Source organism: Equus przewalskii, chromosome 2, assembly GCF_037783145.1.
Source record: "Equus przewalskii isolate Varuska chromosome 2, EquPr2, whole genome shotgun sequence".
In the NCBI taxonomy this organism is placed as follows: domain Eukaryota; kingdom Metazoa; phylum Chordata; class Mammalia; order Perissodactyla; family Equidae; genus Equus; species Equus przewalskii.
Genome location: NC_091832.1, coordinates 24,760,962 through 24,814,510, shown reverse-complemented (window position 1 = coordinate 24,814,510; position 53,549 = coordinate 24,760,962). Strand labels below are relative to the sequence as shown.

Here is a 53,549-nt window from a genome sequence, read left to right as displayed (position 1 = left end):
AGGGAACCCCGTGGGGCTGGGCTCAGTGCCCTCACCCCAGATGGCATCGCCACGAGGTAATCAACGCTGCTAATCGCCACCAGCTGCCCTGGAGCCTGCCTGCCGCTGCTGGATGGGGCTACCAAGGCCTACTGGGCCCCGGGTAGTATGCCCAGATGTCGGCAATTCCCGAGGCCACACCCATCCCACCGTCCCAGCTGGCCATTGGGGAATCCCCATCTGGCAGGAGCAGCCCCTGGGGCTGGGGGAAAGTGAAGAGCCAAGACAGGGCTTGATCCCAGGACAGACCCAGGAGTCCCCATGCAACCAAGCAGAGGTGTCTGAAACTCTCATGCACATGTGCCCACCTGGGCATGTGTGCACACGGCATATCACACATGGCCGAAAGAGACCTCTTGACTATTCCCCACAGGTCTGCTTCTCCCTGTCTTGCTCATCCTAGTAAACTCCACCATAATTTGTTCAGATGCTCAAGCCAAAAACCTGGGAGTCATCCTTGGCTGCTTCCTTTCCCCCACTATCCTGTCGATTCTACCCTCAAAACACAGCCGGCATCCACCCACTTCTCCCAACCCTCGCCTAAGCCACAACTCTTCTGCCCGGCCTATTGCAGGAGCCTCCCAACCTGCTATGTCCCACCCAGCAGGCAGCAAGACCTTTCCAAACCTGTATCGTTGATTCCACTCTCCTGTTTCAATCTTCCAGTTTTCATTTCACTTAGAAGAAAACCCAAAAGCTTTCCCTTGGCCTTACCAAGTCCATCACGATCTGGCCTCTGCCTTCTTGTCCAGCCACATCACCCGGAAGCTGCGGCCCCACTGGCTTGCTTTCTCAGTCCTGAATTCGCCAAGTTGGTTTTCCCCTTGGGGCTTTTGCACCAAGTCTTCTCTCTGGAAGGGTTGGCCCCTGATCTCTGCTAGGCTGACCCTTTGACATCAAGGTCTCGCCTCATAAGTCACCTCCTCAGAGTGGCCTTCTCTGACCACCAGATGACAGGTGGCCCGAGTCACTCCCTAGCACATGACTGTTTGAAATCTCTGCATAGCTCTGGTATATGTTTGTTTGTGTATTGTCTTTCTCTATGAAGAAGCAAGTGGCTCCACAAGGGGCCTGTCCACTGGTATTCACTGCCTTACAGCTGAGCCCGGCAACCCACAGGCGCCCCTGGTAAATTAGGGAATAAGTGCAAACAGCACTGTCTGAGCGCCAGACACACGTGCACCCACAGGAGGTATGACATGCAAGCACATGAATGTACATGTGCGCAGGGACACACACAGATGCAGCTTCTGGGTCAGAGAGGAGAGACTGAGACCAAAGGACCAAAGTCTCTCTCTGCCTCTTTCTGGGTGTCTCTGGCCTGTCTCCTTAGGATTCCAGCTGTCTCCCCAACTGTCTCTGTGTCTGTGTCAAGTCTCTGGTTCTCAGGCTCTCTTTCCTCCCTCTCTGGGACTCTGGCCCCTCTCCAGCTCTCTCTCCCCTTTCTCTCTCTAACGCTCCTGTTACCCTCTGCATCTCTGTCTCTCTGGTCTCTGTCTTTTTCTCACACTTTTTGTGCCTTTATGTCCCTGTCTCTCCTTATCTCGGAGCCTCCCTGTTCTCTGCTTCTTTTCACCCTGTCTCTGTCTTCTTTGTCTCTGCTTCTGGCTCTGTATCTCTGACTCTGACTGGGTCTCTCGTCCTCCATGCCTCCCTCTCCTTGCCCTAAATCAGCCCTGCTGCCATGTCTCCATGGCTGTCTGTGTCCCTGTGGCAGGGAGACCCATCTTTCACCTCTGGTGGCAGTTTTATTGTCCCAACAGGTAGGCTGGTGCTCCACTCTGCCAATGCCCACCTCCCCTGCAGGGCCATGGCGAGCTCCACACCAACACCCCTGGCCCTGGCAACATTTTTAGATGCCCAACCAGGGCATCTTACCTCAGTAGCTCATGGCACCAGGCCCACTTCGCTTGACCACCTGGAGCTTCTGGAGAGTAAGCCCGGACTCTGATGGGCACTGCTGTGGAGATAGCAATGGCCGGGCAAGTGGACACTGGGGGCCTCAGCTTGGTTGTTCCCTGGGCTCTGCCCACCTGTTCTGAGGGAGCCGTGGAGATATGACAGGCACAAGAGCTCTGGATTCCAGTCCTATCTCTACCTGCTGTGCGACCCTGGGCCCCAGCCTCCCCCTGGACCATGAGGTAACAGTAGGATCCCACTTTAACCCACCCTAATAGCACCTTGCCTGCTTACTTTACCTCAGGAATTCTCAACCGGGGCAATTTTGCTCCCCAGGGGACATCTGGCAATGTCTGGAGACATTTTGGTTGTCACACCTTGGGGGGGGTGGGGGTTGGTGCGTGGCTACTGGGATCTAGTGAGTAGAGGCCAGGGATGCTGCTAAACATCCTATGATGCACAGGACAGTCCCTCACAATACAGAATTAGCCAGCCCAAAATGTCAACAGTGTCCAGCTGGAGAACCCCTGCTCTTCCCCAAGGGGAAGATTCTGCTTTGAGACTGTCTTCACCTTCCTTCCCACGAGGGGGTAGGGAAGCCAACTGGGAACAGACTCCTAGAAGGGGCAGATCTGAGCAGAAGCTTGGGAGGGGAGGGGGTTAGTCAGTTATCCGCCACTGACCAGTTTGAGCATCTCTGAGCCCTGCTGGACTGTAAGCCACCAAAAGAGCTGCTTTTGCTACCACTTTATCCCCAGAGCCTACGACACAGACTGGGCACTTTATAAATATTTGCTGCATGAATGAAAGAGGGGACCCAGCTCCCTTCCGAGGACAAGCCAAGGAGTCTCCTGGGCGAGGCCCGGTGAGAGGGGGAGCATTCAGGAACTCCCAGCTACTTTGCATGCCAGAGCCTCAGACGGTTAGACTCATAAATTTGAATCCTGGAATCTCTGGGTGGAGAGAAGGCTTGGCTGCTGCCAGCTTCGCCTCCTCCCAGTAGTGCCTGGGGCTGGGCTGGGGAGGCCTGACAACCTGCCTAGAAAGGGAGGCTGAGGGAGAGGGCGGGAGACGGAAAGTTCAGGGTGAAAACCCAACTTTTTTATCAAGGCAGAAAATAAATCAAAGATCAGAGAGGGTTTCATCCTGGCTCTGCTCCTTCTTGGCTTTGTTCTCTTAGGCTAATGCCCTCACCTCTCTGAGCCTTTAGTTTCATATCTGTAAAATGGGGTGATCATAATAACACCTAACCACATGAAATTTGAGGGAGAATTAAATGAGATAATGCGCGAAACTAAGCCAAGCCCATGAGAAACACTCAAAAATGTTCATTATTAACATTTATTATTATTTGGGAGGGCTAGTAATCTTCCAGGAAGTCTTGTCCTACACCTCATACCCATATTCATCCCTGACAGTCCCCCCTGCCCCCTTCACTATTTACATAGCTGATTTCATGTAACTCTGAGAGGTCAATGACATTTCTGACAGATGCGACAGGTTTTCTTTTTCCGCGAAGTGGTCTAAATAAATAATACGTAAAGAAATAAAACCAACTGGAGTATTGTCAGCCTTGACCAGAAAAAGCCTGATCCTGGAGTCTGGATGGTGGGGGAAAAGGGCCTGGGACTGGGGACCAGGTTCAAGGGCGGGGTCTGCCTTGATGCATTATTTGGCTTGAGGATGGTCCCTGCCCTTCGGCAACAGGGGAATGCTGAACCTGGGGACTTTTGAGCCCCTTCCATTCCCCAAGTCTGAGGGTCTGTAATGTAATGACCCAAACATGCCCCCTCCTCAAAACAGATAACAGGGCGAGGGGAGCCAGCCCTGTGCAAAGCCCAGGATGCTGACACTCGTCCCCCTACTCAGGCCCAGAACACACCTTACAGTTTACCTGGTGTTCCACATCCACCCAAGCACCCCGTGACCATGCCCCACGCCGCCTTAGTGAAGCCGCTCCAGGGAGGGGAGCTCACCACACCACGCCCATTAATCCTTCTCTGCATATCCAGGAGGGGAGAAGAACAGGTGCCAGAGATGGTAACTAACGTGCTGAGCTGGGATTGAACCCAGGTGTGTGTAACTCCCAAGATGCCACTGCTGCTTTTTGGAAAATACTTTTAATCATCAGGACAATCCTGAGTATCTATCAGTATTCCCATTTTACAGGTGAATGGGTGTCATCCCCAACTTGAGACTTTACAGTAAGGAAACAGGCCCTAAGAAATGGTTTGCTATGAGGCAGAGCTGGGATTTGATCCAGGGCTATTCCAGCACACTCTGCTGTGTGATATGCCCCTTCCTCTTTTTAGGACTCAGTTTCCTCAACTGTAGAATGGGGATGCCAGCTCCAGAACCTCTAAGATTCAAGTTGGGACTTTTTGCTGCTCCAAGCCCAGGTCCCCACCCAGAAGCCTAGAACAACCCCGTGGGCCAGGGCGGGAGAGAAGGGCAGGTGTCGACGTGACTGTCCCTCCAGGGGGAGGAGGAGCGGGGGACAGCGCCGCCAGACGCACAAAAACAACCAAATAAATCAGGACCAGGCCCTCCTAATCCTTCCCGGCTGTAGCTGCTACCGCTTGCCCGGCCTGGGCCGCCATCGCCTGGCCCGCTCAGCATGGCCAAGAGCGCAGACTCGGGCCAGCAGAGTCAGAGTGATGCAGCAGTCAAGGCGGCCTCGGCTCCCGGAGATGCGGGGAGGCCCTCCCGGCAGGGTGACTCAGCCTCCCAGACCCCTCCTGGGTGGGCACGTTCCTGCGCCTTGGTCTATTTTTAGAGCCGGCTCCAGGCCTGAGCGTAGAGGGGCAGGGAAGGGGGCCCTCGTGAGGGCGCAGGCGCCTGACCAGGCTCAGACCCCAGGCCCTCCAGCTGTCTATCTAGAAAAGAATGGAAACACTTGGAGTGAGGGGGAGTCGCGGGGTGAGGCGCAGGCCCAGAGACTGCGTCCCCTTTCCCCCACCCTCCCCGCAAGGCCTGGCAGTTCCAAGGAGCGGGGCGCGGCCTCCCGAGAAACAACCTCTGTTAAGTGGGGCCAAGAGTCTCCAGTGGTCGGTCTGTCAGGCGACTGGACTCGATGCCAGGGCGGGCGGGACTCCCGGGCGGCCGAGGTGGCTAGGCGGGAGTGGGGAGGAAGCTTCCAAGTTTGGGGGATCCCGCCCCGACCCCGCCGTGGGCCACGCCTCCAGCCCACCCTGGCCACGTCCCCAACCCTCTCTTTGGGCCACGCCACGGCCCGGGGGCCTTCCCTGACTCCACCCTAGGCCCCGCCCCCTATCTGGCTCCGCCCAGCTCTGGCCAACCCTGTACCCTTTTCCCAAGGTCCACAGATGCCTAGATGCTGGGCATCTGACAGCCTGGGACTGGAGCTGGGCCTGCCTCTGGGGATTGGGACAGAAGTGAGAGGAATAGGGCCTCCTCCCCTGGCGTGGGGTAGGGGAGGAGAGCATTGGGGGGCAACAATGGTGCCACTGACCAGGAGGCCTCTAGGCTGAAGATGTATCTTTGGGAGCCGGCCGTCTTCCAGGTTGAAGTGGCTGTGGCAGCCCCGAGCACGGAAACACCCCTGCATACATGGGCACAGAGCGGCACACAGTGGCACCTGGGGCAGAGGTCTCTGGGCTGATGCCTCTTCTACTGGACCCTAGAGGCTGAGGCCACAGTCCTGGGGTGTGGGGGCAGCTGATGGTCCCAACAGATGCGTTCTCGTGACGAATTCAGAGACGTGGGGTCATGAGTGGAGGCCCATCTCACTGGGGGTGAGGGGCGGACGATGGGAGGCGGAGCCGGTCTCCCAGCACCAGCCCTCCATCTAGTGGGAAGTTTGGGAATCGCGGGACGCAGAGGTGGGGTGGGGGGAGGCGTCCATTGCACCCCGAATCCTTCTTCTCCCTGAAGTTCCGCTGGCACCTACACACCACCATCCTCCTCAGTCTGCTCCATCTCAGGGATTCGCCCAGATAGTCATTCAAAGATCTGTCCTCCCCTCTTGCCCCAGCTCCAAGTCCTCTCCCTTCTTCCTCATAACTATCTACGGATAATGCCCTCGTCTCTCCATCACGGCCACCACCACAGGTCCAGGCAGCCACCATCCTTGGCCTGGATCCCTGCAGCTCTGCCAAAGGCTCTCCCCGCCTCCAATTTTACCCTTTCCCCCTCCACTCTCCTACAACTAGCCAACTAGTGTTTCTAAACCAGAAATCTGGTGGTGTCACTTCCTTGATTAAAACCTTTCAAGATGAACTCCAAACCTTGGCAGGGACCTAGGAGGCTCTCCAGCACCCAGCCCCACCTCCTTCAGTCCTAGCTATTCTCACAGGGCAGGTGTCAGTTCCTCGCACACCCCTGTTGGCTCTCATCCTGAGGCCATCACACCTGCTGTTCCTTTTTCCTGGAACACTTTTCCTTGCTGTCTTCAGGGATCCGTCTGGCAAAAATTCCCCTTCTTGAGAGGCCTTTCTTGACCCCCAGGTGTGAGTTTAGGTGCCCCTTGTCTGAGCTCCCACAGCTCCCAGTGCATCCCTGCCCCTCTCAGAGTGCCACTGCCTGGGTCTCTCATCGTCTGTCCACTCTGGCAGCAGGATAATCTATTGAGATGTTAATTGTTTTGTTCCCCTTCCAGTTCCAAGCTGGTAGCCAAGCTTTTTGATTTTCCCAGCCTCGGGGAACTGTGCAGGGCTGAACACAAAAGCTGCTTGAAGTCTGATGGCTCATCCTGACTTTTGAAAAAGCTAACCTTCTGGAAGTGACTGTGCTAGGTTCCCAAGGGATGGGGAGAAGATGGCAGCTGATGGGGGCAGAAGAAGGAGAGAGCCACTAGCTGCAGAGGGGGCAGACGTGGGGGTCCTGGAAGTGGTGGGGACCGTGTCCAGCAGCCCCTCCTCAGACAGATGACGGGAGCTATGGGGGATGGGTGGTGGTGTACCTGGGGAGGCTGGAGCCCAAGCACTGGGGTACCACCTCAGTGCCCCAAAGTGGCAGAGGAGCAGCTGAAGTGCCAAACCTCAAGGGACTAGGGCAACAGACATCTCTGTGTGACCAATGTAGACCGAAGACAGGAGGCACCTGCTCCATGCTTAGGCCCAGGAGGGACTGCAGGTTCTTGCACAGGCCTCTGGAGGACGTGACAGGCGGCCCCAGTGACGGCTGAGATTGAATTTTCTGCCAACTGGTAGGAAGGGGCTTAGAGTGAGTCAGATTGGAGCTGAGTTAATGAGAATACAGCAATGGGGGTATTTCTTGAGTTTGTGTGCCAAGGTTCCTACCTGCTACACCTGTCGGTTGTCTCCCTACTGCGGGCTGAGATTGCGTGTGCCTCATTCAGAACTGAATGCTCAGGACCCACGCGGTGCCTGCCACATAGTGAGTGCTCAGAAGGTATTTGCTGAATTCACTTTTCCTAGGTAGCTATGGAAATCTTCCTAAAACCCAAGTCCACTTCAGTGATTCGCCAGCAGCCCTCAGAATAAGATCCAAACCCCGATGATAGCTCACAGGCCTACTGCGATCAGAATCCCCCTCCCTGCAGCCTCATCTCTACCGCCCATCCTCCCCACACTCTCCTCTCCAGCCCAACCACACGATTTGCAATTCCCCAAACTTGCCAGGTTGTTTCATGCCTCCGTGCCTTTGCTTACGTGGCACCCTCTGCCTGGAGTGCCCTTTCCCCTTTCTCTACCTGCTGAGCTTTCAATTAGTCTTCAAAGCTCAGCTCAAGTGTTTCCGTCTTTAAGAAGCCTTCACTGCCACCCTCCCGGCAAAGGCAGAGGAGACCTCTCCTGCTGGAGCCTGTTGTTCATGTCCATGTCTGTCTCCCTTTTCCCCAAGCCCTGTTTCCTGGACTGTGGGCTTCTCTCGGGATTCCCCAGGGCCCAGCACAGTGCGAGGTACACGTTAGGTTCTCCATAAACGCTCACTGTCCAGTATGCGTTAGCCCGACCCTCCATGGACTCATGATGTGACCTCAGCAACCTCCCCTGTCCGTGGGCCTCTGTTTTCCTCTCTGCACAGTGGGGGTAGTGGAGCTCAGTGGTCTCCAAGGGCCCTTCCGTCAGCTGGGCTTGGAAGAGTTGGCACATAAAACACAATTCACCTGCATGCACTGCAGGCCAGCTAAGGGCAGAGCACGCTCAGACATGCAGCAGCGTGTGTAGCACCCATGCATGGCCAGCCGAGAGAAAGCCCCTGCCTAAAGAGCTGTCCAGGACACTCTCCCACAAAAGTATCCGTGGTGTTCTGGATGTGGGTGCTCTGTCCTCCCAACCCCCATCCCCAATCAGCCACTGGCCCTGACAGTGAAAAATTCAGCAGCAGCTGGAGCAGCCAGTCCAGCAGCAAGTTAATATGCAAGGAATGAGCCTCCTGCAATACGCGTGCCCGGAGCTGCGTGTCCTGTGGCGCTCTCCCCTTCCCAGGCCTAGACGCGACACAGTCTGCCTACGGCAGGGCACCAAGGGCCACACCTGTAGCTCTAACTGCTTCCTGGATACCCTCCTTTTGATGTCCTATGGGAACCTTAAACTCCACATTCATTCATTCATCCATTCTATTGTATCTAAGTTCCTATCATGTGCCAGGCAATGGTATGTATGTACGCCCTCAGAGGCTCACAGTCTAGTCAAGGAGACAGATGATAAAGAAGAAACAGAATTTCAGATCGGGAGAAGAGGTACTATGGCAGGATTAGGGTGATGTGGTACTTTAGATTTTTCAATTGCAAAATGACATAGAGGGGCAAGGGGTCGGCAAGGAAGGCCTTTCTGAGGAGGTGGCATTAGAGCTTCCATCAATAAATGAGGAGCTAGCAAAGCAGATAACTGGGGAAAAGCCACTCAAGTGAAGGTTTCAGCACATGCAAATGCCCTGGGGTGGGAGAAACCATGAAATGTGTTCGAGGAGCAGAAAGGAGTCCACGTGGCTGGGGCTCAGTCAGTGAGGAGAGAGGGGCAAGAGACTTAGCTTTATTCTAAGAGCAGTGGGAGGCCCCTGGAAGGTTTTGGTCAGAGGAAACAAAATCCATCCCTTCCCCCGGCTTCCCTCCCCCCTGGCATCCTTCTTCAAGACTATGTCTTCCTCATCTTTACATTGTCAGTGCCCAGCTCAGGGCCTGGCACGAGTTGGCTTCAAGTAATGTTTACCGAATAAATGAATGACCAAGTCCGGCTCTCCTGGCCCAAGGCTTGACTGAGTGGTTCCGGGTGGGTCAGCCAGGTGGCAGAGGACGGGAGTCATCTGGGCCAGATTAAGACACTTAGATGCCCTACCCATTGAGAAGAGGCTGCTGATCCCCATACATAATTCATAATAGAAATAATACTAATCCATGAAGCATAATACTTACACATATGCTAAAATGAAAACAACTTTTTAGATTTTTCAATTGCAAAATTCTGGATAAACTCACCGAAGCAGCATTTCTTCCCGCTTGTGTGTGTGTCTGTGTGTTGCTGCCACCTTGCTGGTGCCTCCAGCTGGACTGTCTGCCCACTGGGTCACCCAGTGCTAGATGGCCTGGCCTGACTGTCCCCTCAGTGACATGGTCTTGGCTCTTGGACTCAGGCTAACAAGTAGCACCAAGGGTGCCATGGTGGCCTAGGTCTGGCTGATAGCGAGTAGCTGATAGCAAGCAGCCCCATAGTAGCATTGTTGGCAGCTTCTCAAAGCTGCGTCAGATTTGGCAGCTGCTCAGTGTGAGAATTCTGCTAACACCCAGTGGGCCACCAAAGCTTGCCCCTTCCCACCCATCTGAAAACTGTACAAAGTGATCAAAGTGACCCTAAGAGACTTCTCAGAGGAGGAATCTAAGGCTCAGAGAGGTTAACTAACTTGCCCAAGGTCACTCAGCAAGCTGGGGGTGGAGTTGCGATTTGAACACAAGCCTTGCCCCCAAAACAGACTCCATTCCTTTCCCGAGGGTGGCTGGGCTGGGCTGGGGCACAGCCCACTTGCCCATATCTGGATCCACAGAGCTGACAAGAACAAACAGTGGAGTTGGACCCGACCTAGCCTGGAGGTGGGTCCTGCCCTCCCCCCAGCCTTTTTCACTGCCCAGCTGGACTCTAAGCCTCTAAGCTCAACACTCCCCCAACACCCTCTCTGGGGCCTAGAGATGGACCCTTGTCTCAAGGTTCCCATGTGGGTTCCACAGCATCACACAGGCCCAGCGCTGGGCACCCGGCACAGCTCTCAGGTTCTGAGTCTCAGGATTCGCTCTCGCTTCTCTCACACAGTGGTGCACTTCACAGGATCTGTCCTTCCCTCCTTCATGCAACCCCCCACCACACCTGCTCTGTGTATGGGCCCTGCAGGGAATCAGACTCAGTCCCTGCCTGGGAGGAGAGCTGACCTCTCCTCCCCAGCTCCCCACCCTCCCTGGAGACAGGGCTTGGGAAACTCAAAGCAGATCAGTGATTCTTAGGGAGAAGGGGAAACTGAGCGGCTCAGGGCAACACCCCCACACGCAGGCCAGTTTTCCTACGCCAACCCCAGGCTGAGCTCTGCCTCCACTGGGTTCCAGCACCACTCCCTCCCCAGTGGGTGGGAAGTGACAAATGAGTCTCAGGAAGTGGAGGGGGCAGTCGGCAATCGATGGCATTAACATGGTGCCCAAATTAAATATTGACTTTCTTGGTTGACTCTTGGTTGGATTGATGGCTGGGGCTGTGTCGTGCCACCGCAGGGGATGGGGACATACCAGCCTGGAGCAGGCCCAGTGGGGACCTGAGGCTTACAGGGAGGGCTCACCCCTGCGCCTGCCTGGTCAGGAGGAGCAGCAGCAAGGGCTGCAGAGCGCCCAGGGCCCCAAGTCTATATCTCCATTTTGTGCCCTGGGAGCTCCCTAGGGAGTCCAGAGCTCCCTTCTCCCACAAGGTCTTAGAGCTGAGGTTTCATTGAGTGTGCCCCCCATCCCCATCCCCCCTTCAGGAACTGTGACTGGCCTGCCGCCCAACAAATGAGCAGAATCAATCTCTGTGATGATAGCCATTACCAGGTCTCAGGACCCTGCCTCCCAGGATGGTAGGGTTGGTTATTTCTGGTCTGTCATTATGTAAGATCTTGGGGAGGGGGTAAGGAGAGCCTCTCCATTCCTGGAAACACTCCATCATCCTCTCCAGCTAATTCACCTTCAGAGCCTACAGCGGGCCCTGAGCTTTCTCTCCCTCTTTTCATAGCTCCACTTTAAGAATTGTCCATACCATCTTCATTTCTTCACCTCCCACTCACTCTACAGCCTGCTCCAATATGGCTTCCTGCCATGCCAATGACTCTAGGCTAGCCCTTCTCCTGAGTTCCAGTTCTGTCTAACCACCTACTTCCTACTTGAAATTTCCCCTTGACTATCTCCAAGGTATTTCAAGGTTAACATGCCCAAGGCCAAAATCATGATTGTCTCCCCCAAAGCTGATCCTCTTCCCATGTCCCAAATCCAATAGCATGGTCATCCATCCACGTGCGTAAGACAGAAGCCCACAGATCATCCTTGGCTCCTTCCCATACCATCCACGCCAGGGGCTGACAATTCCATCCACTACACACATACAGATTCCATGCCCCCTCCATGGCATCCCCTAAAGTTTCCTTCATATGTATGGTCCCCTCACTGGTCTCTCTGCATCTGCCCTGCCCCCATCCATTTCCCATCCACCCAGAGCAATCCTGTTAACATATAATTTTGATCATGCCAGTCCCCTGCTCAACACCCTTCTTTGACTTCCCACTAGTCTGAAATGCCAAAACCTTTATCAGAGTCTCCCCTGCCCTGGGTACTTAGCAGGCGTTTTGGGGGCATGAGAGGGGAAGGGTCTTCCTGGGGTTGGAGACCTTAGAGGAGTGCAGGGAGCAACAGTAGGGGGGGAATACTAGGGACTTGCCCTAAAAAGCCCCAAGGGGGACCCCATGAGCTGCCTGGGTGGACAAAAGGAACCCTTGAGGGACATGAGTCTAGAGAGGCAGAAGTTGGCAGCATCTCGCACCCAGGTTCTCCCTCAGGCCACCTAATTTCCTTTTAATTGGTGCCTAATGGAAGTGAATTAAACCCAATTGAGTTTTATGGTGTCTGTTCAAGTGCCAGCCCCAACCTGCCTCCCTTCTCCTAGGGTCTGGGGCTGCAGGTGGAAGGAAAGAAGACAGGTCGTGCAGTGGTTGTAGGGGTGAGGGCAGAGGGTGCGCCCTTCCCCCAGCCCTGCTGAGGTAGGCCTAAGACCAGTCCACAGGTCTCCTCGGGACCGTCTCCCACTTCCCCAACACCCCCTCCCCACCTGTTTCCCCTGAATACCTAGATTCCAGGAACACTGACTGAGGACCTACTGCGTGCTGGCACTGTGCTGGGAACCTTCCCTGTATCAGCTCCTTGAACCCTCACCACGACCCAGTGAGGCGGGTAGTACTCAAACCTCCTTTTCACAGAGGACACTGAATTGACTTGCCCAAGGCCACTGCCTTTGTTCTGTTTAGAACTGGGCTGTCCAAAATGGTAGCCACTAGCCGCACGTGGTTACTGAGCGCTCAGAATGTAGCCAAACTGGACTGAGATGTGCTGCACATGTAAAACACACACTAGATTTCAAAGACTTAGTAGGCAAAAAGAATATAAAGTATCTCATTGGTAATTTTCTTTATTAATTATGTGTTGAAATGATGTTGATACATTGGGTTAAATATATCATTAAAATAAATTTCACCTTTTTTTTTTTACTTTTTAAAAATGGCTATTAGAAAATTTAAAGTTACATATGTAGTTTGCATTACTTTTTTTATTGGATATTCCCCAGGGTCTGTCTTATGAAGGTAGGGCTGGTCTGCTCACCCATGACTTGGGAGGTGGCAGGTCCTTTCAGCACCCTGGACAGCACCCAGGGCTGGCTTCCCACTTGGGGTCCTAGGACAGTGCTGGAGCTCAGGATGGATTAACTGGGGGAGGGGTAGATGTCACCTGCACAATGCTCCCCACAGATAACCTCAAGTCATGTTCTGGGTACCGAGTGAAGAAGGCTTGGTAAGGATTATCATTCTCCCCATTTTGCAGATGAGGAAACCAATGAGAATTGTGCATTCCATCTGTTCACTCAGTAAAGACCCACTGATGCCTGCTCCACGTGGTGCCCTTGGCTGAGCACACAAACCCGAACCAGGTCGACGTAGATGATAGTAATTCTGTGTGAGCAGTGAGACAGCAAAAGTGTGGGCCAGCACTGTGGGAGCCGAGTGCTGACTGCTGAGGCACGGAGTTTACGGACAGCTTCCTAGAGGGACTACTTGAGCTGGGTCTGAAGGGGAGTTTGCCAGTGTAAACGGGAAAGAGTTCCAGGCAGAAGGGACAGCATGTGCATAGGCAGGGAGGTGAGCAAGATGGGCCAGGAAAGGTAGGCAAGAGTCACAGCATCAGGGCCTTGCATTCTAGGCTAATTCTAGCATCTTTGGCAGGCTTCTGAGCAGGGCAGTGGCCTGGACAGATCTGCATTTTGGGGAAATCACACCTGGGGGCCAGGTGGACTAAGGACTAGAAACTGGAGGCAGAGAGAATAAGGAGGACAATGAGGTGAGAAATTCAAGTCCAGGAAAGAAACGACAGGTTGGTAGATATTAGCCCAAATGGAGGGGCTGTCAGGCCTACAGAGAAGGAAACCCACATCAGACAAGGTCCAGCGGCCTGTCCAGGGTCACACGGCAAGTCAGTGCCTGGGGAGTGGGGACTGAGTGGCAGAGGGGAGCACAGCCCTCAACCCAGGAAAGCTCTGCCCTGACCACGAGTCTCAAAGCCCTTGGGAGCCTCTGCTGCAGCTACGGTTGCTGTCTGAGCAGAATCAACAGGGTGATTCTAAATTTCCTCCTCAGACTGGATGCAAAGCAGGAAACTACAAGAAGGGAGGGGCATGCACATCGCAGCTCAGCCCCAGAGGGATTCTATGGTGGCCAGTGGAGCCCAGAACTGGGAAGGAAGGAGACAGGAACACAGCAAAGGACTAAGAAGGCTTTAGGTGGTGGCTCGGGGAAAGGCCTGGCTCAGGATGTGGGTAGGGTCTGCTGGCACAAGGTGGGCCAGGGGCTTTGTTTGTGCCCACCACAGGGCCCTACCCCCTTCCTTGGGGGTTTTCTGATTGCAATTTAAGAGAAAGTTTCTTTCCCTCTGGAGGCAAAGTTGAGTGACGGGAGCTGGAAGAAGGAAGCCTGGTGGGCCCAGGGCGGTGAGGAAGCTTGCCTAAAAGAATGAAGCTAACACAGAGCAGCAGGAAGGGATGGAACATCTGACAGCACTCTGACCCTGGGTCCCTTCACCCAAGGCCAGCCACTCATGCCCACCACTGTCCTTGCTGCAGCTGGAAACTCCTGAATGGACAAAGTTCAGGATTCTGCTACTCCTGGCCAAAAGTCCCAAAATAATCACTTACAAGCTGTGAGAGTTTACGAAAGTCATGTCCCCTCTCTGAGCCTTGATTTCCTCATCTGTAAAATGGGGCAGTCACAATACCTACCTTGAAGACTCAGATGAAGTGGTGCCTGAGTGAGTGCTTTGTACACAGAAGTGCTGGGGCTGCCCGAGGGGAGGAGGGCCGAGGTGATGAGCAATCACAGGAGTGCAGGGGCCTGGAAAAGCCCAGGGCCGGGGCCACAGGCCTGAGGATTCTCCCCCCTCCTCTGACCAGGCCCACAGCAGGCAGGATTCAGAGACTGAGGGAGCCTGCACTGCCAGGGCCACCAGTCCTCCAGCCCCTCCAGGAGGCCATTAGCTGTGACCCCCCCACCCCACCCCAGAAGCCAGTCCCTCTTTCTTCTCCCCGATCCCGACTTCTACAGCACCTAACCCCTCCCTCTGATGTGTTGGCCACCCCTGGTGACTGACAGCTCTCCAAGGGCCTGCATCTGTGTCTGAGTTCCTGGGGAGGGGCCCGGACACCAAATGACCAGGCCAGCAGTTGCACACCTGTGGCCCCTGCTCCCGATGCTGCCTGATCACAGAAGAGCCACGACACACACTACAAGGTGTCTCTGCATGCTGATCCTACGCCCCCTTTTCCTGGGTGCCAAGGAACTGAGCAAGAGGCCATCTACTCAGGTGTGTAAAGAAATCACCCCAGCAATGAGTCTCCCACCCTTGCCCTCTGGCACCAAGCCAGCCTGGCCTCTCCACCCCACACCCACCCTCAGCCCTGGCACTCAAGGCTCCACCACAACCCAGCTCCCCGCCGCTCCCCTGAAGCCATGAAGGTCAGGTCCCAGGAAGCTGAGCTCAAGCTTCCTGTCCTACCAGGGGGAGAGTGATAAAGGTGAAGGGTGGGGGGCTCTACCATCTACCAAGCCTGTGCTTGAAGTCCCAGCCCTGCCTCTGACTGTGGCCTTGAGCAAGTCACTCCCCATCTCTGGCCTCATTTTCCTATCCACAAAATAGGCAACCTAAAACCTTCCTGCAATGTTGTGTGAGGGGTCAGGGGTCGTGTGTGTGAAGCTCCTAGCACAGAGCATGGCATGAGACTGAGTGCCAAGCGGTAACAGCCAATACTTAAGGAGCTTCTTCTGTGCCAGGCACTTGCTATGCGCTTTACACGTATTAGTTTGTGTCATCCTCATAACCCAATTACCATCCCCATTTCACAGATGGAGAAACTGAGGTCACTAGGCTCTGCCTTGGCTCCAGCCCAAGAAGTCTAGCCTCTGGGCCCTAGTGAATAGCTGCCACGACCATCATAGCCACTGGGGAAGGTCCCCTCCAAGGGGTCCCACCCCACATTCCCGATCTGCTTACCCAGGCCCTACAGAGGAAGCGGTGTGTCCAAGGTCACCCAGGGAATCAGGGGCAAGATGGGGTCAGAGCCCAGGTGCCCCCTCCCAGTCAGGGCTGGCCTGACCCCATCACATAATTTGATGAGACCAAGTGAGGTGAACCAAGGAGATGGAGGAACAAAGTTGGGGTCCCAGGGCTGGGCCCTCATCTAGGGGAAGTAAACAGCTCAGCAGCAAAATCCACAGAGTGAAGTTTATTCCCACAAAGTTTCCCTCCCCCCTCCCCAGCCCGGGACAGGGACAGACAGTCTGGGGCAAAGATGGGGCTCCAGTGGCTGAGGGACCTGTGAGAAACAGGGAAGGGCCCTGGCCCCCTAGACCACACCATGTCTGGCTCCCCCAGCCCAGCTGAGTCCACTGCGCCTCCCTGCCCAGCCCTCGGGAGAGGGGAGGGGGCGCTGGCTCCTGGGTAGTTCCAAAGTGGAGTGTGAAAATAGAGAGATATATATATTTATACGCAGTGGGCAGTCCGGCATGGCACTCACACCTCTGTCTGGAAGTCGCCATCAGGCGGTTCCGTGGGCTCCCAGGCTGTTGCTCGGTGCAGGGCCAGCCGTTCTCGGGGTTTGGGGGGCAGCGAGCCCAACGTCATAGACTTGAAGGTGCTCCAGCTCTGATGTCGCCGTGGTTGGGACAAGCCAGGACGCTCCCCTGGGCTGGGCTTCTCCTGTTGGGGGAGTGGAAAGGGTCCGTGGAAATGGGCCAGTACATTCTCACCCATTGCAATGGAGACAAAGTGAGGAGGCCCAGAGAGGACCAGTGATGCTCAAAGCTACTGAGCAATCAGATGTCAAAGCAGGGTTCAAATCCAGAGCCACCTGGCTCCAGAGCTGGGTTCCTGACCCCTGTGCTCAGAGTGGCCCCCTGGAACCATGTCTTCTGCCTGCCCCACCTCCTCAAGATCCTAGGGAAGCCCCTGTCAATGCTCCCTGTCCCCACACAGCCCCAGAACTGTCGCTTATGCCATGGGTAGGCCCTTGGTGAGGCGAGCCGAGGTTGACCAGGCAGGGAGGCAGGAAATGAGTCCCTCAGAGTCCACCTCACCCCTCCCCCAGCCCAGGGGGACTTAGGCCGGACACGCTCCATTTGGCTGCCCACTTAAGGACACACTCCACCACTTCTCTCTCTGCAATGGGGGCCATGGGTCAGGGTCCAATCCCAGGGGCTGCTATGCCAGGTCGGGTCCTCAGCTTCGGGCAGCCACGAGAGGGGCCCTCACCTTGGCCGTGGACTGGCTGCGGTAGCGGTCGAAAGTGTGAAATTTCTGGTTGAGCTCGTGGTAGAGTTCCGAGTGCCGTTTCCGGGTGTGCATCACCTTCTGGGAGCCACAGGCTGTCAGAGGTGGTGCTCCCCCCGCCCCGCCCAGGGCACTCAGTGTCCTGGGTCCCCACATCCCTGCCTGCAGCTGGGCCCCTAGGACAAGGCCTGGCTCTCTCCCACCCTAGAGCTATGGGCTTGGGCAGAGAGGGGCTGTTGGGGAGATCCCACCAAAACCACAGGCTTAGGGTCTTGGGATTGGGTTCTGCAATAGGGCGTGGGCTAATTTTAGAAGTAGGCCCTCCAGGGACAGATACCACAGACAGATGCCCGCCCCTCAACACACACACCCACACACAGCACTTACCTCAAAGTCCAGGTCCGAATACCGTAACTTCTTTCGCTGGGAAGGAGCACCAAGGAGGCAGAGAAGGAGAAAGCTTTTTACCACATGCATGGGCTTTAGGGACAAGAAATCTGGTACCCCAGAGTCTGCCTGCTGCACCATCCCCCCAGCCCAGGCCAAGGAGTTAGGAATCCTTCAAGGGTAGCCCTTGGGGTTGTGGGAACCAGGGCTGAGGCGCCGAGGCACCGCCCGGCCACAGGGCTGCAGCTCCGGCCCCTGGCCCACACTCCCTGCTGCCCCTGTGATGCACACACATGCCCCAACCTGCAGGCAGATGCTCACCAGGAGCGTGCACGTGCGTGCGCGCACACACACACACATGGCACACGTGCAGATGCACGATCACAAACAGGCCAAGGGTCACAGTACAGACTTCCAATGTGGCAGGGACACGATTCCCACATGGGATCACAGAGCAGACGCTCGTTCCTCTGTATCGGGATTCCACCCCTCTGTCCTGCCCTGTCTTGCCCCTTTCTCTCTACCAACCACAGGCTCCCCTCTCCCTGGAACCCTCCACTTGTCCTGCAAACATGAGGACTCAGGTTTTCAGTCCTTCCTTGGACCCACCTTCCTCCTTTCCCTGCCAAACCAGGCCCTGCCTCCCTGACCTCCTCGCCCCCCTCACACCTCTCCAGGCCTTCACTGCCCAAGACCCCCTTCAAGGTCCCAACAGCCTCCAATCTCGGCAGCGTCCAGTGCGGCTCAAAGAGGAGGCCTGGGAGTGCTCATGAGACCAAGGCCAACTTTCCCAGGTTACACTGGGGAAAGTGAGGTCCAGGGAGGGGAAGGGACTTGCCCCAAGGCCCTCAGGGATGGCACTAAGACACTATCTAGATCTCCGAAGTCCCAGGCCCCACAGACATGCTCACCACCACTGGCCTTCAGGACACCATTCTCTCGGTCCCCCACCTCTCCCTTTTGCTGCCACCCACCCTGGCTTCCCCAAGTAGGCCCTCCACACTCTGCCCTGGATCTTCTCCTGCCCTTGACCCTGCACGTGTGTGTCGTCTCCATTCTCAGCCACATCTTGCCTTCTGGAGGGAGCAAGACATCTCTCCCTGTCCCCTGCTGCCCACAGGCAGTGGACACACAGCTGTGCCCAATGGAAAAAACTCAGAGTTCCCCGCCCCAAACCCGTTCCTCCGCCTCCGCCCCATCACAGTTGCCCACACCAGAATTCTGGACGTCATCCTTGACCCCTCAAGATGCTGTGACATTTATGGCTACCTCCCACACAGGGAGCCCATGCTGACCCCTCCTCAGTGGCCCAACCACGGGCAGGTGTCCACAGAACGAAACCTGCCATGACGCTGTGTGCACCCTCCCCACTGCTGGTGTCGAGTGTTCTGTCTTTGTTACGCCTTCCTGTTTCTGCCATCTGCAGCAGGAGCAGGCACCAACTGTTCAAGAAACATTTTGGGAGAAAAACTAAACTTGCGAACCCTCTAGCTGCTAACTTAATTTCCTTTGTGTGGAGGATGGGGAGCAGGTTTCTGAGGCAGAACATGAGCAACCAACTGTGTCAGCTGTGACTCCTGCCCTTTTCCTTATCCACATCCCCCTCATCCCTCCAAGTAGAATTCTAGAATGTTCTAGAGTTCCACAGTGGGCCACTACCACCTGCTTGTTGCCAGTGACTCCCTGCAGGGAGCAGGCCTGAGAAGGCCAGAGGGAAGGTGGGGCATCTGCAGAAAACCCACAGAGAAGGACAGAGAGGGGCTTCCATTTTCTCAGGAAGAGAGGGTCCATTACCACAGGCCTACGGGCAGTGCCTGAGGCTGATTTCAGGGATGATAGCAGCAATTCCCAGGTATCTAGCACTTTCCATCTGTTCCATAGAGATAAATGTTTTTTATCACTCAATTAGTCCTCACGACAAGTCTACACGAGGCTGCTATCTTATCCCCACTTTGCAAATGAGGAAACTGAGGCTCAGAGAGGTTATCCTCAAGATCTCCCTGCTGATCAGCAGCACTCAGCTCTGAACTGGCTCTCAGCCCAGATTACATCTCTTCTCTAACAACACAGCACTGGGCCTGAGCCACAGGCCTCTTAAAGGAAGACCCATGCTAACCAGGCACCCCAAAGCAGGCACTAGGCAAGTGTGAATGCCTCGAGAAGTCCACCCTCAGTGCACAAAGGCCAAGCCCACTTGAGGAGTTCAGAGAAACCCGGATTCCCTTGGAGCCGCTGTGAGCACACACGGAGGCAGAAACGCACAGCACACACACTCCCGGGAACTTTGTACAAAGCTGCTGCTCTGGGGAGGTTGCCAGCTGCCCCTTCCTGGCTGCTGCCTGCGACTCAGTCTCAGGCACATGGGGCAGGCCTCCCAGCCCCACCCCATGCCCTACAGGCCCTCACCTCCAGGGAGCCCAGCTTCATGGTGGAGCCAGGCACGGTGCGGGGCATGGTCCGGCTACGCTCCCCTGGCTCGGGTACTTGGCGGGCGCTGGGCGTCGGCGGCGGTGGTTGGAAGGTCATCCCATAGGGGTTCTGTAGAGACCCATAGGCAGGGCCCAGCCCCAGGCCCGAGTGGTCCACAGACAGGAAGCTGGGGTAGCCTTCGGTGTGGGTCAGTGTCTTGGCAGCCCGCCGCGGGGTGCCCTCAGGCCGGGCCCTCTGGGGATCCTCGCCACCTCCGCCTCCACTGCCAGGCTGCAGGCTCAGAGTCCGCCGGGGCAACACCATGTAGTCCCCCTCAGAGCCAGGCTCGGCTGGCCGCAGCCATGTGAGGTCCAGCTGCCGCAGGCCACCCTCCCCACACATGTACACGGGGTTGGCCTCCTGGGGAGGCGGCGGCTCCCCCAGCCCTGGTGAGGCTCCCATGGGCACCAGGATATTCCCAGGCAGTGGTGAGAAGCTGAGGCCGCCCTCGGGACCCACGAGGCAGGACTTGGGCTCCTCGTCCTCGTCCAGGGACAGGCGGGACAGTGTACCCGTGATGGTGGACGGGTTGCAAGTGTTGACCTCCTTGAACAGAACTGGGGGCAGGAGTGGGAGGGAGGTAAGTCCTGGGGAGGAGGAGCCCCCAGATGCCCTTGCCTGGGCTGGGCAGGTACCAAGCCCCTGAGCTTGGACAGAGGAGGAATCTGGGTCCTGAAGAGACAGCTGGGTGGCTGGCACTCTCTCACACTTCAGGGGTTAAGACAACGACTAACCCAGAGGCCACGGCAAGGCAGGGGAAGGCCCAGCTCCCACAGTGCCCTGGTGCAGGTCCTAACCTCTGAGCCCAGAGCCCCAAGGCTGTCTAAAGGGCCTTGCTCCTCCCCCCTCCCTGGGCAGCTCCTCCCCAGGAGACAGACCTGGAAAGAGATTCTAGTAAGAATCACAGAAATCTAACAGACGCTATGTGCCAAGCAGCCTGGTCAGCACTTGCTGTCCCCTAATTCACTCAAGGCTCCCACCCACCCTAGGAGGTCAGATTTCTCTCCTTTACACATGTGTTAACTGAGGCTCAGAGAGGTAAGCTGTTCACCCAAAGTCACACAGTAAACGGCGTTCACAGCCTTGAATCCAACTCAGGGCTGTCTGGCTCGAAGCTAATCCTATGGCCAGACCCCTCCCAGGGCCTCCCATCATGGGGCTGGGCGCCCTCCCTTCTTGCCCATCTCTGGGGCCCTTCTCAGCTCTGCCTCAGCACACTCACCTGTCTGACAAGCCAGATCCACATCCTTTTCAAAGTCTGACTATAGGCAGAGAGGGAGAGAGCAGATGGGCAGAGAGAGATCAATGTATCAGGGTGGGGGGCTCAGGCCTCTCCCTACCCACCCAGAGGCGCTGCCCATAGCACACTGCCCAATGGGGTGCAGAGAGGCCCCAGACGAGGTCTACTCCAGCCCCAGCTATAGGTGGAGAAACTGCATGGGGAAGGACTTGCCCAGTGCCACCAGCCGTCAGTGGCTGAGCCTGAATCAAACCCAGTCTCTGTTCCCTCCCTGCCATGGATGGGGTAGGTGAGGGGTCTGGGGCAGGGGGACGGCAGGGGTGCCCAGAACCCACCTGTGCCCTGCCTAGGCCTGCTCACTCACCAGGATCTGCAGCTGCCCGTTCTTACACGAGTCGGGCGAGTCTTCACTCTCATCGGCCCGGCACACGCCCATCTGGCACTTAACCACGTCCTGGACCTGGGGGCAGCGGGGGCCTGCTGGGCCTGAGGCCACCACAGGGCCCCTGGCCACAGCTGGCTGTGCCCCCCACCCCAGGCACCCAGGAAGGTGTGGAAGAAAAGAAGCGCATCCAGCCTAGGGGAAGGTCAGAGGGGAGAAGGAGCCCCAAGAGGCCAGGAGGCCGAGGCCAAGGCTGCCCCAGGCCAACAGCTTCCATATCAAGGGCTGCCCAGCTCGGGGTCTGGTCGGGGCCTCATCCTCCCATTTGCACGGTGGGGAGAAGCGAGAGGACTGGCATGGTGAGGGGCAGGCAGCGGCGGGAGAGGCGCAGCCCCACCTCTCGGCGCAGAAAGCAGTGCACAGCGGTGATGACAAAGCCCTGCGCAGAGTTGAAGACAGCGAAGAGGGCCTGGAAGAGGACGGAGCGGCGGTCGGTCATGGCCAGGACAGCAGACATCCAGGTGAGCGCCAGCAGGGGCAGCACCACGCAGGAGCTCCAGAGCGAGGCCCTGAGGACAGCAGCAGAGGGTCCATCAGAGTGACACTCCAGAGGTCAGGGCGGGCTGAGCCCAGGCCTGTACTCAGCCTGGGCCCTTAAGCTCCCCAAGACTGGCAGGGCCCCAAACTCTAAGACCTCAGTAATGTCCCCAAGCAGAGAGGGGCTGAGGAGCCGAGACAGAGAAACAGAACAGAGACAGAAAGCAGAGAACTGTGGGGCCAGAGCAGGGACCAGGGGAGATGGGAGGGACAGATGCACTGACACAGTAGGACTGAGACAGAGGCAGCATCAGGGGACAGAGACGGAGAAGATGGAAGAGGAGAGGAGGAGGGAGACAGAGGCAGATGCTGTGAGTTTCAGCCTCAATTTGCACAGAATCACAGGCCTGGGCCTCATCCCCAGAGACTGTGGGAGAGGAGGAAAGGAAGAAGATGAAGAGAGACGACAGATATAGTGAGAGAGAGCCTGAGATGGGCAGAGTCACCCAGAAAGATTAAACAGGCAGAGCACAACTCTGGGGAGAAGATGGGGGCCAGGGGGTGCAGCACAGGCTCTCCCTTCAGTTTCCCAAGGAGGGAGCACCGGGCTCCCAGCGGCTGCTCAGAGCCCTGGACAAAAAGATCACAGCTGGGGCTGGCTGTAAGAGCTGGGATCAGGGCCTAAGCCACACCCCACACCACCACCACCACGACAGGTGACAGCAGAGGACAGAAGGAGATAGGCCCTGCATCCAGGCCCCAGTGCCAGCCTGCCCCCACTGGCTACAGCCTACCAGGGCACGGCAGGGCAGTCTTGCCCTACTGGGCCAGGTGCCACACCCAGCCCACTCTGCCTCATGAACGCCCCTGGTGGGAGAGCCAGGCAGCGTGGGGCACAGCTCTGGACAAGGCAGAGACATGGGCAGGGGGCCAAGACCTGTTCTAGCAAGAGCAGTTCAGGGCTGTTCAGCCTGGCGAGGGGCGGGCCGACTGTTCTCCACAGCCGCCGGGGGCAGAGCCAAGACTAAAGACAGGGCTAATCACAGTCATATGAGCGACTATTGATTAACCACAATTCTCTGCCAGGCCCTACACTGAACACTTGATGTACATTAGTTCACACTGTGATCAAAACAACTCCAATAAACAGGCATGGGGATTATTATCCCAATTTACAGATGAGGAAACTGGAGTGCGCCCAGCTGGGCAGGGAGAGAGAAAGCCGGGATGCTAAGCCAGCTTGGCCACCTCCAAAGCCCACCCTTTTAACTGCTGGTTCTGAGAGACCGGGTCAGAGAGGCAGATGGCAGCCCAAGTGAGGAGCTTCCACCACGCCAAGCTTCCCAGAGATGCTGCCAGCTGCCTCCAGAGGCACTGAGCTCTCGGATCTTGGAGGTGTGCAAGATAAACCTGGACCCCACTGGTCAAGGAGGCTCAGATGGATCTCTGGCCCTGGGGGGGAGGTTGGGCCCGAGGCCCTTGTGGATTCATTCATTCCACTCTTGCACGGCTGGGGTTTTAAGACTCTCAGCTGCCAGGAGGGTCTCAGTGAACCAAGTCTCTACCTCCAAGATTGTCTGTCCCCCTATTGATTGTGAGATTCGCTGCCTCTGAATTTTTAAGTCTCGAATTCTATGACAGATGATAAGACTCTGTGATTCACTCATTCTAACATTCTTAGCTTCTGATTATCTTATTCTAAGATTCTATCCTTCTAATTCTAAGGTTCTATGGACTCAAAAATTCTAAGAGCCTAAGATTCTACGAGCCTTTGTAGGGTGGGGGGTGTAAGGAGGGGTCTGCGGCTGTGCCTGGATAAAACATAAGCTGGGAGTGGGGGCAGGGGTGGGGAGCAAGGGATGGGCACAGGAACCCAGCATTTTCTGGGAGACACAGACATTCACTCCCTGTCATCCTTTGCCACCTCGACGCTGAGCCCTTCAGAGTGTGTGGCAGCTGGCAAGGCAGGGCAAGCTTTCCAGGGCACTGGGCTGATGTCCCTCCTCCCCCAACCATGGGCACTGCCCCCCATTCTTTTGCCCCCGCCCGCCCGCCCCCCCTCTTCCCCGGGGGCACAACTAACATGGCGTTCCTGGCCGAGGCTGAGCTGAGCAGGGGGCTGGGGACCGCTCCACACGCTGAGCAGGGGAGGAGCAGGCTGGCCCAGGGGCACCGCTCCGACCTCGGGGGCGGCACAGACACGGGAGAAGGGGGGAAACACATGGGAAGTGGGAGGAGATGGGGCAACGTGAGCCCCGAGTGGGATGGGAGGGGGAGGGCAGACGAGAGAGAGAGGTGGGTTAGGGCGGGTGAGGGGCTGCAGCTGAGCACTCCGGGTGCCCACCTTGCCTGCACCCTTGATGCGCCAAGGTCAGGGAGCCCCGGTCACGCCGTCAAGCCCTGAGACTCCGAGAGTGGCCACGGCCCTCCCTACACCATTTCCCTCAAGGCGAAGTCGCAGAGACCCCCTTACCCGGCCCTCTGCTTCTTGGACTTGTCTGAGATGCCATCACGCGCCATGAGCTTGTTGAAGACGATGATTCCGATGAGCATATTCACCTGGGGGCCCGGTGGAGCGGGGTGGGGGAGACAGGATCACCAGTTGCCCTCCTGGCAGGGAAACCCCCAGGCAGGAGCTGTGATACAGGGAGGAGGTAGAGCCCCTGGGGCCACGCCCCTCCCCAGACGCTGAAGGGGCACATACCAGGACAATGACGGCCGCAGGGCCTACAAAGGCGTAGAGCAGGCCACCCTCCAGGGAGAGCCAGCAGCTGGGGTAGGGGGCAAAGAGGGGGCGTCAGATACCAGCAGGTTCGCTCCCCACCCTCAAACACCACCCCTCAGTGCCCCCTGGGCTGCCAGGCCCACATCAACAGACAGGGTTAGAGTGAGCCACTGGGTCTTGCTGAGCCTCAGTTTCCCCTCTAATAAAGGCCCAGGCCCTGAGGCTACCATGAGGAGAATACAAGGCTGATTGATCCCTGAGCTAAATGGTTCTCAGAGATTCTCTGATCCCAACACATCCTTCTATGTCAGGGAAACCGAGGCTCAGAGACGGAGAAGAATTTGTCCAAAGTCCCAAAGCAGATGTGGGCTAGAATTGCAGCCTAAGAAGGCCTGATGCCCAGTCTGGTAACCTAACAGGTCCACTAACTCCCAGTGCCCACCATGGGAGGCCCACGTACTAGCTAGATGTACCATATCCTTTGGTGCGGGTAAAGCCCACAGACACGGCCACCACCAGGGCAGGCAGACCTGGAAGAGTGGGAGGAGCCACAGTGAGACGGTTGCCAGGCCTCAGGGTCCTCTCATCCTCCCAGACCCCCAGCCCGGATGCGCCTGTGCCCAGAGAGCCAGGCCAGGGCCAGAGCTGAACCTCTCCTGCTGCCCCTGCCCCCAAGGCCCAGGGACAGAGGCCAGCAGGGGCCCTGCTCACCCCAGCCCAGGCAGAGGAAGCGCTTGCGAACGAGGCGGGTGCGCATCCGCCCGATGACAGCCAGGTAGGACTGCCAGGCCTCAGTGAGCACCCAGCAGAAGGAGGAGAGGAAGAAGAAGTGCAGGAAGGCGGCTGTCATGGTGCACACACCCTGCAGGGAGAGGGAAGGGGAGGGAGTGGCCCTGAGCAGCCGCCAGGGCAGGAGGCGCCAGGCGTCCCACGCCTGCCACTGGGCGCTGCCATGGCCGCCCACCCGAGCTCCACCCACCACAGAGCCCTGCCAGGCACCCCCGCCTTCCTGCACCCACACACAGCACGACACAGGCCCGGTGACACGCAAGCAGCACTCGGCATCCGGGAGGCGGGTGGGCAGGCCACCCACGCATAGATGGGGCTGGCAGGGAGGGGGGCAGACAGGAGCACCTACCACGTCACAGCCACGCAGGCCCCACGCCTGGCACTCATGGTGCTGGCATGGGCAGACAAGGCCGAGGGGGCATGAGGGACAGCCAGCATAGGTCATTCACAGGCAGGTGACACAAGAGGCCTTGCTCAGGCTCCCACATGCCCGCAGACATGAGGCGGCCCAGGCTCCACAAATGCCACCCACCCAACACACATGCACACAGGTTCGTGTACACGTCCACAGATGTACACAGACGTTCGTCACTGGAATACACACACACCCCTTCTCCAACGCCCTCACGGATGCTCACACACACTATTTCCCACACACACACCCTCACTCAACACACGGCTCAACTGTATACAAACATCTGTCACTAAGTTACATACACACAAACACACACCGCCACCTGCAAACACTCTCCGCCCCGCCCCCCTCACCTCGCTCACACCCTGCACCCCCGTGAGCCTGCACCTGCCTTGCTCAGCACCCGCGACTGGCCCACAAGGATCAGGATGTTGGAGGCCAAGATGGACAGGCAGAAGTTCAGCAAGATGATGGAGCGTTCAGACTTTATGAACCTGCGAGGGCACGGTGGGCAGAGACAGAGGAGCCAGCTGCCCCACCCAACCTGGGGCTGCCGGCCACCTCCCGCCCCGCCCTGCCTGTGTCCCACCTACCTCCAGAAGGCGGCGTAGATGGCAAGGAGGGTGAGCAGTGCCATGCAGGACACAGCACAGCCGATCACGAGGGGGACCGAGGGGGAGCCTGCCAGCTCCAGGGTCTTGGGGAGACGAGCAGAGGGAGAGGGCAGCTGCAGGGGTGACCTTATCCTCCCCACTCCCTGTCTAGTACAAACTGGCATCTGCACCTTTGTCATACCCACGCACAGAAGGGGACTCACCGCTGTATTCACATGTGCACAGAGCAGACCCAGTCACACACGTGGACACATATTTATGCTCAGTCACCCCCTCTTCCACACACAAGCTGACACATGTGTGTGTCCATGCACGCAAACGCCCACCACCACACACCCCAGGTACGTGTCATCACTGTGACCACCATCCCGGGGACAGCCTTCCATGCACAATCCCACAAGTGTACCTGCTCAGGTGCAGAAGCGGGATCACCCAGGTCCCTGCCAAGACTGTCAGAGATGGCCACCAGCAACCCAGGAGCCCCCTCCCCTGCCTGACCCAGGCTTTTCCTCCCACTCACCAGGTCCTTGGGTGGCTGGGCCAGTACGGCAAAGGTGGACAGGTGCTGGCACTGGCAGCGGGTGTGGGCTGCCTGGGTCTCCAGGGTCTGGCAGCTCTCGGTGTCCCAGTCCCCTGAGCTGGCATCTCTTGGGTGACGGGAGAAGTGGAGTGAGCCCCAGGCCAGCTGTACTGGCCACTGCCCAAGGACAAGTGAGATCCAGGGCAAGGCCACGTCTAAGAGGCAGGCAGTTGGGAGACCCAGGATGTGCTCTTGATCCCTTAGGCCCAGGATGGCACCAAGGAACCCTCTGACCTCACGGGCAGGAGGTCCCCTCCTGAGGAGAAGTCCTGGGGCAGCCCCCTCCCCACACAGAGCCCCGGCCCAACTCACGCTCTGGAGTAGTCCCAGCTGGCGCAGTGGGGATCTGTGGTGCCCTGGGGAGCAGAAGACATGAGCGCAGTGTGGGCTGGGGAGCTCACCAGCCCTGACCACCACCAGCCTGCCACGGCAGGCCCCACACAGGTCAGAGGTTCAGCCTGCTATGGGACAGACCACCTCCCCATCAGACAGGCCTTTGGCCACTCACGTTAGGGTATACCTGGGGTCCCTGTCTGGGCCCCCACTCACGTTGATGATGTAGGAGAGCTCCACTGTGATGAGAGGCTCAGCTGGTGGCTGGGTGGGGGGCCGCACAGTCACTGTCATTACCCTGGATGTGACAGCTAGCGGGGGCCTGAGGGACAGGCACTGAGGTTGGCTCCTGCCTGCAGGTGCCCAGACCCAGGGAGGATTTCCGAAAGTACTTTGGATGGGGGGCAGCGGGCAACCAGAGAGCCAAGGCCCAAAGCAAGGCCTAGAGCTCGGTGGGGTCTAGAGCTCAGTTCAACACTCCCTGGACCCCCCTTGAAGCCTCTGGGAGCTGCATGGTCATCTTTGAGAGGACCAGTGTCCAGAACCAGGCGAGGGCTGCCCAAGGCTGCAGGAGGCCACAGATGGCTCTCTCTGTGGCCAACACAGGCTCAGCTCCTTTCCTCACCTGGGCCTCCTGGACCCTCAGCAGCCCGATCCACCCCTCCCAGGGACTCACCTGGGGGGCGGCAGGATGAGGCCGAGGGTGCGGTAGAGCACAGCACCGATCACAAAGTAGGAGGAGGACTCCTCGGGGTCTGCCGGGAGGAGGCGCTGGTGGGAGTAGCCTGGACCAGGGGGCACCGTTCCCGGGCCCCTCCCCCTGCCAGGGCTGCCTGCTGCTGCCCCAGATGCAGCTGGCTTCCCTGGGGAGGAGAGGCTGAGCACCTCCTTGGGCAGGAAGAGGCGGTCCTCAGAGTGCCGCACCCAGTCCTTCATGCCCCGGCGGCCCCGCATGGGGAACGTGATGTCGCTGGACACAGCGGAGACGGGCTCTCTCTGGATGCTGATCACTGCAGGGGAGGAAAGGGGGCAGATCGCACCGGAGACAGACAGACAGAGACAGAGGGGACAGACACAGGAGAGGAGACAGACGTGGGGGAGACAGACATCAGGAAGGCAGATGCAGACACGGAGGTCAGTACAAACACAGAGATGGGGGAAGGGAAGAAACACAAAGAGAAAGATACAAATAAGGGGTTAAATGAGGGAAAGACAGGGCCAGAGACAGAGAGAAATAGGAAGAGCCCTCAGAACCATCCCTTCCCAAGGGTGGCCTGGGTTCCACCACATCCTGCACCCCCTCCCTTGCCTGCCTCCTAGTACCCAGGTTGTCTGTGACAATCAGAGAGCTCTGGAAGGCCTTGAGAGCATCGCCCACCAGGTGAATGAAGTCCTCCACAACACGGAGCAGGTGCACGGAGCCAGGGGACACCTGGGGGCAGAGAGTGTGTAAGGGTCCAAGGCGGGGGTGGGTCATAGGGGAAGAAGCCTGGAAGCCCAGGCCCTTACCTGCTGAGCATCATCCCACTTGTCCTTGTTCTCTGCATCCACCATGAAGCTCACTACCTGGAAGAAGCGCTGGGGAAAGAGCAGCAAGTGTCGGGAGGGGCCAGCCCAGAGATGGGAGCTCTCCCGTTACAGCCAACTTGTCACCCCCAGCAGACTCTGCCATGGGGGCTCGGCCTCCCACTTCAGTCTGGGGCTTCAGCCCTCCTTCCTTTTGGTGAGGCAGGGCGGTACCTGCACGTCATCAGCCGAGGGCACATAGGTGGCCCTCTTGAAGGTGTCAGTGACGTTCCTCAGAATGTCCACGGAGAAGAGCAGATCCCCGCTATAGTAGGTGCGCCGGGCCAGCAGCTCCTGCAGGCTGCGCACCACTTGTGACATGCCCTCGCCCGCCAGCATGCGCTGCCCCTTGGCCAGGTGCTCCCGAAGCTGCAGGTGACAGGTGGACTGCTGTCACTGGTATGCAGGAGCTGGGACCAGCCCCTGGCCCGTCCCTCTCCAGTCCACCTATTGCTTGTATCCAGGGGTAGAGGGAGGGGGAAAAAGTCAGATAGAGATGCTTGAAGGGGCCTGAGAAAGAGATCCATAAAGAGAGAATCTCCAAAGATACTTTAAAAAGACTGAAACAGAAATAGCTAGAGAAAGAAGGTGCTCAGATGTACGTATAAAAGATGATAAGCACAGTACAGGGACAGGGTACCTTCCCATCCCAGAGGGGTCATGCACACTCTGGGGTGTGATGCTCACTCTCTCTCTCTCTTTCAAATACAAGCCCCAAATGCAAATACACAGCAAATATCAATTACAGTCAAACATCTACACACAGGCCACATTCACTGACAACATTCTTACCCCATGCCAGGCCCTCGGCTGGGCAGTGGGGACACATAAATAAATTCAACTTTGCCCCTGCCTTCAAGGAGCTCCCAGTCTAACAGAACACAGACATTTTAAGGAGTGCTCCTAACACCTAATGACTAAGCAGCTCAGGGGGCGATAAGGGCATCAGGGCTAAGGGAAAGACACTTGAGAGTTAGGCCCTGAGGTATGAGTAGGAGTTTGCCAGGCAAGGAGAGGCACAGCCAGGCAGAAGTGGGCACAGCGAATATATGCCAAGGCATACGGGCATGAGCAAGAACCAAGCTCCCCCCACCCGCTACCAGTGTCTGGAACAGATCCTACATCACCCCAGCCCAGCAGGGCACACTCACTGATAGATACAGGTAGCGGTACTCATGGGAGATGCAGCGGGCAAAGCTGGGCAGCCCCCAGTATGCCACGCCCTGGGCACTGAGGAGGCAGCGGCGGCTGGCAGACCCTGCAGGGGGACAGGACAGAGGGTTGGGAGTGGGGGCCAAGCTCTCACCCACTTCGCTCCGCACCTCAGGATGGAAGCTCAATGAAGCTGGGGGCCCAGAAGGGGGCAGCAAGGATGGCGGGGGTGGGGGCCTGCAGGGAGAGCCACCCCGCCCCTCACCCGAGGCATTGGGGGGGCACTTGTTGTAGATGATCTCGCCAGCAGCTGCCTTCTTCCACGTCATCAGCATCACGTACTCGTCCCTGCACATCTCATGGAAGGCTGTGGGTACAGCGGAGGCGCTCAGCCAGGCCCACATGCTTGTCCCCCAGCCCCCTGGGTGATGCGGGCAGTACCTGGACACCTCTTCTCACTGCAGGGCTTCACCTCCTCTCCGGTGCCCTCGCAGGGGTAGCCCTGCGCGCCCGTGGCCTGGCACATGCGGAAGCGGCGCTGCCAGCCGGTGTCACACGTCTTGGAGCATAGGCTCCACGCATTCCACGGCCCCCACTTGCCATCTGTGGCTGCAGGAGATGGGGGCATGAGTGGCCCCAGGTGCCCCCAGGGCCAGGGCCGCCACTTGCCGCCCTTGCACCAAGCACTCACCCGGGCACTCAAGGTTGCCACACTCGCGGGTGTCGGTGAGGGCACCCGTACACGTGGCCCAGGCTGGGCCAGCCACACTGCACTTCCGGCTGCGCTGCTGGGTCCCATTGGCACAGGACGTGGAGCATGGGCCCCAGGGACCCCATTCTAGCCACTGGCCTTCCACTGCATGGGGAGACACAAGCAGGGGTGGCCGTTGAGCAAAGGGTGTGAGGACTGGTGGGGGCAGAGCACCACAGGGAGATGGCAGAGCCTGCTGGCATTCAGACTTGAGCCAGGTAGGACCCACTAAAGAGGCGTGAATGAAGGGGGGCTGGAGTGAGCAGGTGGTGCCTGGGCCTGGTCCTGCCTGCCTGTCACCAGCTCCTGGAACACAACCTACCTCCCCACTCAGCACGGATGCACGTGCTCTTTTGGCTAGGGAAAGGGGACCCCAGGGGCACTTTCTGATCTTTGTCCATGCTTAAGCCCAGTTCTGTGTCCCCTCCCAGCCCAGCTGGCCATAAGCACCAAAGTGCTATGAACAGCAAGGGTAGCCCAGGGCTTAGGGGAAGGGTCACCGGTAAGCAGCCCCCTTTTGATGGGGTCACAGTGTGCCAATTCCAAATCTAGGCTGGGCCAGGTCACCTCCCACGCTGGCAGGTATACTTTGCCGGTCTCCCCATGCTTAGTCAAAGTTCATGGGGCCCCCAGGGACAGGGCACGGGACCTGGCTGCCTCCCCTGGGTCTCCCGACCCCCACCCGGCTGGGCAGCGCCCGCCTGGAAGCCCACGGGCGCTACTGACCCGGGCAGGCGGCCATACTGCAGAGCTTAGTCTGCAGCTCGGGACCCTCGCAGGCCTTGCCGCCGTGCTGGGGGGGCACGCAGGTCCGCATCCGGCTCCGGGACCCCCGCCCGCAGCTGCGGGAGCACAGGCTCCAGGACCCCCACTCCTCCCACACGCCGTGCACTGCAAGGAAGCACGTGGCCGGTGGCTGGGCGGCACCTTGGCCCCGCCCACTGCCCATCCGCCCACCAATCAGGAGTTCGGCAGCTCTGCGACCACTCCTCATTGGCTCTTCCCTGGGTTCTGTTGCCAGGGAGATCTCTCAGGGCGCCAGGACTCCGCCCTTTGAGGGGATGTGGAAGATACAGGCTTCTAGTTCCAATTCACACAGGGCACCTCCTGTGGACACCCGGCAGGGAGACTAGGATCAACCCAGGAGGGGAGCCAGGGGTCCCAGGAAAGGGCTCAAGATCCGCCCCACCCCACCCCACGGCTCCCCATCCCCAGACCCAGAGCATGAATTCAACACGGCAGCCCTGGGGCAAGAGAAGTGCCCCTCCCAGCCCCAAGCGCATGGACACACAATAGACACGAACCTCTACATGGACACTGACATAAAGCGCTCACACTCTAGAACACAGCTTGGCCCCAGCCCTCTGCAAGCTCCTGCCACACCCTCGTGTACCAAGACTCCTTCCCAAGTAGGCCCTACTTCAAATCCACAGCCAGGAGCTGGCCAAGGCCTAGGCACCACTTCACTCCCGCAGGGCACAAGGAGCAGGACCAGCTGAAGCCGCTCAGCCCCACCCCTCTGTGCTGGACCATCTGTCCCAGGCAGGCACATGCACGTTCTCCACAACTTCATGCTGAACTCGGGAAGGCTTAGGAGTCTGGGGGGCTCCCTGGGGAGTGGGATGGGGAGCCAGAGGAGGGAGGAGATGGTCAGGGAAGCTTTCATTAAAAAAAAAAAAGGTGGCATTTGTCTTAGATCTTGAAGGACAGGCTGAATTTTAACAGCCAAGGTAGGGTGGGAGGGATAGGACAAGAAAAAGCAAAGGCAGGGAGGCAGGAAAGTGCTAGAGGTGCCGGTACGGCCAGAGCGTAGGGAACAAGGAGAGCGACCAGAGTAAAAAGATGAGCCTTGATTACCGGGACGTAGGCATCAGGGGAGTGATGTGCCCAGAACCGAGCCCACTGGTGTGGGCTCTGGTCTGATTCATCTGTGTCCCCAGTTCTCTGTGTGGGGCTGGGCACAGTGTGGGGAACAGTCAAATTTGTTGAATGAAAGGAGAAGGCACCAACCATCTTTGGAAGATTAACCTGCTCAAGTCCCAGGCAGGACCTAATGCTGCAGGCAGAGCGGGCAGGGATGACGGGCATACCTGGGCAGGTGGCCGAATTGTTGCAGGGCCGGGTCTCCCGCAGGGGCCCGCTGCACAGGGTCCCATAAGGGGAGGACACACAGGAGCGGGTCCGCACCTGCAGACCCTGCCCACACGTCAGGGAACACACGCTCCACGGGGACCACTCCTCAGCTGCCGGGTCGCCTACGAGAGAGGGACAGCGTCGGCGGCAAGGGGCACCTCCCAAGCATTCAGTCTCTAGGGATCCCCCTACCCTGACCCCAAGTGACAGGCTCTTCAGGAGGCAACCCGGCCCTGCCCACAGGCCTCACACGGCAGAGAGATGCGACTGAGCTCCAGAACACAGACACAGACGGGCACATGCCAAGCACGCACACTAGCAGACGCCACATAGTCGGGCCCCCGCCGCAGAGGAAGGGAGGCGGGCCCGAGTTACCTGTCTGCGCCATGTACAGCCCAGGCTCATCTGCCGACCTTGGCCACTGGGTTTTCACCTTCGGTTCCTCTTCCGGCTCCTCACCTGGAACACGGAGGTGGTGGCAGGGGCTCAGCAAAGGCTGGTCTGTCCTGCTAGAGTGGCGCAGAGAAGGCAGCCTTGCTGGCCCTCCAGCCTTAGGGTCTGGAACCAACTGCAGGAGATGCTGAGTGAGCATCACACTCTGCCCCCTGGCCCACCGCCACCATTTTACAGATAAGGAAACTGAGGCTCAGAAGGCCACGCAGGACTCCCCCGAGCCTCGCAACCATGTTTTCCTCCTCCTGCCTCAGCCAGACTGGGGGAGACTGGAGAGCAGTGGCTGCTCATATTAATGAGCTCTGGGAAGCTTCTGAGCCAAGTGCTGTCCATACTTGTCTCCTTTAATCCTCCTCTAGGAAGTAGGGATCATCATCTCTGTTTAAAGATGAGGAAACTGAGGAAGAGAGAGGGGAAATGACTTGTCCAAGACCACACAGCTTCGTGAGCCTGAAGCCCAGGCTCTTTCCCCTCGCTGGGCTGACTCCTAGGGCTGACAAACAGCCAACTTGGGCACCTGTGACCACTGCCCAAGCCTGCCTCTGGGACAAGATTCATGGCAAGCCAGGGGCTGGGTCTTGGGCCCGGATTCCACTCCCCAAGCAGCACTGGACTATGACCTGGAGGCACGGGTCAGAATGCTGCTCCTCTGAGACCCAAGGGCCTGGGGCAGGTGCCTACATCCAGCAGACCCTCCCCCACTGCCCCTGGGGCCAGGAGAGCAGCAGGTGCTCCAGGAGGCCACTGCTGCCTTGGCCCCAGCCTCCCCGGACTCTGGGCTGCCCTGATTTATGTGTCTGGTCTAGGTCTTGGAAGGACCGCCAGCCCTGGAGGAGGGGCTGGGAGCTCGCATTCTCCAAAGCCCGCCTTCCTGCTCAGACATGAGCTCATCTAGGCCCTCTCCCACAGGCTGGGTAGCAAGGATGGAGGCCGCTGTTAAGTGCAGAGCGGAAGACCCAGCCCACGTAGAGGATGCTGGGCAGATGAGACTGGAACAGCATTTGGGACAGAGCTCAGCCCATGCTATCCCCAAACTAGATGGTACTCCTTTCCTGGACTCCTAGCCCCTCCCCTATTTCTGGAAGCCAGCACCAAACAGGTCTGCGTCTGCAAGAACCCCAGGGACTGTACTCTCCCTGCCTCCTGCCGCCCAGCACGGGCTCTGTGTCTGAGAGACAGCCCTCCTGACAGGCACAGAGCGGCCACCCTGAGCAAAGTTGCTGTGCAGGGGACCCTGAACTGCCACTCAGCCCAGCTTCTTCTGGTCTCATCCACTCCACAGCCCTCCCCTCCGCCTCAGACACCAGTCTCAGGACCTCATCTCTATCACGCCCGAAACTTCTCCACCATCTCTGAAGCCTGGTCCCCAGGACAGCTTCGGAGTCAGGCAACCCTGGATCCCAACTGAAGTGTGGACAGTGGCCAGCTGTGTGACCTTGGGCAAGTGTCTTTACCTCTCTGACCCTGTTTTCACCTCTGTAGAACACTCAGAATACCCCCTACCTCGCGGGCTGACTTGAGGACACCCTGACAGGAGGCCACGAAGCCCTCAGCACCCTGCTGGGCACATGGCAAATGCTCGGAGGGCAGTAACTATCTAGTGTATTTCACCATCTCCCCTCCCCTCCCAATCTCCACCCCTTCGGCTCCCTCACATGCCTCCTTCAGCCCCCTGGGCCTCAGCCCTTTGAACAGCATCTGCCATCCCTCCTGGGCTCGCTTCAGGCCCTGCCTCTATCAGGGCCACTGAGAAGGTGTTGTGCCACGCCTGTCAGCTCCTGAATCCCCTCACCCAACCATTCCACCTCACCCGCTCAGCCAGTCCCCAGCCCCAGAGCCTTGTGACAAACCGCCTTCTCCAAGCCCACCCCCAGGCTGCTGAGGAAATCTATGGCTGTGCCAACTGGCACCACAACAGATTCAGGGCTGCACGTCCGCTGGGCACCCAGGGCTTCTCGGCTCCCCGCCTTTGCCATTCCTCACCTTGGCTGGCCGGGCCAGACCCTGACCTCTCTCCTCAAGCCATCTCGGCCCACTCTCTCTGCCACAAGCTCCTTGACAGGCAAAGCAGAAGCTGACACGGGAGCCCCCGACTTCTTGCTCCACGCCTGTGACTCCCAACTTCCCTGCAGCCCCCCAGGCCTGGTCCCGCAGCCTACCCCTCCCCCTTCTCAGGAGGACCCATCCATCATCCCCTCTCTCCAGCACCTCGTCAGCATTCTCTCTCCGTCGCAGCCCGTGCACCGACTGAGGCGGCCTCCATTCTGGAGGGAGCCCTCCTCTGACTCTCCTTCCTCCTCCAGCCACTGCCCTCCGGCTTCTCTTCACCACCACCGAGTGGTCCACAGCTGGCACTCCAGTTTCTCACCTGCCACTCATGTCCTGGCTCAAATGTCGCCTCGCCTGGTAATTCTCTGCAGTCTGGCTTCTGACCACATCTTTCTGCTGAAACTGTTTCTGACAAAGTCATCACCGCCCTCCTTATTGCTAAGTCCTATGGACGCTGTGCAGCCTCCTCTCGCTTGACCCCTGGGCACTTGGCCCTGCTCACTCTTCCCGCCTTGAAACATTCCCCTCGCCTGCTCCCCTGGTTTCCTCCCACCTCTCTGGCTCCTGTCTCAGGCTCCTAGACTGGTTCTGACTTCCTGTTGCTTCCCACATCAAGCATCCACGCTTGTCCTGTTTTCACTGCACGCTCCCTCAGCCCAAGGCTTAAATAACCCCTCTGAATGGCTGCTCTCAAGTCATTATCCCCCCCGCAACCCACCCATGCTCCATTCCTGTATAGATTCCTGCCTCCTGAACAGGTCTTCTGACAGGGGGCCCTCAAACTCAGCATGTCCTCTCAAACCTCCACCTGCTTGTTCCCCACCTTCTTTACCTGGAAAACTCCTACTTGACCTTCAAAACCCACCTCAAATGACCTCTCGTGTGTGAACTCTTCCTTATCCCCCACTCCCCAGGCAGGGTTGGCTGTCCCCTCTCCTTTGTGCCCTCTCATCACAGATGGTTCCATCTTCTGACTGTCTGAACTTTCCCCCGACCCATGAGCCCTTTAAAAGAAGCTGTGTGTGAGCCATCTTCCTGACCACAGTGAACACTGGCACAGAACCAGGCCCTGAGAAATATCAATAGACACCGATGAACACGACTGCTCCTAGCTTCCCCTGTACCCCACGGGGGTCACGGTCATTTGTAATCTCGAGCATCAGCTCTGCCCAGCAGTCCTCCACCTAGACCACCCCCGAGCCTGACACCCATTTATTAACAAACATTGTGGAGATGCTCTCCCACCTTTTGCAAATCCAGCCGAGAGTCCCCTCATCCAGCTCCTGCATTGGCATCTTGACCATCACTGTGTCTGTCGCAACCCCCATCCACCAGCCTGGCACCCGGGAAGCCCATCAAACCCAGACACGTGAGAAACCAGCCTGACCTGCTTGTCGTGGACTCACACTGCCGTGTGTGCTGCGTGGAGCCAGGCTCCACGCTGGCTTCCTGCGGTCCCCGTGTCCTCTACTAACCACTCACCAACTGTTTGCTGGCCAGCCCCACGATATAACTAGAGGTGGTGTTGATGGTTTCTAGATTCCAGCCTATCTGAAAACCAGAACGTGTCCCAGGTCCAGCTCTGAGTCCCTCTCCTAGCCTCCCGGGCTGGGCCAGAGAGGGGAAGGAACAAGCCCAACGTCACACAGCTAGGACCTACAGTGACCACTCTCTCCTCCACCGCCACCCCACCTCTTTCAGAGAAGAGGCCAGCATTTATCTAACCCCCACGTGAAAGCCAGTTCTCCCTGAAGGGGGACGAGGACAGATAAGACCAGAAGTGTTATCTACTGAAATAAACGTCCATTCAGCATGTACCGCGTACAGGCCCCAGGGCTCTGGGCCCACGGCAGGGGAAGTCTGAAAGAACGCTGAACCACAAGGACCAGGAGGGGTCCAGGAAGGGGTGTGAGCACCCCCAGAGCTCCTGGGCGTCCCACCTGGTGAGCTCCGCAGGCCTGCTGGACCAGGGGCTCCGATGCTCGCCATCCTGCGATCCATCAGCTTTCCCACCTGGCTGCCTGCATCGGGCACAGCCGGACCCGCCGCCTAGGACCCGCCTCCCGGCTCAGCCCTGAGGACCCCTTCACTGTTTGTTTTGTTGTGAATAAGGAGGTTTGCTGCACGACTCCGACTCCCATGTGCCGGGCACTGTGCACTCGCCATCAACTTGCTGAGTGCTCATTAGGATGGGATCCCCGAGGTCGCAAGCTGGAGATAGGCTGATGTGGGATCGACCCCAGGCCTCCCGGACTCGGGGGGCCACACTCCTTCTACTGGACTGCGCTGGCTCTGACAAAATGCACCTCAACTCAGACCTCCTCAGAGAGGCCTTTCCGAATTCCCACAGGTCCCCGAGTCACCCCCTCGCCCCATCAAGTCCCCTCAGACTTGCCTCTATTATCCTGTTTTTCTACCACTTTCTAATTGCTCCCTTGCACATCTACCTGCCCCTCCCCCACGGTGAGCCTGATTCACTTCTGTATCCTCCAGAGTGATCCTCTGGGAGCCCAGCTCCAGCCACACACTCCCCTACAGAAGAACCTTCCACGGCTCCCCACTGCCACAGCCACAGTGTAGACCTCTAGCCTGGCATGCTCCGGCCCTATGGCCCTGTCCAGGCCTGATTTCCCCTCCCCACCAGGCAGCCAAGCACACTGCAAGGTCATGTTGGCCAGCGGGAAGGACAAAAGATTTGGGAACCAGACAGATAGGTAAGTTTGATTCCCAACTCTGCCACAGTCTTGCTGTGTGCCCTTGGGCAAGTCACTTCATCTCTCTGAGCTTAAAAAGCAACTGAAAATAATGAGATTTCCTACCACAGGTTTATCGTGAGAAGAAAAGGAAATAAGAGACTTGGACCGCCTGGAACACCATAAGCTCTCAACTAAAAGGAGCTGCCACTCACTTCTTGTTACCCCTTGAACTTGCAAATACTTTCCTCCTTCCATGCATCTGCTAATGGTGTTCCCTCCTCTTGGACTGCCCCTCCTTCACCTCAATCTGCCAAAATCATCTACTTGTCAAATGCCACCTCCTCCAGGAAGCCTTCCTAGGCTGACCACACAGGAGTTTGGGTATGCTCGTCCTTTCTTCTGTGGCATAGACCCCAGGCTGCCTCCTGGCTGCAGCTATGAGTATCCTGGGCTTATCCCTCTCATGGGCCCTGAGGAAGGGCCTCAATCTCTCTCACCCCTCTTGCACAGAGGGCCTACCTCTGAGCAGTCAGACACAAGACAGACATTCAGCAAACATGGGCCAGATATCCCTGAGGGTTGCTCCACCCTGACCCACAGGGGCCACTCTGGTCTAACCCTGGCACGGGCAGGCAGGGTGGGCAGAGGCTCCCTCCAAGTGAGCAGGACTGCAGGCACCTGCTACGCCGTGATCCACAGACTCTGCCCCCCCCCAGGCTCCACACAGACCAGCCCCCTCAGCCTCCTTTGTCATGAACGTGTTAAAAATAACCACGATAATCATCTCTTCCACACGAGAGAGTGGTGCGGTTTACAAAGCCCTCCCTGAGGCTGGCCCCGAGCCCTGAGGAGGCGCGAGCTGACCCCCTTGAGACAGGGCTCTGTCATATCCCTTCATGGCTCCCCAGCCCAGCAGGGCTCCTTGCACCCCACCGTGCCTCGGAATCCCAGGGGGCAGAGGCAAAGGGAGGTGGCTTTTGAAAGTTCCAGGCTCCACCTCCGCAGTCCAACGCGATTGTCTATCTCTGAGGACCAGATGCCCAGCCAGAACGCCAGTGCCCCTCTGATGACTTCCTCACTGAGCTGCTCACCTATCTGCCCAGCCTCCCAACAGGGCTGGCTGGGTCCCTGCCTCCTCCCCGACACGGCCAGGAGCTCCTGGAGAGCAGGAACCACATCTGACTTACCCCGCCTCCCCCACAGCACCCAACTTCTTGCTGCCTGGAAGCCCTCGGCCAGCAGGGTGAGGTCCCAGAGTTTGGGGACGGCAGTTGGAGCCTTGGCCTTGTCCCCCACCTCTGGGGCTGCCGTCCAGCAACACCAGTCTACTTCCAGCTCCCCACCCCGGGCCGTTCACTCCTCCATGCCCTTGCACAGGCTGCTTCCTCTGTTACCTTGAAAGCCCTTCCTCCCGCGGGGTTTCCCAAAACGTGCAGTGGGGGATGACTTGGGCTGGCTCACAAACAGGCCGTTAAATAACACTGGATCACGGACTGGGGAAGTGACCCCCTTTCCAGGTCTCTTTCAATTAGGGTGACTCTTTGCCAATCTGCCAATCCAGTTTTTACCTGTCGCCCTCATGTAATTAATAGTACCCCTTCCCCCTTACAACCTCAAAAATGTCCCGGTTTAGATGGTAAATTATATGGTCACCTTACTTTTAATCCTTCCAAATGCATGAAAGATAAAGTCTATCTTTCATAAAAAAAGATTTAAAAAAAAGATAGTCTCTTTATCTTTCATAAAAGTCCGAGACTTTAACACATGCCCAGCACGTGCTAATTTCTCTTTCTAACAAATTGAGAGGAGGGACAAGCATCGAGCTGGAATTTAATGATGTCGCTTTGTTTCCACTGTGGTTGTTTCTTCGGTTATCTCCTATTTCAGATAAGTGATCCTCTCTTTCCATTTATGGTATGAAATTTCTTTTTAATATACTACATTTAAAAAGCGATTCGATTTAAGGAAAAATTTCACGGGCTAGTGAATTCCTATTCGCTCTTCAAAGCCCAACTCAAAATCACCTTCTTTAGTCTGCCTTCCCATCCCTTTGGAGTTTAATCCCTCACTCTTGCTCCTCCCTCAACATCAGGCACACACGTACGTCATCCCTATGACGCTAAATTGTAACACATGCAACTATTTATCAGGAATTCACCATGTCTCAGGCACTGCGCTAACCACTCACCCACATTCTCTTGCTTAATCCTCACATTACTCTGGGATAGCTCTACCACCCTCATTTCACAGGTGATGAAACAGGGGTGAAGAAACATGCCCACAGTCACACAGCCAGTCCGTGGTGGGGTCAGGACTTGAACCAGGGCTAGGTGACCTCAGCCTGTGACCTTGACCACCAGTGTACACTGGTGGTCACTCTCCCCCGCAGAGGGCAGAAGGCATGTCTGGTTCAGCTGGGATCTCATTCACTCAGAGCCGGCCCAAGGCCTGGCACAAACTCTACTCTGATAAAGATGTGAAGACGTGTGTGATGGATGGCTGCGATTCAGTCCCTGCTGAGATGGCTGGGGAGTCTGTGCCCCACTCTCCGTCCGTGATGGAGCACTCAGAGATCCAGCAGCACAGATCTAGGCTGGAAGGACTTTCCAGGAAACGCATCCCATATGCTAGGTCTCCCCCCACCCCACCCTGAGAGAGACACTGCCTCCCTGATGTTGGAGCCCCACACAGGCACGTAGAGCCCCACTTCCTGCCGCCAGACAGGCTGGCCAAAGGAAGAGAGCAGGGCCTGAGCGCTGAGAGGAGAAAGGCCAGTGCAGGATGGGGCTGGACAGGTGAGAGGCAGCTTCCTAGAAGAGAGAGGGCTTGAGCTGTGCTTGGAAGGATGGGGACGTTCTGGATAATCAAGGGCAAAGGACATCCCAGGTGAGGGAAACAGCCCAAGCAAAAGCAGAGAGGCCAGAAAGCAGGGGGTTCCAGGCCCAGGGAGAAGCCCAGTTGAAAGGGCAGGAGAGAATGACAGGGAACGCTGAAAGCAGGTGGCCGCTGCGTCCAGGGCAGGGAGGGAACACCAGGCTGAGGAGTTTGGGCCACAGTGGGGAGTCACTGGAGTCTGAATCACAGAAATGACACACAGAGAACCAGGGATCCTGGGGCCCAGAGGGGCAAAACCTTGTCCAAGTCACACAGCAACAGCAGCAGAATGGGGATCTGAACCCACTCTTACCTCCCAGGCCTGCCACTCAGAAGACCCCAGGCTCACCCAGTGGCCTCGCCTCAGCAATGGAGCTAGGATGATGGAGAGAGTGGGCTAGCAGCAAACAGCTAAGGGTGGGACAATGCCCCTGTGGGGAGGCAGAGAGTGTGGCAGAGGAGGGAGGGGGGTTGCAAGAGTGAGAGACACTTGCTCCTGGGTGTCACTCTGAACAGCCATCCTCATTGGCTGGTGCCTCCTCCGGATGGGAGGGTCAGTGGGCAGGAACTGCAGGTTGGTGGCCGGCCCCCAGGAGCTGGGCTCTGCAGCTGGCACTACCTCTACGACCCGCCTTCCTGCCCCGGCCTCAGCCAGCCTCTGTGCCAATCCTCGGCCAAGCTCCTTCCTGCCTCTCTTCCCTTTCTTCCTCTCCCCTTATTTAACAGATTGCGGCAGCAAGATGGCACAAATTTATGGCTCAACTCACCAAAAATAACAAGAGATCTATCAAAGGCAGTTTGCGTGAAATTAACAGGCGCCCGTACCCTCTTGTCAAACGCACTCGGCTCTGAGGCAGACCCAGTCACTCCGCTCCATCACTGCCCACCAGCTCCCAGCCTCATCTTTCTTCCAGTACCAATCCAGCCCCACCCCACATGGCCTTGCTGTTGATCCTACCCGGGGCGTCCCAGAGAAGGCGGGCACAGCTCCCCTGCCCCAGTGCCTGGCAGAGGGGCTGGAACGAGGGTCTCACTCTCCCCCTTCACCACCATCTCCACCAATCTCGTCCTCAATCTGGCAGCTCCATGTGCCAGCCGGTTCTCCTGCAACTGGTACCTGTGTCCAGCTGGCCCAGCAGGGAGGAGGTGAGGGAGGCATGAAGTTGAGGCCAAGGGCTTGGCAAAGGTGGCACTGCCACCAGGCACAGAGTACTCTGGGCCCTGATGATGCCACGGCCCTCAGATGCCCCCTGCCACATGGAACAAACTGAGTCGTGTGCCTATCACCTCTCGCCCCAGAGAGGCTGGGCAGAAGGGAGGAGGTGGCAGAGATGAAGAGCCTCTTGCCGGCCAGGAGAGAGGAAGGGGCTGTGCCAGCCCAGCTCTGGAAGCCAGTGTGCCAAGTGAGCTCACTTATGATGGCTGATGCTATATCACCCCCTGCATGCCCCAAGAGAGCCCTCCCTGCAGACAACCCCATGGAGCAGCCTGGAAACATGCCAAGCAGGACAAGGGGCATGAGCAGAGGTCAGGCTTGGGAACTGCTGGGAGCCCAGGGCTCCCTGCTCAGAGTTCACACTAGGCCTCATGCCCAGAGGCAACCAGCATCCAGTCTCCACTCGTCCTCAGTCCCAGAGGCGCCTGCTGAGGCTCTGATGTTGGTGGGGACGATGGTGCCCTTCCCGTCACCGGCCCTCTCTGACCCCCAAAGACACCCCAGCTACCAACCAGTTCCTGCTTCCGGCTTCAGTCAAGCCCAGCTGGCTGCTCCTGGCTCTGTGCTCCACATGGCAGCCTGCCCAGATGGTGCCCGCCCATGAGGGCAGAGCCTTGCTCCATCCACTGCGGACCACTGGGCCGATGGACCGCAGGGAGAGCCAGACAAAAGAACCTGCCCTCTGCTGAGCACGATGAGGGAGGCCCCCACAGAGTGACAGGCAGTGGCGGCCAGGCAGGAAGAGCCATAAACCTCCTGATATATGCCCGGTGCTCTCCGCCGATGTTCGACAAAGAAGCGAAATTCAATTTCTTCCTGCAGGCACTAAATCCCAGGCCAGCCTCCAGGGCCTGTAACCTGCCCACGGCCTGGCTGTCACTCGGACGGCTTCATCGACCACTGTTAGAGGCCAAGCCGGCCTAGTGGAGAGGCCAGAGCAAGGCCACTGGGCACATGCCACGGATGGGCGTGATGCCAGGTGTCTCGTGGGGAGGCAAAGCATCACCTCTCCCAAAGCATTGGGAGAGGCTATTGCCAGGATAAAGACGCCCTCTGATTAATTCAGGGATATCTCCCCATTTTACAGATGAAGAAACTGATGGGGAAAAAAATGGGATCCACTCAAGGTAACAGTCAAAGGCAGCTCCCGACTCCAGGGCTCTGGTCTCAGAAGCAGGGATGGGGACCCAGCACGCTCCTCCAGTACCCCGAGCAGCCCTCGCACGAGACCCCCTCCTCCTTGTAAATACTCTCAGTCAGATCCAGACTCCCCTTCTGACTTCCATCCTTGTTTAACATCCCTGTTTAACATAAGGGTGGGCCAGCATCCGTTATCCCAAATGGGGAAACTGAGGCCCAGAGAGGGGAGGGAAGTTCCTATTAGTACTAGAGCTAGAGAACAGACCCCCATCTGCCTCTCTTCCACCCCCATGACCTAGGCCCCCTGTTCCCTGCCAGGCCGCCTGGCCAGTCCCTGGCCAGCACTGTTCAGCAGGCATGTAGGATCCAGCTGAGGGGCTTGGGGCCTTGAAGCTGCAGGAAGGAGGGTCAGCAGAAGGTGGCTGTGGCGGAGGGAGCTGGGGGGGGCGGAGCAGGAGCAGGCAGGACTCAAGGGCTCGAGAGCTTTTGCCCAGTCAGCAGGAAGCTTTAGCAGCTGGCGGCCTTGGTCCCAGAAGACATGGGCCCAGAGGGGGGAGACAGGGGACCCTGGAAGCTGAGCCAGCTCAGCGCTCCACGGCAGCCTCGAAGCCCAGGCCTCTTCATCCAGGCACATTCTTCTGTGCCTCCCTCTGCCCTGACCCTGGGGCCACTGCCAGAATCACTGACCCATGTGGGCAGGAGCACATCCCTGCCCCCTGCCTACTCCAGCCTCTAAGCAAACTTGTCAACTTGCAGTGCCAGGGGTCTGCCACGGTCAGTGCCAGCTTTGGGCCTTTGTGCACACTGCTCCCTCTGCCTGGAACGCCCTCACCACTCCTCCGGCTTGGCAGGCTTCCACTTGTCCTTCAGATCTCTGCTCTTGTATCACTTCCTTCAGGAAGCCTTCCCTGACTGCCCAATTGGGGGGGGGTGCCCCTCCCTGGGTTTATCAAGCTGCATTATCTGATTTATGTTCCCCATTCATCTCACCCAGACTGCAGACTCTTTGAGAGTGAGATCTGACCCCAAGCCATTTTGGTGACTCCAACATCTCGACAAGGCTGGACACAGAGGGGACGTGAGTGAACAACTCCATGAATGGCCCCAGAGTCTGCCTGACGGGCACCATCAGCCCCCTGGACACACCCACCCCACCGGGCCCTGCTCAGACTCACCATATCTCATCTCGGTTGTGAACAGGTCATTGCTGCTCCCCGAATGCAAATCGGCCTCAGCAGGCGGGGCTGGGCCCCCGGGCACCAGGGCATTGGACAGGGTGTGAGCAGCAGGAGGACTTGGAGGTGTGGTGGTGGCGGGGCCAGCCCCCGCCTCACCAGGGCAGCTGCAGCCCGGCTGGGCAAAGCCACAGGCCCTGCCGGCAGCGCGGCCACACTCCTCACTCCAGCGGCAGAGCACTCCGCAGGTGAACTGGCTGGAGTTGTTGTTGTTGATGAGCAAGACCTCCACAAAGCGGAAGGCCAGGGCAGCGGGCGCCAGCAGGCGTGGCGCCTCCGAGGGCTCAGCCGACAGGCACAGCTGCACGAAGTTCTTGTCGAAGTGCAGGAAGGTAAAGGGGCCCGAGCCACCGCACAGCTCCAACCCCACTGCCTCCTCCTCCACCTCTGGCCGCCCCACCTCCGACTCCGCCTGGGCCACCACCTCCTCGGGGCTGGGCCGCAGGCAGGTAAAGTTGACCAGGTAGTGGTCCAGGGGCAGCAGGCGGGGGGCAAAGTGGGCGCACACCTGCTCCTGGCGGTTGAAGCGCAGGTAGAGGGAGTACTTGGTGGGGTCAGGGTTCTCCAGGGTCCAGGAGCAGCCCGAGGCAATGGTAGGAAAGAGGTCCTGCAGCGAGAAGGCCCCGTAGAGCACGCCCGAGGCCAGGGCGGAGCAGGCGCTGGGGGCGGGGTCGAAGGCGGCGGCCAGGCGCAGGGACAGAATCACAGATAGTAAGAGGGGACAGGCTGGGGTCATCCTATGTCCCTTGCCCTGTGGAGAGAGACAGCAGTCAGTGGCCCCAAGCACAGCCAGCATGGGTGCTGAATCTCCTGGAGCCAGCTGCAGAGTGGGCTTCGCGGTTCAGACCCTGTTCTCTTAAGTCACCCTGGTCCACGTGTGTGATCCTAGACAAGGGACTTGACCTCTCTGAGCCTCAGTTTCCTTACCTGTAAAATGGAGGCACGCAGGAGAGCGCCTGGACTCTTGTAAGCCCTTAAGTAACACCAGCTGTCGTTGTTACTGTTAGCCTCTCGATCCTCGGTCACTCTCATCAACCACAGGCATCCGGGCCTGACGTGCAGATCCAGCCCCATCCCCACCACCCAACTTGTATTCCCTAGGACTGCTGCTCCGACCCACAGTGTGTCGTGATCAGCTGTGAGGCGTGTCACATGTAATCCAGCAGTAATCGTCAAAGTAGCGATGTTTGACAACGATTTGCTTTTTTATAAATCAGAGCAATTCAAAGTTATTCCCAGAACAATGTCACTCTCACTCTCTTGCTTTACTGAGTGGGAGAGAAAGGGGAGGAGTTATTGCCAGGGTGCCAGGGACTGCGCACAACCTGGGCCACGCCCACGGGAGGGCATGGCAAGTATGAAAGGTCCTAAGCATCGCGGCTGTGGATTTCCTAGTGGAAACAAGGGGGAGAGGCATCTGCGAAATGGGTGCAGTAATTCCCCTCGGACCCCTCTTCCTCTCCCACCATGGGGTTATCCTCCAAGGCCTGGCTCAGGGCCTGCTACCCACAGGGAGCCCAGCAAGCCATCTCCCTGCTCCTAGCTCCCACAGCCCTTGCCTGAAAGTCTGCATCACCCAGTCATGACCTCCATCCCTTGCTGTCTCCCTAGGACTGGCTCGCTCATCTCATGAATCTTCAAGCTCCTAAGAGTGGAGAGCAGAGTTCACTGATTTCTACCTCCCGGCAAAGCGCTGCACTAAACTGACTCCCAGCAGGTGTGAATGTCCTCCAGGTGTGGGAGGGCAACCAGGCCCCAAGCCCTCCCTGACAGGCACACAGGGCAGTCAGGCCAGAGGGGACAAGAAGGGCTGAGGGATGGAGCACCAGAAGGTGCCCTCCCACCCCCCAGGCCAGGACAGATCCACAGCCCACAGCCTGCCCAGCCTCCACCCTAGCTGTCCGGAAGCCAGAGCCTGGCGCCTGGGCTGGCTCAGCCCCACTTCTAGCCCTGCGCCCGGAGTGATCCACACTGCCTCCCTCCTCCATGCCCACACATTGCTCACAGCGCTGGATGGGCCCCTAGAGCCTGGTTGTTCCACATTAGAGGAGAAAGGATGAGGCTCCGTGAGGGGAGGCAACCTGCTCAAGATCACACAAGAGTGACCAAGGTGGGACTGGAGTCCAGGAGCTGAGGCCCCAGCCCAGGTTTCTCTCTCTACCACCAACAGCCTCCTGCTCCGTCCTGTTCCTTGCTCAGGCTTCAGGTCCAATGGACAAGCCTTTAGCTCTGGGAACTAAATCACAAACAGGATAGTTCACAGGTGTGGCTAGATTTTCCCAAGACACACCTGCTCCCCAGGGGCAGCTATTCCCTTGGCTGCTCAGGAGTCTAAATAGTGGGCGGGGGCAGGAATTAGAACCCCAGAATTCCAATCCTTGGGTATCTACAGAGCTCCTCACTGCCCCAGATCCGGCATGCTCCAACTCTCAGCCAGGTGCCAGCCCTAGCCACAAACCAGCACTGGCCCCTCCCCAGGCACACGCGGGTTGGGGTGTAATGGGGGGTGGGGAGGAAGCTCAAGGCAGACCCATTTACTGCAGAGGAGCCATCCCACCCTTCCCCACAGACCCACCTGGAGTTATTCAGCAGAAGCCAGAACGGGCTGTGTCTCCACTGCCCCCAAGAGCTGAAAAAGGGACCAGACCCCTAGCCTTACCTGCCTCACAACATGCCTGTCCCAAACCGTTGCGTCTGCCCAGTCTGCTGCGGCACCAGCGAAGCCAGCAGCTGATGATGAGTGACATGCAATCCCCCCGCTGCCCCCAATTATTTTTAAGCAGGCTGCAAAAATCCAGGCCATGGCTGCGGCTTCACGGAGGGGAGGTGGGAGCTCATTACAACTGGCCTCGCCTCCCCCACTTAGAGCAGGCGGGAAATCTCCAACACACACCAGCCCATGTGGGCTTGAAGATCCCTGTGCCTGCGGACATGCACACAAAAGCACATATGCACAGATGCACGTATAGACAGGCATTCACAGGCACACAGAGACATGCACATGGATCCGTGTAAACCACAGATGCGTGAACTCACGTGCACACAGTGTTGCACACACTCACATCTACAAGGGTGTAAAGAGCCAGACACTTGTACACATGTACAGAGATGCAAACGCACTCTCTGGCGTGGGCGCAAACAGGTATTTGGTTCTTTGAGACTCAGCATATGACAGCTACGTGTCAGGCTGGATCTGACCTGCTGCTCCTCCCTTTGTGTTCTGCAGCTGGGGGCTCAGACCTCCCGCCCCCCACCTCTGGCCCTCTGCTGCTCCCTACTCCACAGCCCCAACCCATCGAGAGGCACTAGGTCCACATCCTCCAGAGGCACAGCCTGGCTTCTCCAGAACTGAGCCATGTCTAAACCCTGCCCAAGCCCCTCCTCTTCTCAGTCTCCATCAGACACCCCCTTTACACCACTTCTGGAGTGTTACTCTGGGTATGCATGACCCTCATTGTTCCTGTGACATTAGGAGCCCCTTTTTTATATCACTCACCACCCACAAAATAAGGCAAGGAGCCCAATTCCAGGCTGGGTCAGAGAGCGCCCGGGAGAGCACCCAGAAGGATCCTTGCCTCACAGGCAGCCCAAGTGGTGACTAGCCATCATTGGGCTCCCTGAGCCTCAGTTTCCTCCTCTGTGGAATGGAGACCATGCTCCCGGCCCTGGGGATTGCATACACCTCCTCAGAGCCTGGCACAGGGAGCGCACTCACACAGCCCTTCCCCTCCGCCCCTCCCTCTTCTCAGAACCTCTCAAACTCTCCCCTGCCTCCTGCTCAGGTTCACCCTGCCTCTGGGAAGCCTCTTTGGGTTGAACCACAAGAGTGGCTTTGCCACCTCCAAGCCCAGTAAGACCACAAACCCCTGCATGCACAAGAGCTAGAGAGGAGAGGTAGGGAGGTCAGCTCTGAGGAAGAACTTCCTGGGTCAGGAGGTTAATTGGAGGACGATCAAAAGGTCTCCTTCCTCAGGACCTCTCTGGACGGAGAAGGATGAATCGCTGGGTGGAGTGATCGCCGTCTCAGCGCCCCCCTTCACCGCATGCCTGCCGCCCCCCAGCAAACCTGAGACCCCACCCTCTGCCCAAGCACACTCAGGCCCCCTTCCTCGCAGACCCCACAGGCCTGCCCAGCCTCAGGCTTCCCTTCTGCACCAATGAGGGAATCGAGGCTTTTGCAGCAGCTGGCAGGGCCAAGGCAAGACTGGGGCGGGGAGGGGCACCTCGGGGCAAGGGCTCGGGCTCCGGGATCCCCGGAATCGACCCCTACCCGCCCTCCCGCTGGGAGCAGCGGCGCCGGGCGGCGGGAGCCGGTAGCCGGGCGCGGGCGGGGGAGGGGCGGCGGGCGGGGGAGGGGGCGCGGCGGCGCGCACATCCGTCGCGTTTATCCACCTGGCAGCTCCAATTCGCCCGCCCGTCACTCACCCTCCGCCTCCCGGGTGCTCGCTGCGGGGCCGAGCCCAGGCCAAGACGCAGGCGGGGACCCCCACTCCGGGCCTCCGGGTCCCCTGCCCATGCACCGGCTGAGGGGCGGGGTCCTCGAGGACCCCTCTCCCGGAGCTCTGGCACCGAGGAGGGCGCACACCCCTCCAGCTGATGGGCAGGACCGAGGGGAGGGGGCGACCCCCCCAGGGCGGCCTCTCCCTCTCGGACTGGCAGACAGGTCGCTGCGCCTCTCTCTCGAGGGTCCCTCCGGCCGCGGAGGGGTGCTTGGGGCGTCTCTCGCACACCACAGGAGGGGGAGGAGGGGCGGCCCCCAGCCCCTGAGGGCGGTGCCGCGCGGTGGCGGGGGAGGGGGCGGTGACTCAGCCGCCCTCCGCCCGCCTCCCCGGAACTTTGCAGCAGCTGGAGCCTCCGTTGCTACAGGAACCAAAAGCTTTTGTTCCCCAATGTCAGGGCTGCCCCGGCAGGCGGGGGGCTGAGGGGCTGCCACCCCCCGGTGGGACCCAGGCCCAGCCACACTGTCCAGAGGACTTCTAGCCCAGCAGAACGTCATGGACTGGAGCCCCCGCGCTCCCTCTTACCTGCCTTCACCAAGCCACTCATGCCCAAGCCAGGTTTCTTCAAACTCTTGGGGCCCTCAGGCCCTAACTCTGACCTGAAGCACTAACTGCCCTGGAAAGTTCCTGATGGCTCTGACCTCCTGGAGGGAGGCAGAGGCTCCTCTGTGCCCCAGGTGCTCCTCTATAACTGGTTTCCCACGTGGGCCCCCCTAACTGGCAGCCTGCCTTTGGGGACCTGGACTTGGGCTTCGTTTCTGTACTTATCCCAACTCCCCAGCCTCTGCACTTGAACCAGGACCTCAGAGACCTTGGCCTGGGTTTCACTGATGCCTCTCTGGCCAGAGCTGACCCCAGAGCAGTCCCCTGCGATAGTGAAGGATGGGTGAGGGAGAGGGGAGACTCTGGGGAGCTAAAGGTATTTTCTGGCTTTATTATCCTGGGGGTTGGAGTGAAGGCACTAGAACGTGTTCTGCAGTTCTCCTCTGGGACTAGGAGTGGAGTGGAAAGGGGCCTGACCTTGGCCTTGAAGAGAAACAGCCCAACACACCTATCATTGTTGAGCATTACTAGGTGCCAGACGCTCTACACAATCTAATTCTCCCTGCAACTATATGAGGCAGTGATCACTGACCCATTTTACAGAGGGCCAACTGAGGCTCAGAGAGGTTAGGTAGCTTGCCCAGGTCACACAGCTTTTGAACCCAGGTCATCTGACCAAAAGCTGAGTTCCTAACTACTTACTCAGCTCCATTACCTAAGACCCGGGAGGGGAGGAAGAGGGCAGAGACCAGCTGGAACCCACTGTGGGTTACAGAAATGCCTACCACACACACCCCAGGCTAGATCTATCCCTTTCTTAAGAGTGATGGGGGAGGGGGTAGAAGAGGGGAAGAGAAGGAGAAAAGAAGGCAGAGAAGGAAGAGGGGGAAATCTGTCAGTCAGTCTTGGTCCAGGGAAGACCCTCCCTCACACACACCCCCACCACCACCATGGCATACCTGTACAGGGTCCACACTGACCCCCAGCCCTGTGTCAGAGTGAGGGACACTCCCCAGGTGCCTTCTCTGTTCCAGGGCCAGAGGGACTCCCGCACTGCCTACTTCATGCCCAAGTCAGACAGAGGCCACCTTTGCCCCCAGCCCCCACCTAGTGGGGACTGCCATGGGGTAGACAGATAGAGGCTCCCTGGGGACACCTGCCCAAGCCCGAACAAGCCCATCCAGACCATCTCAAATCCAGGGGCCAGTCCTGCTGGTCTGTGCCTGATGGCTGAAAGGGCTCCTGAATTGCTGCTAGGGATGAGCACGCCACCCCACCCCACTCCACTCCATTCCTAGAGACTATGGCCTGACAACCAGGACTCTTCTGGCACGGATAGCGGCCAGCACGAGGGGGCACCCGGACTCGCCCACCGACCTCCTCTCCCCAGGGACTTCCCAGCGCCAGTCCTGCAGCCACCGCTGCTCGGGCTGCGGAAACCTGGGGTTGCCCGCGGGAGGAAAAGGGGCGGCGGGTCCAGGGCTGCGGGCAGGGGGCGCCAGAGGACGCCCAGGGGCCCGGCCGGCAGCTGGCGAGGCGGGCAGTCTCTCTCGGCCCGGGGGCCCCTCCCCCCGCGGACACCAGACCCTTCGCCCGCTCTGCACCCGCCGCGGCGCGGAGGACTTCCCTCGGAGCGAGCTGACTGCGGGAGTGGCCGCCAACTTCACAGCCTACAACCCCCCCGACACACACATCATGCCAGCCCCGGGGGCGGCGGGAGGGTGCGCTTGGTGCCCGGCTCTATGCCCCGGGGGTGGGAGGAGAGAAATGGGGGATGGACAGATAGACTCCGGCCAAAGAGGGACACGGGAGTCAGGGCTGCGAGGCCAGCCGAGATCCCGGCTGGAGAGGAGGGGGCTTGGAGCAGACATGGGGGACACGGCCCCAAGTCCAGGCTGAGGGGGAGGACACTTGCAGCAGAGATCGGTGAGGGACAGCGGGACTCTGGGCAGATATGGGGGTGGGGGCAATCGGGACAGAAATAAGAGGGGAAGCATGGTTGGGTACCGGAGCGCAGAAAGGCAGTAACTATGGGCAGACATGGATGGGGACAGGGAGGACTCCACGAAGTGGAGGGGAGACGCAGGGTCCAGCATCCAGACGAGGAGGGGGGATTGAAAAAGGGGAGACACAGTGGAGCTGCAGGTTGGAGAGAGGAGCTCTAACCAAGGTGGGGGCCCACTGCCCTGATCCAGACTGAGACAGACTCGAGACAGCGATGGGAGTAAGGTCTGGGTCAGGATTCTGAGCGGGTGGGGGTGGGGGGCTTTAGCAGAGATGGGTAAAGGGGAGGGGGGCGGAAAAGGGACTCACCGGAGATGAAGGGGGCCTCGACCCCGGGCTTGGAAGTTCCCAAAGAGAAGGGAGTGGGTAGGTGCTGAACGAACTCAGTTCGGGCGGGGGAGAATTCAGCAGAGATGGACTAGGGGAGAGCCCCGCGTCCGGGCCGGTGCGGAAACTCGGGACCGCGCCGGGAGGATTCGGTGCGGGACCAGGTTGGGGTCTGGGGCCGAGCACTCACCTGGGCGCCGTCAGCAGCAGGAGCGGGGGCCGGCGCGGGCGGAGGCGGCCACGGGGCGCAAGTTTGCCATCCCTAAGGCGGGGGCCTGGCCGGGCGCGGGGCAGCTCGCGGCAGCCGCGCGCAGGGCCGAGGCTCCCGCTCCGCGGAGCGGCGGGTGCAGAAAAGGCGCCGCGGAGCAGCGCGGGGCGGGCGCCGGGCCGGGCGCGGGCTCCTGCCGCCGCCTCCTCGCCGCGCCGCCCCCCGCGCCTCTCTCCCCCGCCCCGAGCACCGCCCGCGCCGCGCGCTGCCTCCTATTCGCGGGCGGCGGCCGCAGCCCCGGGCTCTGGGAGCCGGCGCCGCATCCTCCTAGGTCTCCGAGCGCCGCCGCCGCCGCCGCCAAACCGGGCTCCACCAGCCGCTCCGGCCGCTGCCCGCAGCGCGCGCCGGGCCAAGTGACGGCCGAGGCGGGACGCGGCGCCTGCGCGGGCCGGGCCCGGGAGGGGGCGCGCGCCGGGCCGGGCGCGAGGAGCCGCGGGAGAAGGGGCGGGGGGCGGGGGCGACGCGCGCCGCCTCCTGTTAAAGGGGGAGCAGCGCCAGCCGAGCCAAGCGCGCCCTCCCCCTCCCCGCCCTGAGCCCCAGGCGCCGGCGCGGGAGAAGTCCCGGGTAAGCCCCCGCCCTGCCCGCGGCCTCCTGGACCGCAGGATGAGGCGATCCGCGATGCCCCTCCAGCGATACCCGAGGCCGGAAGCATCTTACACAGCCAGGGTCTCCCCAGCCCTGGGGGCTGAAGCATTTGCTCCCCCTCCCCGCTGTGCATTGCAAATTGTATATCCCTGTGCATGCAGGTGCCACTGAGGTGCGCCGAACTTTGCATGTGCTTACGCATACAGGTGCCCTGTGTGTGCGCTGCAATGTTGCCTGGCTCTGTGCATGCAACTGCTACACACATGCATGGTGTGTTAACATGTGCTCAGGTCCTGAATACATGTTGCTTGTTCCTGTGGGTAGGAATGCTATATGTTTGCAAATGCCACATATGTGCTCAGCGCTGTGGGTCACTTGTACGTAGGAGCCACATCCGTACACTGCAGTGTGGTATGTTTGGTGCATATTCTGGTGTAAACTCTGCAATGTTGCATGTCTCTAGGCACGGGGATGCTACACGTGTGCAATGTATTACATGTTTTCCTGAGTGCCTGTCTATTCCCACAAGTGCCTCTCCCTGTGCCAGGGGCGCCCCCATGTTGCATCTGCTTTGAGTAGAAGCAGCAGAAATGTACAGACCCGCCCCCTCCCCATCCTGGCACTGTGCCCAGGGACAGT

The 53,549-nt window shown here is 58.6% G+C and overlaps 1 protein-coding gene across 20 annotated transcripts; it reads right to left on the bottom strand.

Moving 5' to 3' along the window:
* Nucleotides 1-15,890: 15,890 nt before the first annotated feature.
* Nucleotides 15,891-52,489, bottom strand: ADGRB2 (adhesion G protein-coupled receptor B2). Of its 20 annotated transcripts, none has more exons than XM_070595814.1 (30): nt 52,248-52,487; nt 44,625-45,435; nt 33,397-33,480; nt 32,979-33,143; nt 31,615-31,779; nt 30,829-30,993; nt 30,579-30,746; nt 30,403-30,504; nt 30,137-30,243; nt 29,160-29,354; nt 28,929-28,997; nt 28,743-28,851; nt 28,096-28,429; nt 27,636-27,741; nt 27,399-27,442; nt 27,027-27,153; nt 26,486-26,589; nt 26,284-26,386; nt 25,400-25,550; nt 25,149-25,218; nt 24,668-24,734; nt 24,437-24,522; nt 24,047-24,145; nt 21,824-21,995; nt 21,409-21,504; nt 21,027-21,066; nt 19,742-20,361; nt 17,336-17,371; nt 16,931-17,029; nt 15,891-16,378 (listed from the first exon to the last, which is right to left on the bottom strand). In XM_070595814.1, the coding sequence occupies exons 2-30, from the start codon at nt 45,418-45,420 to the stop codon at nt 16,193-16,195; spliced, it is 4,665 nt and encodes a 1,554-aa protein (XP_070451915.1). In that variant the 5' UTR covers nt 45,421-45,435; nt 52,248-52,487; the 3' UTR covers nt 15,891-16,192. The 20 variants fall into 20 exon arrangements, with proteins under 20 accessions (XP_070451915.1, XP_070451922.1, XP_070451959.1 ...); XM_070595821.1 differs by having other exon boundaries at nt 16,931-17,026; XM_070595858.1 differs by lacking the exon at nt 52,248-52,487 and adding an exon at nt 49,110-49,308 and having other exon boundaries at nt 16,931-17,026.
* Between the last annotated feature and the right edge of the window lie 1,060 nt (nt 52,490-53,549).

Bases quoted from the DNA above. Each gene is read 5' to 3' on its own strand.
- ADGRB2 (XM_070595814.1), bottom strand. From the start codon at position 45,420: ATGACCCCAGCCTGTCCCCTCTTACTATCTGTGATTCTGTCCCTGCGC. The intron at 33,481-44,624 runs GTGAGTCTGAGC...TCCGTGTTCCAG, and splicing joins CACAACCGAGATGAGATATG to GTGAGGAGCCGGAAGAGGAA. The intron at 30,244-30,402 runs GTGAGGGGCGGG...GTCCCCCTGCAG, and splicing joins GTGCCCCCCCAATGCCTCGG to GGTCTGCCAGCCGCCGCTGC.